Source organism: Phyllobates terribilis, unplaced genomic scaffold (assembly GCF_046119375.1).
Source record: "Phyllobates terribilis strain yellow unplaced genomic scaffold, ASM4611937v1 Scaffold_1__5_contigs__length_1240528914, whole genome shotgun sequence".
Taxonomy (NCBI): domain Eukaryota; kingdom Metazoa; phylum Chordata; class Amphibia; order Anura; family Dendrobatidae; genus Phyllobates; species Phyllobates terribilis.
This window is the reverse complement of record NW_027362761.1, coordinates 584,501,612-584,573,700: the sequence shown is the minus strand read 5'-3', so window position 1 is coordinate 584,573,700 and position 72,089 is coordinate 584,501,612.

Below are 72,089 nucleotides of genomic sequence, written 5' to 3'. Positions count from 1 at the left end.
GAGGTAGGTCTGTGTGTCATCAGCATAGAGGTGATACTGAAAGCTGTGAGACTCTATGAGCTGTCCCAAGCCAAAGGTGTAGATGGAGAAGAGCAGGGGTCCTAGAACTGAACATTGGGGGACACCAACAAATAGGGGGCGAGATGAGGAGGTGGTGCGTGAGTGGGAGACATTGAATGTCTTGTCTGTTAGATATGAGGAGATCCAGGATAGGGCCAAGTCTGTGATGCTGAGAGATGAGAGAATCTGTAATAAGAAGGAATGGTCCACTGTGTCGAAGGCAGATGACAGATCTAGGAGGACGAGGAGGACAGAGTAGTGTCGCTTGGATTTGGTGGTTAGAAGGTTGTTGGTGACTTTAGTCAGGTCAGTTTCAGTAGAATGGGGCAGTCGGAAGCCAGATTGGAGGCGGTCAAAGAGAGAGCAGGAGGAGAGGTGGGAGGACAGTTCAAAGTGGACATGTTGTTCCAGTAATTTTGAGGCATAGCTAAGAAGTGATATGGGGCGATAGCTAGACACAGAGGATGGGTCAAGGGAGGGCTTTTTGAGGATGGGTGTGATCGAGGCATGTTTGAAGCATGAGGGGACGACACCAGTTGCTAGTGACAGGTTGAAGAGGTAGGTTAGGGTTGGGATGAAGACTGTGGTAAGGTTGGGGATGAGGTGGGACAGGATTGGGTCAAGTTCGCAGGTGTTGAGGTGTGATTTGGAGAGTAAAGAGGAAAGTTGATCTTCCGTAATGGTGGAAAAGCTGGTTTTGGAGGAGGAGGATTGAGTAGGTGTGAGGAGGGGCTGGGGGGACTTTAGGCAAAACTTTGTCTTAAGGTGTCAATCTTTTGCTTGAAGAATGAGGCAAAGTGTTCGACTGACATGAGAGGAGAGGGAGGAGGCGCTGGGGAGCAGAGGAGAGAATTGAAGGTATTGAATAGTTGTTTAGGGTTGTGAGACAGGAAGGATATGAGAGATAAGAAGTATGTTTGTTTTGCTGTAGCAAGTGTGGACTTGAAGGTAGTGAGGGACTGTTTGAATGCGATGAAGTGCTCATTGGAGCAGGACGTTTTCCATCTACGCTCAGCAACCTTGGAGGCCTGTCGTAGTTCCTTGGTTAGTCTGGTGTGCCAGGGTTGCCTGTTAATTGTGCGAGCTATGGTATGTGTGAGGGGGCAATCGAATTGAGAGCTGCAGTTGTGGTGTTATATAATGCGGCAGCAACATCGTCGTCATGTAAGGAACTAATATCTGTAAGGGGGAGGAGGGATTCAGAGAGTGAGTGCAGGTGAAGGTGTTTGAGATTTCTGCGAGGGTGTGCAAGTTTGTGGATTGGGGATTGTTGCCCTGGAGAGGAGAGGGTAGAGAATGTGAGGAGGTTGTGGTCAGAGAGAGGGAGGGGTGAGTTAGAGAGATTAGATAGGGAACAGAGGCGGGTGAAGATGAGGTCCAGAGTGTGACCATCTTATATTCCAGAGCTACACTCACTAGTCTGCTGTTTTCAGTGCTGTAAGACATTTATATAATTAGTTTTCTCTGCTTTAACTAAATGGTGAAGTTGGTCTTTAATCTTTGATTCTGAAACGTTTATTCTTCAGCAGCCTGTACTGTACTGTAGGGTAATAGTGCATTAGGTTGTGGTATCTTGAGCTCGGTGAGGCCCCCAGGAGATGATGATTGATGGACACGGTACTTGGGTGGGGTTCCCATATTTCAGGAATTATATACGTGATACAATAAGTGTTACATTTTTAATTCTCTGTACAGGCTAAGGTCACTCGCCCGTGTGATAATCAATTGACCTTTCCATGCTAGAACATCAGAAGTTCTTCAGAGTCTTCCATCACTGTATCCACATCAATGACCTTGGGTCTAATGTGAGGAGAAGACGGCACCCTGTGGGTTTATATAGGAGGTCAGGGAGAAAGAAACTTCTGTATTTGTGTAAGAACCTCACACACCACTGAATTTAGGAGGACATTCAGTAAGATGATCCTCCAGACATCATTACAAGACATCTTGATAATTGTAAAGCACATGCACAATTAGACCAAGGAACCTGGTAATATTTGCTGTGCCTGTGGTTCAGGGCCATTTTGCCATATTTGGATTATTTATGAGTAAGCTCATGTCCCAGAAATACTTGAAGAAGAAGACAAGTGACTATTGAGCAGCAACAAAGACAGAAATAGAGCCACACATAACCTCCGACAGTAAAACCTCGACTATCATATTGCCCCAGTGCTACATGGCAGCTTTTTCCACAGGTGCATTCAGCACTGCGGTATCTGGTTACTGCCACTCACGATGAACCGCCTGCCCATTTCCATATGCCCCAAATCTGCACAATATCCCAACTATTACTGAGGTTCTGCATTTCAAAAATTCTTGTTAGTCTTTTTTAAAGGAACTTGCACTTTAAATATTTGCTTATCACTTTCCAGTAATAATTTTTCCCAACCTGAGCCCTTCCAGCAATAATGCCCCCTATCCTTGGCCCAATCTCCTGGGCCCCTTCCAGGAATAGTGCTCCCCATCCTTTGACCCCTTCTGGTATAATGTTCCCCATTCTAGTACAATGCTCCCCATTCTGGGCCCCTTTCTGGTATAATACCCCTCAACCTGGGCTCCTTCTTGGCATAATGCCCCCATTCAGGACTTTTTCCTGGTAGAATGCCCCTCATCCTGGGATTCTTTCTGATAGAATACCCTCAATCCTTGGCTCCTTACTGGTATAATGCCCCCCCATCCAGGCCCTTTCCAGGTATAATGTTCCCCATCCTGGACCCCTTCCAGTTATATTTCCCTCCATCCTTGGCCCCTTCTTGGTATAATTCCCCCAATCCTGGTCTCCTTCCTGGTATGATGACAGCCATCCTGGGCTCTTTCCTGATTTAATGCCCCCCATCCTGGTTTCCTTCCTGGTATAATGCCCCCCATCATGGGCTCTTTTGCCCCCCATCCTGGGCTGCTTCCTGGTATAATGTCCCCCATCCAGGGCGCTTTCCTGATTTAATGCCCCCCCTCCTGGTTTCCTTCCTGGTATAATGTCCCCCCATCATGGGCTCTTTTGCCCCCCATCCTGGGCTGCTTCCTGGTATAATGTCCCCCATCCATGTGCTCTTTCCTGATATAATGATTTACAAATCAGTGTCCTCTATCCTGAGCAACTTCCAGTAATAATGTCCCATCTTGGCCCCTTCCAGTAATAATTTTCCACAACCTGAGCCCTTCCAACAATAATGACCCCATCCTTGGCCCAATCTCCTGGGCCCCTTCCAGGCATAGTGCCCCCCCCATCCTTAGACCCTTCCTGGTACAATGCTCCCCATCCTGGGCCCCTTTCTGGTATAATGTCCCTCAACCTGGGCTCCTTCCTGGTATAATGCCCCCCATCCTGGGTTCTTTCCTGGTATAATGCCCCCCATTCTGGGCTCCTTCTTGGTATAATGCCCCCATTCAGGGCTTTTTCCTTGTATAATGCCCCTCATCCTGGGCTTCTTTTCGATATAATACCCTCAATCCTTGGCTCCTTACTGGTATAATGCCCCCCCATCCAGGCCCTTTCCAGGTATAATGTTCCCCATTGTTAGCACCACGTCGGATATCTGCTGTGACAGGCAGGGCCTCCAGCGTGTCACTTCACTCACCCGTGCTGCGGTCGGTGCTTCCCTTCCCCGTGTGCTGCCTACTTCCAGCAGGGCTTCCAGCCATGTCCCTAGGGCACGCCCGCGCGTGCTCCCTTCCTCTTAAATGGTCAGCGCATGCACTTGCTATTACGTCCCCAGCCAATGGCTGTGGGACATTACATATATATTGCTTCCTCCCCACTGGGGAGGTGCCTGAGCAACCTTCCTGTATTGCAGTCTAAGTTGTTAAGGTTGCGTACCAGTCCTTGCTGCACTCTGGTGCAAATCCTGCCTGCTGCACTCTGGTGCAGATCCTGCCTGCTGCACTCTGATGCAAATCCTGCCTGCTGCACTCTGGGGCAAATCCTGCCTGCTGCACTCTGATGCAAACTCTGCCTGCTGCACTCTGATGCAAACTCTGCCTGCTGCACTCTAATGCAAACTCTGCCGGCTGTACTCTGATGCAAACTCTGCCTGCTGCACTCTGATGCAAACTCTGCCTGCAACACTCTGATGCAAACCCTGCCAGCTGCACTTCGCTACAAACCCAGCCCGCTGCACTCCGGTGTAAGCCCAACCTGCTGCACTATCCAGTCTGTCCCACTGGGTCCAGCTGCTGCATGGCTGTTAGTCTGTCCTGGAGAGGCACCTGGCGTTCATCGGGAGCCAAGTCTAACTTCACCATCAGAGGCTCTAGTGAACAGTCCGGTGCTCGCTTAGTCATGCCCCTCCAGGCTCTCTGTGGTCCCTGTCACAGTGGTTCCACAAACCACGTCCATGACACCCATTCTGGACCCCTTACAGTTATATTTCTCTCCATCCTTGGCCCCTTCTTGGTATAATTCCCCCAATTCTGGTCTCCTTCCTGGTATAATGACAGACATCCTGGGCTCTTTCCTGATTTAATGCCCCCCTATCCTGGTTTCCTTCCTGGAATAATGTCCCCCATCCTGGGCTCTTTTGCCCCCCATCCGGGGCTACTTCCTGGTATAATGTCCCCCATCCAGGGCTCTTTCCTGGTATAATGTCCCCCATCCTGGGCTCCTTCCTGGTATAATGCCCCCAATCCTGGTCTCCTTCCTGGTACAATGACAGCCATCCTGGACACTTTCCTGATTTAATGCCCCCCTATCCTGGACTCCTTCCTGTATAATGCCCCCCATCCTGGCCTCTTTTGCCCCCCATCCTCGGCTACTTCCTGGCATAATGTCCCCCATCCAGGGCTTCTTCCTGGTATAATGCACCCCATCCTGGGCTCCTTCCTGGTATAATAACACCCATCCTGGGCTCTTTTCTGATATAATGTCCTCCATCCTGGGCTCCTTCCTGGTATAATGGCACACATCCTGGGCTCCTTCCTGGTATAATGTCACCCACCCTGGGCTCTTTCCTGATATAATGCCCCCATCCTCGGCTCCTTCCTGGTATAATGTCCCTCATCCTGGGCTGGCATGGTCACTGCCATGCACCGCCTGTCACGGGGAAGCCGACACAGGCATCAGCGGGCCCCCTTTCCACAAGGGCCCCGTTGCGGCTGCCCCCTCAGCTGTTACAGATTTTTTTGCAATACCATAAGAGAAGCCTCTGGGGGCTCCCAGGCCCCGAGATCGAACAGAAGTCAACTCAATTTGGAGGTGACCTTGGGTTAATCATAACATTGTGCTGTTTTCCAATAATACAGAAAATTTTGGGTGTGATTTGTGCCCAATTTATTAAAAAGGCGCAGATGTGATGCAATTTCTAAAAAGAGTAACATACACGTATAAATGTGGACGACATGTGTGTATCACTTCATCATCATGTTCAAATCACAAATCTCAGCTATTTTGATACAATGTATCAGTCTGGAGTCCTGGATGTTTATCTCATAGTCTACACTGGATACATTGTATCAGCTTATACAATTCTCATTTGTCAGTTCTCATTCACTGACTGCAAACACATATATAGTAATTGGAGAAGAAATTGAAGATAAAGTATATTATAAAGTTCTAGACATTTTCATTTATTCAGAGATTACACAAAACCAGAAAATTCCTTTAATGGTTTCCACCTATAAGTTTTGACTTGTAATGAAGAATCAGGTGAATTGGGGGGTTGGGCCCCTGAAGAAGATGTCAAAGGGGTTAAATAAGTAAAACAGTCTCCTTTGATAATTTGTATTATAGATGACAGGAGTCTTTTTAACCATAGAAGAAAGCTCGATCTTGGTTACACGAAGTTACAAGAAGTACAAAGCAGCGGAAAATAATTGTATTGAACCCCTAGAAAAAAATAAAAGACCCCGACTACCCCTTGTTTTATTGCTCAGTTGTGTTTCCATAGGATGGATATGATTCATAGGGAATGAAGAAAGGGCTGAATCCTTCTATCTGATAAGATCCCCAGAACATATTCAGCTCCGCAGTGGGGGATCAGCGCCCTATAATAACCTCTCCCACAGCCCTGAGATTCCCCGGCCATTCACTGCATACAACATGATAGAAGACCAGGAAAGATCCGGGCCATGAAATTCTCCCTGGAGACCAGGAATCGAGACGTCCATACAAGAGAGACACCCAGATTACAGGAACACAGGCTTGTGGCAGAGGATGTACAATGTGGATAGAGAGATAGACAGAGACAGATAGATAGATAGATAGATAGATAGATAGATAGATAGATAGAGATGATAGATAGATAATAGATACATAATAGAGAAATAATAGATACATAATAGAGAAATAATAGATAGATAATAGATAGATAATATATACAGATAGATATATAGATAATAGATAGATAATAGATATATAGATAATAGATAGATAATAGAGATTTAATAGATAATAGAGAGATAATAGATAATAGAGAGATAGAGAATAGATAGATAATAGATAGATGATAGATAATAGATAGATAATAGAGATATAATAGATAATAGAGAGATAATAGATAATAGATAGATAATAGATTGATAATAGATAATAGATAGATAATAGATAGATAGATAATAGATGATAGATAATAGATAGATATAATAGATAATAGATAGATAGATAGATAATAAATATAGATAATAGATAATAGATAGATAATAGAAAAATAATAGATAGATAATAGATAGATGATAGATATAATAGATAGATAATATATACAGATATATAGATAATAGATAGATGATAGATAGATAAGAGATATATAGATAATAGATAGATGATAGATAATAGATAATAGATAGATAATAGATTATAGATAGATAATAGATAGATAGAATAGATTGATAGATACATACAACATTGTAAGAATTTTTAATTGTATCTTTGAAGGGGACACGCAGCAACCCAAAAAGCAATTTTTGGCATTTTTTCTTTATGGAATTTATCATGTGGGTTAAATAAATTCAGATTGTGATAGATTGGACTTTTACTTAATATGCATTTTTATTGTTTTAATTTCTTTATTTTTAACTGGAAAAAAGAGGGGTGATTCAAACTTATATATTTTTAATAGTTTTAAAAACTTTTTATTTTTACTTTACACGTTTTAAGTTGCAAATCAGACCAAATATTTCTATTCATACCTTCCAAAATGTTAATTTTCTGTTCTTTCTGTCTCATAGAAGGAAGAACAAATTCTCACTGAACGACAAGTTGGCCACAATGCAGTTCTCTCTGAGGCTCACGGCCGCCCCCCACCTCGATCTGGAAGGTTTCCTTGCTAGTCATCTTTAACGCCCACTGAAGTTGACTTGTGTGGCAGAGTTGGTATGTAAATGCCACTGTTGTCCTGAATCTGGAGTTGTTTATTTTGTGTACCTGCTCCTCTCCGTTCCTGAGGTATGTCCCCTTCTTCCCTGTGTATTGTAAGGAGTCACCAGGATGAGGTGGATCCACTAAGCCTTTCGTCTGGGTGGGCACACAGACCCCAGGCATTGGTGCAGCTTCCAAAGAATACATGGAATCATGGGGACTGGGACTAACTGGAAACTCAGGAGCAGACTGACCGGTGGAGGGGAACCCAGCATGCATGGATGCGAGTTGAAACACAGTAATACAAATAATTAGTGATGAGCGAGCACTAAAATGCTCGGGTACTCGTTGCTCAGGTCGAGCACATTGGAATACTCGGGTGCTCGACCCGAGCAGCGAGCCCAATATAAGTCTAGGGGAAACTCGAGAATTTTTCAGGCGGCTCCCCCCCGGCGGTCTGCAGAGGGCCTAAAAATTGCCCAAATCGATGGGAACAGTGCTCAAATGACAAGGGGACAGCATGGGGAAGACCCCTGGAAGCATCTCTGACTCCCAGGTCACTGCTGTGAACAACGTTGTCAGAGTATTACGCCACTTTTACGGACTCACAATAAAACATACAAAAACGAAACCAAAATGGATTTTCCTGGGAAATATGTTAAGGAACATCCTTTCCAGGGTAATGACTTGTATAGAAGGCAAAATAAATAGCCAAAATCAAAAATACTCCTCCACACATTGGGCTATGTTCACACGTAGCGTTTTTGATGCGTTTTTGCACTTTTGCATTGCTTTCAACCAAGACAAATGCATTCACCAGGAAATGTAATTTTAACATTTTACAACCTTATCTGGCCATGTGGTGTGTGACACATCATTAGACACATTCATACAGTGCTGAAAAGACATGGGAACAGCATGGGGAAGACCTCTGGAAGCATCTCTGACTTCCAGGTCACTGCCTAAAAGTGTGCCCATCATAAGTGATCCTTGGCGCATGCGAAGATGCCTCCCGCCATGCACCTGTCGTTGGAGACTTGCAACAATCACCGTCCACGTCCTAGTCCCAGTGCAGCGTTCAGTTGTCCCTACCCCATTCCTTGGAATGCAAGCGCAAGTATGCAGCCAGCCACCTACCCACCCACAGGCTGCAATACTATTCTGCCAAATTTTTCACAGCTGCTTGCACTTGAAATGTGGCCTATTAAGCTCGTGGAGGCAGAAGCTGTCCACAATCTTATGGCGGCGGCGGCTGGGTGTCCATACTCGGTCCCCAGCCACCACTATATTTCCCGGTATCATCTCCGCCTTCCACAAGCACGGGTCCCACAACATTACCTGTGCCCTCCCCAGTGCACTTACTGGGAAGGACCGCCTAACCACAAACTAGTGGACAGGTGAATGTGGCCAGGGACGGTACGGAGCCAGTCCACAACTTTTTTTGCTGACAGTTGTATTTAGCTCGGTGAAAGGACTGGCATAGAGGGAAACCCTATCTACCCTGCATGTCATTTCTCACAGCAAGTCCTGTAATGCAGCTTGTTGCAGAAGCAATGGAAACCCATCCAACATCAACTCGCCCTTGTCAGTGGTGCTTTGACACACACATACATCTTTCTTTGCGCATTTAATTTCTTGAATACAGAGTTGGACAATGGCCTGATCTGTAATGCGGTTTGAGAAATAACATGCATAAGCATGGCCGATCCACATTAAAAAAGCAGCCAAAGAGTGTCCGGGAACCTTCCCCCACACTTTTCTTAGCCAGGGCTGCTTTTCGGCAGGGTTGGTCGGGCCCACCAGAGAACCAGAGACTCCTACGGCAGGCCCTGGCTTCTCCTTCAGGAGAGTTCATAGTGCCGAGGTGAGGCCATGATGATGATAGAGGCCACCATCTGCTTAGTTTTCTGTTACTTGGAATGCAAGTGCAAGTATGCAGCCAGCCACCCACCCACAGGCCGCAACACTAAACTGCCAGATTTCTGGGCAGCTTTTTGCACTTTAAATATGGCCTTTTAAGCTCTTGGAGGCGGAAGCTTTTCACAACCTCATGCCGGCGGCGGCTGGGTGTCCATACTCGGTCCCCAGCCGCCACTATATTTCCCGGTATCGCCTCCGCCTTCCACAAGCACGGGTCCCACAACATTACCTGTGCCCTCCCCAGTGCACTTACTGGGAAGGACCGCCTAACCACAAACACGTGGACAGGTGAATGTGGCCAGGGACGGTACGGAGCCAGTCCACAACTTTTTTTTGCTGACAGTTGTATTTAGCTCGGTGAAAGGACTGGCATAGAGGGAAACCCCATCTACCCTGCATGTCATTTCTCGCAGAAGCAATGGCAGCCCGTCCAACATCAACTCGCCCTTGTCGATGGTGCTTTGACACACACACATCTTTCTTTGCGGATTTAATTTCTTGAATACAGAGTTGGACAATGGCCTGATCTGTAATGCAGTTTGAGAAATAACATGCATAAGTGACGCGCCCCCTGGGCCGTGAGGTACCCGGAGCCGGGCCTGTAGACGCTGGGGGTTGTAGTCACCGTGGCGGTGACCCGGTCCGTGACCCAGGGCGGTCAATCCAAGGGTAGTATCTGTGTATAGGGGTTTTATAATGTCCGACTACGCCACCTGTGGTGTGCGGCCAATGAGGCCGCCGCTGCGGAGCAGTCCTCTGAAGCTGGTGGTTTTGCAGCAAGGGTATTATTACTCCCCACAGGAAGAGTGTAGCTTCAGGGCAGTGTGGGTGGATGATGGTGGTTGTAGTGCAGGGAGTCAGTAATGAACACAGAGTCCGTGTGATGCAGTCCCAAGATCTTTACTCACAGTTGTTGCAGTTCTGGTTACAGGGACCCCCAGGTAACTCCGGAGTATTTAGCAGGACCCCCTTCTGTGTGTCCTTTCTCTGGCCTTCTCCCTGCACCTCACACCCAGTGACACTTCTATCCGGTACCCTCGGGCCTTGGCGGGCGACGTGTGTTCCGTCCCCTGGGTCCTATGTGGCCACCTTCTTAGTGAGACTGGTGTGGACTTTGGCTTACAGTACATGAAATGCTGCAGCCTCCGGTTTCTAGTTGAGCCTTGCTGTTTCTCCGCTAGTTGAGGGACCGGTTCCCCTTATCTGGCCTGACCCCTCTACCTCCTGGTAGCAGCGGGCGTACGGTGGCCTTCTGCACGGCCTGTACCCCTAGGGTCCCTTCGGTTCCTGGAGCCTTCCTGCTCCCACTCCTCTCTTCTCCTTCCAGGCTCAGGCCTCCTGACTAGGCCCGCCTCTGGAGCAGAGCTCATGCAGAGCCTCTGCTCCTTCCACTTCTCCTCCTCTGACTGTCTGAACTCGACGACTCTCCCCCCATCTAAGATGGTGTCCTGTTTTATACAGCTTCCTTTCAAGTGCTCCCAGGATCTACTTCCTCCACCCCATCCACTACATGGTTCCCCCTCTCTAGGTGGTTCCCACCACTCCAGCCAGGGACCAGGGACTGTGCTCTCCCGTAGGAGCAATCTCACCCTGTCCCCCGGAAATGTGGTGTAGTGAATGCAGGTGTTAGGGTCCTGAGCCATACTCCTTCCTTACCTGAGAGTGAGGTACCACACCTCTGGATGAGATGCAATAACTCTGTGGCGACCGAACCCTCAGGGGCGCCACATAAGCATGGCTGATCCACATTAAAAAAGCAGCCATAGAGTGTCCGGGAACTTTTCCACACACTTTTCTTAGCCAGGACTGCTTCTCGGCACAGTGTGCCTTAGCTTCTACCTCAGGAGAGTTCATGATAGCGCTAACTTTGCAGCTGCTATGGGGCTCTTGAGCGGGGCAGAAAGGTTAGCCCTCATAATAAAATCCTCTGGTGGGCCCAATGTTTTTCAATCTGAAACAGCTTCTCAGTGGGAGTTGTATTTCACCACAGCCATATTCTTTAGCTCGGTGAAAGGACTGGCATAGAGGGAAACCGTATCTACCCCGGCTGTCATTTCTCCGTCACCAGGTTCCGCCCATTGTCACACACGACCATGCCTGGCTGTGTGTTCAGCGGTGAGAGCCACAGATCAGGCTGCTGTGTTATATCTTTCAACAACTCTGCAGCGCTGGGCGGTTTGTCAATTAAGCATTAAGCATGCCATCTTCAGCACAGCCTGTTGCCGTTTGGCCAAGGCAGTGCTGCAGTGCTGTCAGCTTGTGACTGATGTGGTCATTTCGGAGATGGAGGAGGAGGTGCATGAGCTGAACAATGTGATTACATTGTTGTTAAATTGGTGATGCTGTTTTTTATACTAAAGAAAGATCCTATTGTTTTGTTTTTTTTTTATTTTTTTTTAAGACAAATGCATTCACCGGGAAATGTAATTTTAACATTTTACAACCTTAGCTGGCAATGTGGTGTGTGACACATCATCAGACACTTCCTGATTTATTTATGATGGAGGGACGGCCCTTACTATTCTTAAAAGGCCAGCAGTCGGCCCTAGCTATTGTTAGAGAGCCATCAGCCGGCTATGCTTTGTTGTTCCCATTATTAACAAGTGGGTCTCCTATACAGTTATTGCGTATCCAGTGACTGCAAGGGCTGCCAAAAATTTGGACGCAACCCAATACCACTTTGAAGAGACATAGAGGAAGGTCTCAGTAAAAAAAATGTTCCCATTATAAAGGAGCGGGTCTCCTATAGTTGTAATGCCCATGCTGTGACTGCAAGTGCTGCCAAAATTTGGGAAAAAGCCCACTAAGAATTTAAAGACACATAGAGCAGGGCCACAGTAACAAGGTAACATGTTCCCATTAGAAAGGAGAGGGTCTGCTATACAGTTATTGGGTATGCAGTGAGTCCAACGGCTGACAATTTTAGGAAAAACCCCACTAAGAATTTAAAGACACACAGAGCAGGGCCACAGTAACAAGGTACGACATGTTCCCATTAGAAAGAAGAGGGTCTGCTATACAGTTATAGGGTATGCAGTGAGTCCAACGGCCGACAATTTTAGGAAAAACCCCACTAAGAATTTAAAGACACACAGAGCAGGGCCACAGTAACAAGGTACGACATGTTCCCATTAGAAAGGAGAGGGTCTGCTATACAGTTATAGGGTATGCAGTGAGCCCAACGGCTGACAATTTTAGGAAAAACCCCACTAAGAATTTAAAGACACATGGAGCAGGGCCACAGTAACAAGTACGACATGTTCCCATTAGAAAGGAGAGAGTCTCCCATAGTGTTGGCCTATGCAGTGAATGCAAGGGCTGCCAAAAATTTGGAGGCACTTCAATGTCCCTTGGAAGAGACGTGGAGGAGGGCCTCATAATAAATGTTCCCATTAGAAAGGACCGGGCCTTCTATACTTGTAATGCCCATGCACTAAGTGTATGGGCTGACAAACATTTACCCCTGGGGGGTATACATGAACATACTGTATCAAAAAATTTTTTTACGGGCATCATAAACACCCTTTAAAAAAATTAGGTGGGTGTTGCATCACGGACCACGGTCACCCTGGTGATATGGTGGTGGATGATGAGGAGGCGGAGGAGGACAAGAGCAAATAGCCAAAATCAGGAAGCGTATACCCATGTGTGGGTGTGAAAAGGTGCATGGGAATACACCTCCCAAAAAAAGACACTGGATGTGAGTTTATGTTACGCTGCTATTGACTCGCCCCCTGGGCCATGGGGCACTTGGGACCGGGCTTCAGGGCAATGCTGGGAGTAGTAGTGGCAACCCGGTCCCGTGGCTCAGGGTGGTCAGACCAGTGGCAGCCTTTTATATGTTTTAGGTAATGTCCGACTACACCACCCGTGGATTGCGGTCAGGGAGGACCGCCGCTGCAAGGCAGACCGCTGAGGCTGGTGTTGGGGATGCAGCAGGGAATAGTACAACTCCCCACGGGAGTAGTGTAGCCTCAGGGCAGTGTAATAGGATGTTGGAGGTGATGGTGCAGGCGCCGCAGTAATCACACTGAGTCCAATAATGCAGTCCAGGGTCTTTTACTGCAGAACTTATCACAGACCCACCAGGAGTACAGGGTAGGAATGGACCTGGGTGTCTAAGGGCATTCGGGTTAGCACCACTGGCCAGGGTGGGTGGGTAGGCCCACCGTTCTCTCTCTGCCCTTGCTGACTATCTCCCCCTTTAGTGGTATGATAGCCCACGTCCCTGAGCTTGCCGTGTACTACGCCTGTATGGCTTGCGACTCGGGCCTTAGGTACCTGTAGCTTCTCCGTGCTATACCGGTCCCTCTGTGTGGCGGAGCCTCCAGGCTTCTTAGGCCAAGGGACCTGAAATCCCTTGCGGGTTGGTTATCTGCTGCAGGACCTGCAACCTTGACAGCCTCGGACCCCAGTGTCCGGTTGTGTAGTCTCTCTCTGCCAGGACCGGCTCTCGTCGCCTCTGTCCCTGGCTTTCTGTTCCTCCTTTGCCTCCTGGACGCCTCAGCTGCGGCTGACCTGTCCTTCTCTTCTGGGAACCCTTCTGGATGCTTCAGAAGTGGGTCCTGGTCTCTCTAACTCTGCCCTCAGTACCAGTTTTTATAGGGGCAGCCTGCTCCCCCTACTGGCCTGGGACAGGAGGTGCGGCATGCAAATGGTCCATGACCAAAGAACCTCCCTCCTGCTCTCAGACACAGCCTTACAAGTTTGTGGCATCCAGGCCTGGGGTGACACACTATCATTCGGTGGTGTTGAGAAGTCTGGCCCAATCCAGCCCTTGTTCATTTTTATAAGAGTCAGTGTAGCACCCCGAGGGCTCGGCTGCTACAGGGGTATTGAACCTCAAACCAGAGGTGTGATATTCCACTCCCGGGTAAGGATGGAGTGTGGACCAGGACTCAGTAAGCTGCATGCACCACACACACCCCATTTCCGAGGGACAGCTCAACGGTGCTCCCACTATACAGAAGTGCAGGCACGACAGCATCTGTCCCTGGCTGGAGTGGGGAGGGGAAGGAAAACCCAGTGGTGTAGAAGCAGATATGGGTGGGTCTCTGGGCATAGGTAGGAGCCCATTGGTTGCTAGTCACCTGGGCTCACACAGAGAGGGAGGTATATAAGGTGGGCACCATCTTAGAAGTTCAGACAGTCAGAGGAGAGGAGTGAGATAAGGAGTTCAGCCAGAGAGGGCCGACGGAGCTGTGGCTCAGTCTGGGCCCAGCTCCACGAGACAGGCCTGGAGTGGAGGCCAGAAACAGCAGAGAGAACAGGAACAGAAGAGAAAGGAAACAAGGAACAGAACATTAAGAGAGGCCCAGAGACACGAGAGAAGAAGGAACCCCATAGGCCCAGGAGATTGCGGGTGACGGGTTGGCAGAACAGGGTACCGGATCCCAAATTGGTGGAGGCGACTAATCCTCAGCCAAAGACCGGCGGTCGTGACTATATCTCGGTGCGACCCCTCACTACACCTACCAGGAAGGCACACCACATAGGGTCAGGGACGCAGAAATCAGCATACCAAGAGAAGGCCCGAGGCAGCCGGACAAACGTAGAGTCACTGGTGGGGCACGGCCAGAGAAGGGAAGAGAAGGGAGCCCTGTGCCACGCTCTGGAATTGCCTGGGAGTTGGTCGAGTCCCTTGCCTGGTGGACGCAGCACGGCTTGGGCAGTCGCCACCGGTGCCGAGGTGACTAGGACCAGTAAAGAACTGTGAGTAAAGCATTGGAAACTGCAACCACACGTCTCTGTGCTTCTTCGCCGCACCAGCACCACCAGTGCTGGGACGCTCGTGCACCATCACTCCCATCATCCGCACTAACTGCCCTGAGGCAATACTTCTCCCGCGGGGAGTCATCCCATACTTGGCTGCGCATACAACATCAGCCTCAGTGGGCTGCATCGCTGCGGCGGTCCCCACTGACCGCAATCCACGGGTGGCGTAGTCGGACAATTATAATACTACTAAGTCTGCCACTGGTTTGACCACCCTGGGCACGGACCGGGTCATCGCCACGGAGACTACAACCCCCAGCGATCCGGCTCCGGGTATTCCCCGCATACATGTGCACGCACAACACAGGCCCAGGGGGCGAGTCATCAGCCTGTCAGCATTTTCAGTTGACAGGCGGATGCGCTTATCAGTTATAATTCCACCAGCGGCACTAAAAACCCGCTCTGATAAAACGCTGGCGGCAGGGCAGGCCAGGACCTCCAAGGCATAGAGAGCCAGTTCATTCCATGTATCCAGCTTGGATACCCAATAATTATAAGGCACAGCGGAATCAAGGAGGACGTTGGTACGGTCGGCAAGGTACTCCCTCAGCATCTTTCCAAACTTTGCACTCCTTGTAAGAGTACCCGGCGCCTCAGGGCCTGTCCGATCGGAGGGTCTGAGAAAACTCTCCCAGAACTTTGACAGTGTTCCCCTGCCTCTGCTGGATTGAAGTTGTGTCTCTCTCGCCTGTACTCCTTGGTTGTCCAACGAAGTGTGCCCTCTGCCGCCAGTGTTTTCAGATGGGAATTTTTTTAATACAGTAGTTCCGCAACAAGAGCCTTCTGGTACAGCCCCATTTTTGTAGACCTGTCCGTCTCAGGAATAAGAGGTATAAAGTTCTCCTTGTAGCGTGGGTCTAGAAGTGTCACCAACCAGTAATGGCTGTCACCCAAAATTTTGAGAACACGAGGGTCATGGGAAAGGCAGCGTAACATAAACTCAGCCATGTGTGCCAGACTGCTAACAGGCAAGACTTCCGTGTCCTCACCAAGAGGATGACTGACCATGCTCTCCTCCTCCTCCTCCTCTCTGTCCTCTGACCATCCACGCTGAACAGACGGTATGACAGCTGTGCAGGTAGTACCATCTATAGTGCATGAAACTAGCTCCTGTCCTTCCTCCTCCTCCTCTTCCTCATTGTCACCCAATCCACGTTGGGATGAGATGAGGCTTGGTTGTGTGTAATCACCCTGTATGGTTCCTTTCTCCATCTCATCGTGCTCCGCCTGCAATGCATCCTCTTTGATTGTGAGCAGAGAGCATTTCAGAAGACAGAGAAGCGGGATGGTGACGCTAATTATGGCGTCATCGCCGCTCACCATCTTGGTGGAGTCCTCAAAGTTTTGGAGGATGGTACATATGTCTGACATCCATGTCCACTCCTGAGGTCTTATGTGTGGAATCTGAACTGAATACCGATGGCCTTGTTGATGCTGGTACTCAACAACTGCCCTCTTCTGCTCACAAATCCTTCCCAACATCTACAATGTAGAGTTCCAACGTGTGGGGACATCACACACCAGTCTGTGAGCCGGAAGCTGCAAACGCTGCTGAAACACTGCAAGGGCGGCGGAAGCTGTAGCTGACTTTCTAAAATGGGCACACAGGCGGCGTACTTAACAAGCAGATCTGGCAGCTCCAGGTAGGATTTGAGAAACTGCTGAACCACGAGGTTAAGCACATGGGCCAGGCATGGTACGTGTGTGAGCTCGCCTCGCCTCAGAGCCACCACCAGGTTCCGGCCATTGTCACACACGACCATGCCTGGTTGTAGGTTCAGCGGTGTGAGCCACAGATCTGCCTGCTCTTTCAGAGCTGTCCTCAACTCTTCAGCATTGTGCGGTTTTTCACCTAAGCATATTAGCTTCAGCACAGCCTATAGCTGCTTGGCCGAGGCAGCGCTGCAGTGCTTCCAGCTTGTGACTGATGTGGTCATTTCGGAGATGGAGGCTGAAGATGAGGAGGAGGCTGAGGAGGATGAGGTGCAGGAGCTGTAGACCGTGGGGGTAACCTTGATTGACCTAGGGCCCTCAATCCTTGGCGTCGGCAGGACGTGTTCCGTCCCAAGGTCCGACTGGGTCCCGGCTTCCACTTTGTTAACCCAGTGTGCCGTTAGCGACATGTACCGTCCCTGCCCACAAGCACTTGTCCACGTGTCCGTGGTTAGGTGGACTTTACCGGTAACTGCGTTGTTAAGAACACGGCTAATGTTTTGGGACACGTGCTTGTGTAATGCGGGGACGGCACACCAGGAGAAATAGTGGCGGCTGGGGACCGAGTACCGAGGGACGGCCGCCGCCATCAGGTTGCGGAATGCTTCCGTCCCCACGAGCCTAAAATGCAACATTTAGAGCGCAAGCACTTGTGAAATGTGAGAATTTAGTAGTGTGGCCTGTGGGGCGTTGGTTGCATATTTGCGCTTGCGTTCCAAGGACTGGGGTATGGACAACTGAACGCTGCGCTGGGACAAGGACATGGATGTGCTTCCTGATGCTGCTACTTGAGAGTGTGCAACGACAGGTGCAGGGCAGGAGGCATCTTCGCATGCACCATGGACAGGGGATTGGCTTGCATCAACAACAGCGGAACAAGTAATGGTGCCACCCGCAGACACTGTTCCTGGACCCTGGGGTTCGGCCCACAAAGTCGAGTGCTTTGCAGCCATGTGCCTGATCATGCTGGTGGTGGTCAGGCTGGTCGTTTTGCCACCCCTGCTGATGATGGCCTGGCAGGTGTTGCAAATGGCCTTTTTGGGGTTATCGGCAGAGTCTTTAAAAAACAACCAGACTCGGGAAGACCTAACAGTTGTACTGGCAACTTCCTTCGTGTTGGTGTTACAGGGAACGGTTGCCTGCCTTCTGTCTGCGGCCACCACACCGCTTCTTCCTGCCTGTTGGGTGCTCTTCCTCCCTCCCCCTGTGTGCTGCTGTCCTCGCTCTGCATGTCCTCCTGCCAGGTTGGGTCAGTTACTATATCGTCCACCACCTCGTCTTCTACTTCCGCACCCTGGTCCTCCTCCTTACTTTCAGGCAATTGTGTCTCATCATCGTCCACCTCTTGTGACACTTTCCCACCGTTGCCTTTGTGTGACCGTGGCTGCTCAAATATTTGGGCATCGCTACACGCGATCTCCTCTTGCCCCGCTTCAAATGGACCGGGCGAGAGGCCCAAATCTATAAATGGAAAAGTGAACAGCTCTTCAGAGTGTCCAAGTGTGGGATCAGTTGTCTCCGGGCACTCGGCATGGTGGGAGGAAGGAGGATCAGGGTGAGGAATATGCGGTCCAGACTCACAGCTACTGAGACTTGACCGTGTGGAAGACAGGGTGGTGGTGGTGGTGGTGGCTAAGTGACTGGAAGCATTATCCGCTATCCAACCAACAACCTTTTGACAGTGCTCTGGGTTCAATAGTGGTGTGCTGCGGTCCCCTAGAAATTGGGACAGGAAGATCAGACGAGAAGATGTGGGTGTTTGTTGTGGCACAATTTCGGCTTGCCCACGGCCTTGTCCTCGGCCTCTGCATGCACCATTACCATCACATCCAGTTCCTCATCCCTTGCCACGTGCCTTGCCCATTTTAAATGGAGGACAGTATCTTCCACGCTCACTACAAATGACTGAGTTTGGAGCGAATGTAGCGCCCCAAGGGTTCGGTCGCTACAGAGGTATTGCATCTCACCCAGAGGTGTGATATCTCACTTCCAGGTAAGGATGGAGTGTGGCTCAGGACCCTAACACCCACATGCACTATACCACATTTCCGGGGGGCAGGGCGACAATGCTCCCAAGAGTGAGCACAACTGCCCCTGTCCCTGGCTGGAGTGGGGGGAGGGAAACCCGGTAGTGTGTGGGTGGGGAGAGTAGATCCAGGGTGCACTGGAAGGAGGAGTTTATAAGGTGGGCACCATCTTGGAGCCGGGGAGAAGAGAGAAAAGAGAGAGAAGAAGGCTGGGAGCAGGGGCTCTGTACGGGGTCTGCTCCGCAGGGAGGCCAAGTCTCAAGGCCTGAGCCTAGAGAAGAGAAGAGCTGCTGAGTTCAGTCAGAGAGGAGAGGAACGGAGGAGGCTCCAGGAGTGGAGTGAAGGGACCCCAGGGGTGCGGACCGGCCAGTCGCCACCGTACGCCCGCCACTACCAGAGTAGGGGGGTCAGGCCAAGAAAGGGAACCGGATCCCTCATCTAGTGGAGGAGAGCAACTACCCTCAGCTAGTAACTGGAGGCCGTGGCATTGCACGTGTTACGGCCCCTCACTACACCCGTTAGGAAGGCACCATATAGGGCTCAGGGAAAAGGAACATACGTTTGCCCGCCAAGGCCCGAGGCAGCTGGACAGAAACGTGGTCAATTGTGGGGTACGACGGGCCAGAGAAAGGACACACGAAGGGGGTCCTGAAAAGCATTCCAAAGGTACCTGGGAGTTGGCCGAGCCCCTCACCTGGTGAGCACAGTACGACGTGGGCAGCCATTACCTGCAGAAGTGGCTTGGAGTGTAAAACTGTGAGTAAAGACCCTGGACTGCATCACTGGACTCTGAGTCATTACTGTTGCTCCCACACACCATCACCCCCACCATCTGCACTCACTGCCCTGAGGCTATACTCCTCCCGTGGGGAGTTATACTACCCTCTGCTGCGCACCCAACATCAGCCTCAGTGGTCTGCCCCGCAGTGGCGGTTCTCAGTGACCGCAATCCACGGGTGGCGTAGTCGGACATTTAAACATTAAAAACCTAATAAACAGATCCGCCACTGGTTTGACCACCCTGAGCCATGGGACCGGGTCGCCGCCACGGAGTCTACAACCCCCAGCATTACACAGAGACCCGGCTCCGGGTATTCCCCCACACACGGCCCAGGGGGCGCGTCACGAACTTATATGTGAGCCGTTTGACGGAGAAAACACAGTTTTAAATACCTGGCCTGTAGGTAAGTAGTTTGAACAGCAAACTGCTGTGAATTACTTCACTGACATACTGACAAAATTTCTTAATGGAGGCCAGAAATGGCAGTATTTTCTGACAACGTATATGTGATCCGTGTGATGGAGAAAACACAGTTTTAAATAGCTGGATTTTTAGCGCTGTAATATGAAAAGGACCTGGCTGTATTCTACAGTGCCAACAAGCAAATGGAGAAGAAAAACGGTGCTCTCTGGATTGCTTTTTAAGCAAATTATGAGGATTAAGATGCAAAAAAATTATTCCTGGCCCCTGAGACCTGGGCCTTTGTATATAAATATCTAACAGCAGCAGAAGGCAGAACTGGAATGGAGCCTCTTGCCCTATGTGCACTGCAGTCTGTTATATACCCTGCCTGCCTGCCTATATACACTGCCTGCCTATATACACTGCCTGCCTATACACCCTGCCTGCCTGATATCTCTGCAGATGGATTAGTCCTCAGATGGACTGTTTGTTAAAATGGATATGTGTAATGTACGTTTTTTCTCCCTACACTACCTAATACACGATCAAATCTCTCCCTGACACAGCAGCACCTCTCCCTACACTGTCTGATCCGGAGTGACTGTGACGAGCATGGCGGCGCCAGGTCTTATATAGACCTGATGACGGTGTGCGGCCAGCCAATCACTGTAATGCCCACAACCAACATGGCTATGGCATTACAGTGCATGGCCGGCAATCCCTGCATGTTCATTGGCTCTCTAAAGAGCGCCAAACATGCAGGGAGGGGACCCGAGCATCCGCCCGAGCAACCCGGAAATACTCGCCGAGCTTGTCGAGCACCATGATGCTCAGGCGAGTACCGAGTAGTGGCGAGCGCGTTCGCTCATCACTACAAATAATAGATTACACCAAACAAGGAACACTAGAGTCTCAATCCAAAGACACAGGTGTGTGCATCAATGGCCTTAAATAGGTGTAGAGAGATAATGTCATTGATTCACATCTGGTCAACCTGCAAAGCCCGACGTGGAGCCCAACAGAGGGCAGCGGACCCAGGAGAAGGGATTGCAGTCTGGAAAAACTAGGACAGGTTTGCAATATATATAAAGCTAAACTTTTATACTAACCAGACGTGGTCATCAGAAAGATGCCCATAATGAACAATTGGGAACCAAGCCTACTTGGCTTAAAAATACTATGTATATACAGTGATGATAAAGTCAAATCTCAGGAACGGAGAGGCACAGGAACGAAAGAAAAACATTCTTGGAATCGGGAGAACAGCGGCATTTACTGTGGTAAAAAATGACATATTTATGGCAGGAAATGGGTTCACTTTAAACCTCAAATCCAACAGTGTCTTCCTCTCTGCAGCTCTATACTGGCCACATCAAGTATGCATGGTGCCCAATGTAATGCACACGCCCGGGCTGAGCGGCGTGTGCGTGTGATTCCACTGGACCGTGCCGGAGAGTGAATGCCTGGAGGGGCGTAACTAGGTATTCACCCGATCCGACCAGGGTCGCACGACGGCATACGACGCCAGTGCACCAAGGAGGAACCGAGCAGAGGGACCAGGTGCTACTCCAGGACAGACCCCGGACACGGCTGTTGACCCACACAGGGGAATACAGGAACAGACAGGTTAGGCTGGCACACAGACTGGTGGGTATAGGCAGGCACGACTGGTATGCAGGCAGGCGGGTATGCAGGCAGGGGGGTACAGGCAAGCACGGCTAGAGTGCAGACAGGGAGGCACTAGCAGGTAGGAACACAGGCGGGATAGGACCCAGTACACACTGGGACTCAGGAACAGAACCACAGATGTGGCGGACAAACACAGGAGAGTAAGGCCGCCCAGAGCGGTGAGCGAGAGCAGGGCAAGACGAGACCACCTAGAGCGGTGAGCGAGAGTGGAGCAGGACGAGGCCGCCTGGAGCGGTGAGCGAGAGTAGAGCAGGACGAGGCCGCCTGGAGCGGTGAGCGAGAGTAGAGCAGGACGAGGCCGCCTGGAGTGGTGAGCAAGAGTAGAGCAGGACGAGGCCGCCTGGAGCGGTGAGCAAAAGTAGAGCAGGACGAGGCCGTCTGGAGCGGTGAGCAAGAGTGATCAGAGCAGAGCGAGACTGCCGGAGCAGTGAGCAAAGGGTCAGAGCGGAGCGAGACTGCCGGAGCAGTGAGCAAAGGGTCAGAGCGGAGCGAGACTGCCGGAGCAGTGAGCAAAGGGTCAGAGCGGAGAGAGACTGCTGGAGCAGTGAGCAAAGGGTCAGAGCGGAGCGAGACTGCCGGAGCAGTGAGCAAAGGGTCAGAGCGGAGCAAGACTGCCGGAGCAGTGAGCAAAGGGTCAGAGCGGAGCGAGACTGTCGGAGCAGTGAGCAAAGGATCAGAGCGGAGCGAGACTGTCGGAGCAGTGAGCAAAGGATCAGAGTGGAGCGAGACTGCCGGAGCAGTGAGCAAAGGGTCAGAGCGGAGCGAGACTGCCGAAACAGTGAGCAAAGGGTCAGAGCGGAGCGAGACTGCCGCAGCAGTGAGCAAAGGGTCAGAGCGGAGCGAGACTGCCGGAGCAGTGAGCAAAGGGTCAGAGCGGAGCAAGACTGCCGGAGCAGTGAGCAAAGGGTCAGAGCGGAGTAAGACTGCCGGAGCAGTGAGCAAAGGGTCAGAGCAGGCCAGAACCGCCAGAGCGGTGAGCAAAGGCAGAGCAGGCTAGAACCGCCGGAGCGGTGAGCAAAGGCAGAGCAGGCTAGAACCGCCGGAGCGGAGAGCAAGGCAGAGCAGGCTAGAACCGCCGGAGCGGTGAGCAAGGCAGAGCAGGGGGGACAGGGCTCTGTACACACGGAACAGGCAGGAAGGGAAAGGCAGAACCAGATACCCACAGGGTACTTGCAGTGAAGTAGCGAGTGGACCACTAACTCACAAACAGAAGTACAGTGACAACGAGCAGGAGTTAGGTGCGAGTTCAGACTCTGCAGAAAAAGGAAAGGTACGGACATAGAGAAACACAGGAAACAGGCTAGAAGAGTATACAGACAAGAACAGACACAGTAGCAAGATACAGGAGCGGGTCTAGGTATGCAGCCCCTAGAAGGCGAGAGGAACAGGCTAGGAGCGTGTTCAGACAGGACAGACAAGATACAGGAGCGGGTCTAGGTATGCGGCCCCTAGAAGGCGGAACGAACAGGCAAGGAGCGTGTTCAGACAGGCCTGGAAATAAAGCCTCCAGGAAGGGCAGGCAAGCAAGCAAACACAGAAGGGGACCTGGCACATTCAGAGTGAAAGAGCACACTGAATGAAACACAATGCTCAGGCAGGGATTCATTGGAGCAGCAGGGTTAAATACCAGGTGACAGACAGCAATAGGCTGAGGACGCACAAGGGGTGTGCCTGCAGCAGGTACAAAAAGCAGGAAGTGATCGGGCGGCGCCCTTAAGCAGCAGAAAGAGAGGCAAGCAGACAGCATGGAGGGAAGCCAGGCTAGCAGACTGGACTGGAGATCAAGTGCGCGCTCTTGCACAGTGGGAGATGGACCACTATGCAAGGACGCCGCCAGGTATGTTACACCCAATATCTGATGATGATGGGCACCATGACAAGAAGAGCATGTTCATTCTTGCAAGTGAATCACTATGCACTCCTAGCCTGCATATAAGGGGTCATCCTTTTTTTTACATTGTGACTTTGATCCTGAGGAATCACTTACTCTAGTGAGAAGCATAGACCTTTTTACCTGTGGCTTGTTGGTGCTCCCCCATTCCCCTCAACGCCTGGGACACATACCTAGCCGGCACCCCTCTCTCTACGCCCCTGCTCACATGATTGTAAATACTTTGAGGAATTGAAATCCTAATGTTTCCCACCCATGGTCAGCCACCTGTTAATCAACTGTTAAAACAAAAAAGGAAACTTCTTGGCAAGAAGAAAAGAAGAAGACTGAGCTCCTGTGGAGAAGGAGAAAACATCCGACATCTTGAAATAATAACTCTGAGAAGTTAACTCTGAACCAGAAAGTCAAAAAACAAATGGCAAATGCGATGCCGTGCTCACATATACATATATATGGACCGACAAAAAGAAATGGCCGCAACTTCAACTGTAGGGGGCATCATGCAGATTTTTTAAACTTCTAAATCATGAACTTGCCCTGTTATTTTTTTTTTACAACAATGGTCCAGCAGAAATGTGGTGCATTAATGGGTTTGGCATAGTCCTCAGCCAGGAAAGTATTGTGAGCTCTTCACTCTTAACCCCCGCAATGGGACTGTGAACTTTGCCAGTAGAAATCCCCAACTTGCTACCCTCAAACTAAAATTACACGTAAAGACACCATGGTCCAGCAGTAAAGAAGGTCTAAGGTCTCGATTTTCTTAAGGAGCTGAACCGTAACGACATTTAGGACCACCTAAAGTGGTTTTCTGATATTGATAGCCTATTCTATTGTCAGATTAGTGGAGGGCTGACTCTCGGCCCTCCCACCGATCAACTGTTTATTGAAATTTTGAAAAAGTATGACAAGACATAAAGAAATTTAAAAAAAACCTTGTTTCGAGTTTGATTCTTCTGAATCGGTCAAAGAAATAGATTCTGGCCGAATCGTAAATTCCCCCAAAGCATAAAAAATGGAGGGGAGGGAAGGTGTTGAAAACCAATAAAAGATTTAACTCACCTGTCCTAGGTCCTTCGCTCGCCTGTCCTGCCTCCGCAGTTGCCCACGCAGGCTTTAAGTCTACGCTTTAGATCTTCCAGCCTCTGGTCTTATTCTCACGTGATCGTGCGGGGTGCAACGGATGTCAATAATTCTTATAACTTTTTAAACCCTTGGATTTGTTCAGATTGAATCATAAAAAAAAATCAAAATTCTGGAGAATATTTCATGAAGTTCATGACCAATTCGATAAGTTACGAGTCGATTTGCTCACCTCACCTCTCAATGAATACAGTGCTGTATCTGATTGCTACTTTTGCCAATGCAATTTATTTCTTCCCCCTAGGGATCATTGACATTCATGTTTAGAAAATGACTTGTATGTTCCCAGGCTATACGATAAACTTTGGCGATCATGAAGTGATGCTATCATTTTTCAGTACCTGTCATGTATAGAAAGTACTGTGATCTTCCTCCGCAGGGCACTTTAATATCAGACAAGACGTTCCGAACATCTGCCTATAAAATCTGTGAGAACAGGACAAGACTGAGGTGTGATGGCACGGTGCAACAAACTTTATGTACTATGCAAAGCTTCCAGTTACATTGTAATGTGAGTATATTAAGGTGGGGCTGGACCGGAAAAGATTGTGAGGTGTAATGTGCATATTATTCTTATAATGGTGAACTAAGATAACATACAAACTTCCCAAGTCTCGAGCATAGAACGAAGGTTAAAGTGTACCGCTTATTCTAAGCATCTGCATGGCAATGTGTGAAGTCACATTTCTAAATTAGAGTTGACAAAATATTCCTCTATTTCAATATGGGGCGAAGAAGGCACAGACTTAAATTATTGTAAGAGTTTTGGACTTTTCTGCTGCATTCCTACCCCTGAAGACAACAATCGCACTATGTGTACAGTGTCATGCAGTCTTACATGTAATGTGAATAGTGATGTCCGGCTTTTATATTGTATGATGGTAATGTACAGGGTATAAGAATGTAAAGTTTTAATGTTTTAAAGTTTTAATGTGAATTAATGTGTAATGTGAGTAGTGCGCAGTGTAGGGTAAGCACAGAGTTAGACTTGGGATAGTATAAGTATTGTTCATATAGTTAAGTGGCTTAGCAACTGCATAGGACATACTATAAGGACAATAGGTTTAGTCTATATGATAAGATTTAATTAATGGATGGGTGGGGACTAGTGTTAGTAAAATATGGGCACATCCTGATAGTAAAACAGATGAGGAAGTACCGTGACAAGGTCAAGTTCAAGAGCAGTGGGCTGCTAGGGCCAGCATTTGCCAATTGTTCAAGGCAGTGGGAGGCTGTACAGATATCCCTTGTGGTTGGTGAAAGTCGTCCGAGGTAAAAAGGAGAGGGAGAAGTGGGTGTGGGCCTAGTTGGAGCATCCTGGAGGCAGTGAGGTTGGTGAAAGGATGACGCAAGGGGTTGTGAGGTACTTTGACTCTGGAAAGGAATACGGATTACTACAAGAGGCGGTCACCGGCGAAAGGGTCTATGTGAATACCGTTTCCCTGCGTGAATGCCGTACATGCAACAGCAAGTGGACCAGCTCAGATTCATTAAAGAGGATGGACTGTGAGGGTGGTACGCAGTGGCAGTGACCTTGATCCAGCTGGAGGAGGAGGAGGAAGATCCAGAAGTGGCACTGGCGGAAAGGGTGAACCCCCAGGCGGCCACTCAATGGCAATACGAGGTACCCACAGCCAGGGCTCCAACACTGCCTTGCGCTCTGCGGCTCCAGAGAATAGACCCAGAAGAGCAGCGGGGAGATGGGATCAAACACCATATCCTCCACTGGCAGTGCCAAAGACGCAGCCCTGACCGAAACGGCCAGTGCTCTGGCCATGTTGATAGTGTACCAGGGCTCCCACTCACCCACCTATGTTGGACTGTCCGGTGCCAGGGAGACCTGGGTGTAAGAGTGGCCGGATCATCCAACATGGCTTGTTGTGGTTGTGCTAGTTGCACAGGAAGAAACTGTTCTGCGTTCCTGAGGGCAGGCATCCCTAAATGTCCCGGAAACCCCCAGTTGTTGACCAGGACCGCTGAAGTTGCATGTTTTTCCCGCCTCCCAGTTTGTTTTATGCTGGATTGAGGGACTGTGAACTGCTTAAGGTTCTCAAACCCTTTCTGTCTCTACAGACTGTGCACATTGCCCCATGGACTCTGTCCCATCTCCCCATTAGCTCTGTCTCCTGTTTTTCCATTAACTTTTCCCCAAGAGACTGCGAGCCTGACACAAGGGCAGCATTGTGCGATTTAAAGGGACTGTTGTTCACAAAAGGAACGGACTACCCGATGTTCGAGCCAGGTCAGAACTGTGTGAATTGTACCTTTGTCTTAAAGGACTGATGAGGGACTTCCAGAGACTGCTCTTGGACTGCTGGAGCCGTTGTTGTGTGGGCTGAAGTGCCATTGTTTTACAGGAAAGATGAACATTAGGTCTGCGGTTCTAACCCAGAGGATCAACTAGAGTATTGTGCTGGAGAAGGACTTGGTTTGCATCCAAGGACTGCTGGGCGGTTGTTATGTTGACCTACAGGCCCAAGAACTTGAGCTCTTTTATTTTGGCAATGGACACTCTATATTCGGGGAAGGAGAGATTGCTAGTTTTATGTGTTTTATGTGAATTTTGTATACTGTGTGTTGTTTTCCAGGTTCCAGAATGGTCGATGACGACCATGTCCAAAGAGGGGAGGAATGCAAGAGTGATGGACTGTTCTGCTGCATTCCTACCCCTGAAGATATGTACGGTTTTACATGTAATATGAATAGTGATGTGTGTCTTTTCTATTGTATGATGGTAATGTACAGTGTATAAGAATATAAAGTGTGAATCCCAAGGGTTAGGGATAGGATAGTATGAGTACTGTTCATATAGTTAAGTGGCTTAGCAATGGCATAGGACATAAGATAAGGACAATAGGTTTAGTCTATAGGATAGGAACTAGTTAATGGATAGAAGTAGCCTAGTGGGTGGGGACTAGTGTTAGTAAAAAGTGGACACTTCCTGATAGTAGATCAGATAGGGAAGTACAGTGACAAAGTCAAGTTCACGAACAGTGAGCTGCTAGCCAAGCAATTGCCAATCGTTCAAGGCAGTGGGAGACCATACAGATAACCCTTGGTGACATTACTGCAACGTCTGGAGCCTAGGGCTCGGTCCAGGTGCTAGATACAATGCTGGTCTTCTGACATCTCAAGGTCGGTGGACCTGGAATCGCGTGAAGGGCAGGTGGCTGGTCCCTTGTGCACTGCTGAAGAGGCCAGGAAATTCCTGAGGCTGTCAGAGTCAGTGGGAAAAGGATGGTCCAGAACGAACGAATGGTAGGGCTGAAGATACATTTTACTAAGGAAGCAGGAAACATGAAGTGCTGTGCCCTATCCCACATGTCACCACCTGATGAACTTAAACTGACTAGCAAACGTTTGCCTGTTGCAATGAACTTGGTGTCCCCTGAATTGTGTGCAATGGCTCCTGAGGTTGGAGGAATGGAGTCAGCCTGCGGCCTACAAGTGAGTGTGATGCACCCCACACCTGACAGTACACTGGGACTAGGACACTTTTTCCTGTAAAGTGCCAGAGCGTAACCGGACAGCAGCTCGGTCATGCTCTTGGCAACTTTACATTACTACAGACCTTTACTTCCTCCCTGCCTACATCAGCTGCAAAAGTACATAAATAGATACAAATTAAATAAATAAATATTGATAAATTAATTTAAATACCTGAAACAGTAACTATACTTTTAAAAGTTGCAGCCACCTAAATATGCTGTAGAGTATGGTGGCCCAAGACTGTGATAGGTAAAATTCAAAACTATCCAAGTCCCGAGCATAGGACCAAGTTTAAAGTGTACCTCTTACTAGCATCTACATCCTAATGTGTAAAGTCACATTTATAAACAGAATTGAAAAAATATTCCTCTATGCAGACTGCACACTCGGTTTATTTCAATATTGGGTAGAAAAGGAACATACTTAAATTAGTACAAATTAAATTACAAATTAAATTTTGATAAACTAACTTAAATACCTGAAACAGTAACTAAACTTTTACAAGTTGTAACCCCTCACATGTCAAAAATCTTTGCAAAAACATTCAGCAAGCAGAAATTGTGAGATTCTGCATGTGCTCGTGCATAAACTTTCTATTTAGCCTGTACCCCACTGTTTTCATGCTCATGTGGGAGTTCAGCACTTCTGTAATTTTTTTAAGCAATGATTGGTGGTCCAGGTCCTGAGACCCCCACTGTTCAATCAAAAGGCTGTACAGGGCATTTAATGGACTACAACATATTAGTAAAAACATTTAAAAAAGTTTAGTTATACTAAACAAATAGGAAGTTACAAGCTGTCTGTGTATCTGTAATGAGAAATAATAAAATCATGTGATTACAGCAGCCTCAGCACTAAATTCAATCACTTTTTAGGAGATAGGTGTAAAGTGAACTACATGAGTAAGTAAAGGATAATAAAGGGATTATCCAGCCATCTAGGGAGTCTGTCCCATACAGAGGAGTGCTTTCTCTGCAAAGTGTTCCTGTGTTCTCTGAGAAAGCAGCCAACAGACACCTCTGATCGGCTTATCTCCAGAAGAACAAAGTGGTTGACAGTCTGAAAATGGACATGCCTGATTGATATCTGCCCAGATTATCATTTGGCCTGTGCCCTCATACACAATAGAATGTCATCGAGATTGAAGCATTCGGACGACATTAGTCTGATGTGGGGACCTTGAAATTACTGCAGACCTTTACTTCCTCCCTGCCCATTTCAGCTGCAGAAAGACATAGATAGACAGATATAAATTAAATAGAGAATTACTGCTACAATAACTTGAATACCTTAAACAGTAACTAAACTTTTAAAAGTTGAAGCCCCTTAAATATTCTGTAGATCATGAGGGTCCAAGTCACCTGAGAACCCCACTGATTGCTAAAAAAAAATACAAAAATGCTCAGCAAGCAGAAATGGTGAGCTCCTGCATGAGCGTGACCATATTATTATTATTATTATTTATTTATATAGCGCCATTGATTCCACGGCGCTGCACATAATGAGGGGTTATATAACAGATACAGATATCACTTACAGTAACAAACAATGATAGACTGGTACAGGGGGAGGAGGACCTTGCCCTTGACGGCTTACATTCTACAGGAGTGGGGAGGAGACAGTAGGTTGGGGGGTTGCAGTAGCTTCGGTGTTGTTGAGGAGGCAGCGGGGTCATGGCAGGCTGTAAGTGTGGCTCCCCAGGGGTCTGGTTCCCACAGTAATAGCAATATTACGTCTGTGAGCAGGTGGGAGGTTTCCTGGTCAGACATCCTATGCATGCCACACCTCCTGCCCAGTCCTGGGAGGGGAAGAACTTCCCCTATATAAAGCTGGGGCTGAGGCAGGGTTAGTGAGTAGAGTGAGAGAACACAGACAGAGACACAGTCTGGTCTGTAGTGGAGCAGCTTTAGGAACAAGAAAGATCAGGAGCTCTGTGGGAGCTGTGCTAAAAAGAGATCAGGGGCTGGAAGCTGTAGAGCTCGCCCTGATTGAAGAGTTCTTACCGGACCCGGGGTCCGAGGCTGTGGGGACTAATCCTTACCCAGCAGCAGAAACCGCTCGGCAGGGGATTTCAGGTCCTCTGGCCAAGAAACCCGAAGGCACGGTCACACGCAAGGGACCAGCACCGCGACGTGGAGCGGAAGTTACCAAAAGGCCCCGAGTCACCGGCCATACGGGTGAGCACCACACGGTACACTCAGGGACGTGGGCTACTTTTACCCGCCTCTAGCAAGGTAGCCAGAAGAGTACGATTAGTTGGGGAGGCCTACAACTCCGCCTGGCCAGGGGAGATCCCATCAGCTCACGGACTGACCAGGCCCCGATCGCTAGCCAGTACTCCGGGAGGGTCTACCTTGTAAAGACCCAAAACTACACCGCACCGTCTCTGAGTGGTTCCTGCTACCCCCCTTCAAACACGTCGGCTGCCCTGAGGCCATACCCCTCCCGTTGGGGGTTCTACCAGCTACGCTGCACAACCTTACCACTGGCCTCAGCGGTCTGCCCTGCAGCGGCGGCTTCATAGCCGCATTCAACGGGTGGCGTAGTCGAACACCGTACCATCTTCTGCTAAATACTGCCACTCAGTTTGACTCCCTGGGCACGGACCGGGTCACCGCGAGACTACTACCCCTATCAGATCCGGCTCCGGGTAGGCCCCCGCGTGCGCGACGCTACTCAGCACAGGCCCAGGGGCGCGTCAACTTTGGCGTAGCCGGCAGGATCTCGTGCCCGCAACCACCGGGTACTGCGTGCCTGAAAAAGGGACTTTTAAACTTACCTGTGGTGAAGATTCCCGCCATCCGGCGCCATCTTCTGCCTTCTTCCCGCCATCCGTGAAGTTTTCCCGCCATCTTCTGCCTTCTTCCCGCCATCCGTGGAGTTTTCCCGCCGTTGGACGCCATCTTGAAGACGCCGCGCGGGAAGAAGAGGGGCGTGGACTCCGAAAAGCCGCGAGAACTGAAGCCCCGCCTCACGTCCGGACGTTGCGTAAGGTCCTGGAAGGAGCCCAGCAGACGCCGACGTCATAGGAGCGCGACAGAAGGTCCTCGACCCTGACGATCCACTGCGGAGCCGCGGCCTACGGAAGAGGATCATCGCAAGGTAGGCCACGGTCCACTAGGGGGGAGGAAGATGTCGGATACGGAGGAGAGCTTCATTGCCGCAGCCACCGCCAGCGCCACCGCTGCTGCGGTCATGCCTTTCACTATGCCCTATATCCCGGGGGCAGCCTGGCTACCCCAGTACTCAGGGGAGTCACATACCCTGAATGACTTTAGAGAAAAGCTGGATAGCCTCTTCCAGGTGTACCCCCTCACAGAAGAGCAAAAAGTGAGCATCCTGGTGGCCCAACTAACCGGGGCAGCCCAAAGGGAGGTAAAGTCCTGGTCACCTGGGAGGAGGACTGTCGCAGGGATATTAACCCGGCTGAAGGACACCTTTGATACCCGCACCTCAGCCGAGATTAAGCTTAGATTCTACGGGTGCAAACAGCAAGCACATGAGAATATAAGGGACTATGCACTAAACCTACAAGAGGCCCTGAGAGCCATTAAGCAGACCGACCCTGACGGCGTGGGAAACGAGGACAGGCTGTTGACCGAACAATTTATAGAGGGACTATATTGCAATGCCCACCGAACCCAGTTGCGGGCAATGGCCTTACAGGATCCTCATCTGGACTTTGCACAGTTCAAGGACAGAGCCATCCGGGTGCTCCGAGAACCGGCACCGGGTGGCGTGGTGACCCACAGGCGCCCTACTACCGCTTACCACCAGGAGGCGGCGCCCTTGTCGGCAGGGCCTGTGGGAGCTGACGCGCAGGCTTTGAACAATGACCCGGCTCCAGACCTGCACCATCAGGTCCAAGAGCTAGCTAAAAGCGTTGCTGCGCTAACCCGAACTGTGCAGTCTTTACAGGTTTCTGCTCCAGGGAAGATCCAGCTGGCATCCGGACCGGAGGACATCCCGTGGCGCCGACCAAGGAGGACCCCACCGGCCAGAGGAAGACCCAGCGACCGATACAACGAGGACGGACAACCCATCTGCCGCCGCTGCAATCAACCCGGACATATGGCAAGGTACTGTCCTTTAAACTGGCACAACCTGGGGTAGAGGACCAACCCCCAGGAATAAGATCACCAGGCCCATCGAACTGGCGTGACAAATACGTGGGAGGACGTCCAGTCTTGCCTGTGGTACTGGATGGCATTCCTATGAGTGCCCTACTTGACACCGGGTCACAGGTCACCACCATCCCATACGTGCTCTTCAAGCAGTACTGGAATGACTCGGATATAACCCGCTACCCTGACGACGACTTGAGTATCATTGCCAGCAATGGTCAGCCCGTGCCGCAGATCGGATTCAAAGAGATGACCATTAAAGTCGGTAGAGTCGAACTGGCAGCACAGGGACTGATCATTGTAGACATTGACAAGCGCGAGAGTCACCCAAAGATAACTCTAGGAACTAATGTGATTGAAAATTGTCTTGCAGAGGTGATTTTCATTTTACAGCAGGTTGCCAAGAACGCCAGCTCCGGCCAGCAGCGAGTGCTCCAAAAAGAGATCCGGGCACTGATGCGGCGGCAACAGGTGGAACTCTCCGGTGGTGAGATTGGAAGCGTGAGAATGTGTGACCCTTTCCCTATTGCCATGCCCCCAAAAAGTGAAATGATGATTTGGTGCCGGGCAGCTATTGGTCTAAGAGGTAGAGACTACCAAGCAATGGTAGAACCCGTCTACTCAGACAGTAGGCCCACCATTTTGACAGCACAGGGGGTGGTTGATGTACGCCATGGGAGGGTGCCCGTTCGCATAATAAATATCGGGAAGAGGGAAGTGTACCTGCCCCGGTATGCTACGCTAGCCAAATTGTATACCATCAATCAGAATTCTGTACAGGCCGTGGAACCCTTGCCTCCATCTCAACCAGAGGAAGGTAACGGCTCTAAGAAACCAATGGAGGACTGGTGTCAGCAACTACATCTGGGTACTGACTCCACTCCCTCACACCAGAAACAAGGAGTCTATCGGGTGGTTCAAGAGTACGAGAGAGTGTTTAGTAAACACCCGTTAGACTTCGGGCGAGTAAAAGGGGTAGAACACCACATCCCCACGGGAGACCATCCTCCCATAAAGGAGAGATACCGACCCGTACCCCCTGCACACTACCAACACGCCAAGGGGATGCTTAGAGACATGAAGGAGGCTGGGGTAATCAGGGATAGCTGTAGCCCCTGGGCAGCTCCACTAGTCTTGGTTAAAAAGAAGGACAACACCATGAGAATGTGTGTAGATTACCGGAAAATCAACCGTATCACACACAAAGATGCGTACCCCTTACCAAGGATAGAGGAGTCTTTGGCTGCTTTAAAATCTGCTAACTTCTTCTCCACTTTGGATCTCACTAGCGGGTACTGGCAGGTTCCTGTAGCAGAGGCGGACCAGGAGAAGACCGCATTCACCACCCCGATGGGACTTAGCGAGTTTACCTGCATGCCGTTCGGACTCTGCAACGCACCAGGAACCTTCCAACGATTGATGGAATGCTGTCTGGGACACCGAAACTTCGAGACGGTCCTGTTATACCTGGACGATATCATCGTCTACTCCAAGACCTACGAGGACCACCTGAAACACCTGTCAGAAGTGTTCGAAGCCCTGGCAAACTATGGCCTAAAGGTGAAACCCTCCAAGTGTCACCTCCTGAAACCAAAGGTGCAGTACCTGGGACACGTGGTGAGTGCTGACGGAGTGGCTCCCGACCCTGATAAGATCACCGCAATTAAGGAATGGCCAAGCCCCTCCAGCGTAAAGGAAGTGCGGCAGTTCCTCGGGTTGGTAGGCTACTACCGAAGGTTTATTCCCGGTTTCACCAAAAAGGCAGCTCCTATGCAGGACCTCCTGATAGGCCAGTCCAGGAAGGCCAAGAACCAGAAGCCACCCTTCAGATGGGAGAAGCTGGAAGAAGAGTCCTTCCGCCAGCTGAAGATGGCCCTCACGGGGGATGAAATCCTGGCGTACCCTGATTACAGCCAGCCCTTTATCCTCTACACCGACGCAAGTAACATCGGGCTAGGAGCCGTACTGTCCCAGATCCAGCAGGGGAAAGAACGGGTAATTGCTTACGCCAGCCGAAAACTACGACCCACCGAAAGAAACCCTGAGAATTACAGCTCATTCAAGCTAGAGTTCCTGGCAGTGGTGTGGGCAGTCACCGAACGCTTTAGGCACTACCTCGCCTCTTCCCGGTTCACCGTGTATACGGATAACAACCCGTTGACACATCTGGACACTGCAAGACTCAGTGCCCTGGAGCAGAGATGGATGGCCCGCCTGTCCAACTATGAGTTCACGATCAAATACCGGGCAGGACGCTCCAATACCAACGCGGATGCCTTGTCCAGAATGCCAAACCTACCGGATGTAGGGGAAGATCCAGAGGAACTGGAAGAAGTTGAACTCCCCGCGTTCCACCGTCATGGGACTATCCAGTATTCCCACCGTGTAAGGGGTAAGCAATCTGCTACGTTCAACCCCTTACCTCATTACAACTGGGCGGAAACGCAAGACAGTGACCCCGCCGTCCGACTGGTGAAGGAGATGCTGACTCAGCCAGATGCCCGCCTTGACCCAGACGCTCCGGAGGAGGCTAAGCAACTGTGGGTTGAGAAGAGTCGACTGTTCCTTTACAAGGGGAAGTTGTGCCGCAGAATGGTTAACTCCCGGACGCATGAACTGATCTGGCAAGTAGTGGTGCCAAGAAGAGACGCGGCTATGGTACTGGAGGCATACCACAACGGAGCTGGGCACTTCGGATGGAAGAAGCTGGAGTTCCTGCTGCGCGGGCGGTTCCACTGGGTAGGCATGAGAGGAACCATCGAGAGGTGGTGCAGAGACTGTGGCCCATGCAACCTAAGAAGGAAGGACCGTGCTAGCCAGAAGACTCCCCTGCAGTCCATCGTCACCAAGCAGCCGTTGGAACTGGTAGCCTTGGATCATGTAAAACTGACCCCCAGCAGAAGTGGCTACGTCTATGCGTTAACCATCGTGGATCACTACTCCCGGTTCTTGGTTGTCGTCCCCGTCAAGGACTTAACGGCTCAAACAGCAGCTAGAGCCTTCCAGCAGCACTTCTGCCGTCCACACGGATACCCAGAGCAGGTGCTGACGGACCAAGGACCTGCCTTTGAAGCGGAAGTCTTCCAGGAGTTCTGCACTCTGTATGGCTGCCGGAAGATAAGAACAACACCCTATCATCCGCAAACCAATGGACTCTGTGAGAAAATGAACCAGGTGGTGATAGACCTTTTAAAAACATTGCCCCTGGAAGAACGCAGTCTGTGGCCTGAGAAACTGCCTGATCTGGTGGACCTATACAACCACATCCCGGTAGGTTCTACCAACTGTACCCCGGCTTACCTAATGAGAGCAAGACCTGGTAAGCTCCCTGTTGATCTGGAGATGGGAGTCCTGACACCCGAGGACACTTCACCAGAAGCAGACTGGGACACAGAGAGGCAGCAGCAGTACCGGAAAGTACAGGAGAGCGTTGAGCGAAGTCTCTGTCAAGCTAGAGAAAGACAGGAGAAGACTTACAACCAGTATGCTCCCGCTGTTCCCCTGGTACCTGGAGAGCAGGTCTTGAAGAGGAAGAGACGGCTCCACAAGTTGGACGACCAGTGGGAGAAGGACCCGTACACCGTACTGCCCTCAAGCCATGAGAACCCGAAAGTCTGCACAATCAGTAAGGATGGAGGAGAAACCACAGCCATTGTATCCCGAGATCACCTGAAGAAGTGTCCCGAACAGCTGCGGAACCCTGAAGAAGAACAAGAAGACCCTCGACCCGCAGAGGAAAGGGAAGATATGGTCAGTACTGTGCTCGGAGACTTCCCTCGGTCTTGGACTCAAGTCAATGGCGCTGTTGTGGTACCCGTCCTCACCTTCCTCCAACCAGCATCTCAAGTACCTACGGAGAAACAGGTAGAGCTGGAAGAGCAGCCGGTCCAGGAGGCAGAAGACCCCACACAAGCAGACCAGGAGGATCAACTGCTTATAGTGAGCCTGCCGTACCCCTAGTGAGCCAAAGAGCCCGTAAACAGCTGCCCAGTTTACCTTTGACAGCTCCTACACCTGGTAGCTCAGGACCAGTCAGTCAGCTCCGTAGGTCCACTAGAGCCACTAGAGGCCAGTTGCCCGTACGTTGGAGGATCTAAGTGTTTAGACTGTTTATTTGTATTTATCTGTTTTCTGTTACCTGTAAATAATTGTGTATTTTTAGTTATTTTATAGGTGTCGTTTAGGGATTATCCAGAATCCTTTGTACATATGTTTGGAGCGTAACCCAGGAAAGGACTAAGACTGTTAAAGACTCGGGGCAGGACAGACCCCTACCTGGTTACGGCTCCCTGTTCCTTGGTGAAATGGACACCTTTGTTTTCTTCAAAGACTGCACCCGGTTAGTGACATGCCGTGACCATCCTAATGTGTTTTTCTTCGTTATGCTGTTTTCTTTGTTCTTTGTTATGCTGTTTCTGTTTTTACTTGTTATGTTTTACAAAAATATGTTTAGTCCCGGAGTACTAAATTTCACTAAATTTCACTAGGGGGGAATGTGGCACCCCAGGGGTCTGGTTCCCACAGTAATAGCAATATTACGTCTGTGAGCAGGTGGGAGGTTTCCTGGTCAGACATCCTATGCATGCCACACCTCCTGCCCAGTCCTGGGAGGGGAAGAACTTCCCCTATATAAAGCTGGGGCTGAGGCAGGGTTAGTGAGTAGAGTGAGAGAACACAGACAGAGACACAGTCTGGTCTGTAGTGGAGCAGCTTTAGGAACAAGAAAGATCAGGAGCTCTGTGGGAGCTGTGCTAAAAAGAGATCAGGGGCTGGAAGCTGTAGAGCTCGCCCTGATTGAAGAGTTCTTACCGGACCCGGGGTCCGAGGCTGTGGGGACTAATCCTTACCCAGCAGCAGAAACCGCCCGGCAGGGGATTTCAGGTCCTCTGGCCAAGAAACCCGAAGGCACGGTCACACGCAAGGGACCAGCACCGCGACGTGGAGCGGAAGTTACCAAAAGGCCCCGAGTCACCGGCCATACGGGTGAGCACCACACGGTACACTCAGGGACGTGGGCTACTTTTACCCGCCTCTAGCAAGGTAGCCAGAAGAGTACGATTAGTTGGGGAGGCCTACAACTCCGCCTGGCCAGGGGAGATCCCATCAGCTCACGGACTGACCAGGCCCCGATCGCTAGCCAGTACTCCGGGAAGGTCTACCTTGTCACCAGTAAAGACCCAAAACTACACCGCACCGTCTCTGAGTGGTTCCTGCTACCCCCCTTCAAACACGTCGGCTGCCCTGAGGCCATACCCCTCCCATTGGGGGTTCTACCAGCTACGCTGCACAACTTTACCACTGGCCTCAGCGGTCTGCCCTGCAGCGGCGGCTTCATAGCCGCATTCAACGGGTGGCGTAGTCGAACACCGTACCATCTTCTGCTAAATACTGCCACTCAGTTTGACTCCCTGGGCACGGACCGGGTCACCGCCACGAGACTACTACCCCTATCAGATCCGGCTCCGGGTAGGCCCCCGCGTGCGCGACGCTACTCAGCACAGGCCCAGGGGCGCGTCATAAGCTTGTTTGAAGAGATGGGTTTTCAGGTTCCGTCTGAAGGATCCAGGTGTGACGGATAATCGGACGTGTTGGGGCACAGAATTCCAGAGGATGGGGGATATTCGGGAGAAATCTTGGAGGCTATTGGGTGAGGAACGAATAAGTGTGCAGGAGAGAAGGAGGTTTTGGGAGGACTGGAGATTACGTGAGGGAATATATTGGGAGATTAGTTCAGAGATGTACGGAGGAGAGAGGTTGTGGATGGCTTTGTAGGTCAGTGTTAGTAGTTTGAACTGGATACGCTGGGCAATTGGGAGCCAGCGAAGGGATTTGCAAAGGGGGGTAGCTGAGGAGTAACGAGGCGAGAGATGGACCAGTCACGCAGCAGAGTTAATGATGGATTGGAGGGGTGCGAGAGTGTTAGCAGGGAGGCCACAGAGGAAGATGTTGCAGTAGTCGAGGCGGGAGATGATCAGGGCATGCACAAGCAGTTTAGTAGATTGAGGGTTGAGGAAAGGACGGATTCTGGAAATATTTTTGAGCTGGAGGCGACAGAGGTGGTGAGAGCTTGGATGTGGGGTTTGAAGGACAGAGCAGAGTCAAGGGTTACGCCGAGATAGCGGATTGCCGGTTCAGGGGAAAGTGTGATATCGTTTATTGTGATAGAAAGATCAGGTGGGGAAGATACGCAAGATGGGGAAAAGGTGATGAGTTAAGTTTTGTCCACATTGAGCTTGAGGAAGCGGGAGGAGAAGGAGGAGGATATGGCTGCTAGACACGCTGGGATTCTGGACAGCAGAGAGGTGAGATCTGGGCCAGAAAGGTAGATCTGGGTGTCATCAGCGTACAGATGGTACTGGAAGCCATGGGATTTTATGAGCTGTCCCACGCCAAGGGTATAGATTGAGAAGAGTAGGGGTCCTAGGACGGAGCCTTGAGGGACTCCAACAGAGAGGGGCGGGGTGAGGAGGTAGTGTGGGAGTGGGAGATGCTAAATGTGCGGTTAGAAAGGTATGAGAAGATACAAGATAGGGAAAGGTCTTTGACGCCAAAGGAAGAGAGGATCTGTAGTAGGAGGCAGTGGTCAACTGTATCGAAAGCAGAGGACAGGTCAAGAGGAGTACAGAGAATTGTTAGCTTTGGCTGTAAGTAAGTCATTGGTGATTTTGGTAAGGGCTGATTCAGTGGAATGGTGGAGGCGGAAGCCGGATTGTCTGTTGTCGAAGAGAGAGTTAGATGAGAAGTGGGAGGAAAGTTCAGCGTGAACGTGTTACTCAAGGAGTTCGGAGGCATAGATTTTTTATTCAGCTTGTGCACCAGTGTGTGCATGGTCATGTAGAAATTCAGCACTTCAGCACAGTTTTTTGAGCAATGAGTGGTGGTCCAGGTCCTGAGACCTCCATTGTTCACTCAAAAGACTGTGCAGGACATTTAATGAGTTACAACATATTTTTTTAAAAAAAACTTTATGCTAAACAAACAGGAATTACAAGCTGTATCTGTGTCTATAGGAGAAACTAATAAAGTCCTGTGATTACAGCAGCCTCAGCACTAAGTTCAATCAATTTTTAAGAGACTTCGAAGGGCCTAGGACAGAAAAGGAAAATACCTGAGTGTAAAGTGGCCTACAAGAGTAAGTAAGCACTAAAGGTTGACATAAAAAGGTTTGTGTTTTTCCAGAGACCGCCCTAGTCTTGTCCAGGGTTGTGTCAGGTTTGCACCTTTGATTTTGTTTTCACAAAGTTTTCCTATACCCAAAATATCTAAAGGAATTTCATTGAGAATTAGTGACCACCAAAAATAAAATTAACCTTAAAATCCACAGGAACTGTTTTTCTGGACAGTCTGTAGACGAATGCAAAGCTGTGGCTGTTAGTGAGATAAAATTAGTGTATAATGGCCGGGATCAGAGTTTTTAGGTTTAGAACTCATAGACTTGTATCTTCTTGTGCAATCTCAAAAACATCCAAAATCTCCCCTTCACCAGCCTGTTCCATTTTTCTCAAGTGTTTCTGTGGGAAGCCCCTTATTCATCACCCCCAGTCCCCAGCCTTGTGCCCTTTATGTGCCACTCATGCATTTGTTTTTTTTCTAACTTTTCAAAGTTATCAAAGCTAAGACGCAAACGATGGAGTCGCCTTGTTTCCACCATTGATCTCAACCCTGCAGAATGGGTTTGTGGGTGTTTATTGCCGGCTTTTGCAATCTTACATCATTGCCTCTTTTCATGCTACAAGGTGATAGCGTTTGATTAATGCCGCCTATTTAATGCTGTTACCATCGCGACCGTACACAAATAATACTTGAAAGGAATGACGGTGAAGGATTAGGAAAAGTGCATTGAATCAGCAGGAAGGAGAAAGGAATGTATTTGTGTGTATATATATATGTGTGTGTGTGTGTGTGCATGGATGGATGTGTGTGTGTATTTTTATGTGTATGTGTAGTTTTGTGTGTACATGTATTTATGTGTGTGTGCATAGGCAATTTTTCATTTTCTGCCCTTTCGTCTTTTCCTTCCCCTTTTTTCCAAATACTAATCCAAGTTGGGGGAAATGAAAAATATGCAATTCCGCCAATGTTTTTTTTGGGGTTTTGCTTTTTTCTTTCTATAGTAAAAAATGACCTGGAATTTGGATTCTCCAGGTTAGTACGATTATGGTGATACCAAATTTGCAATTTATATTACTGTATATTTAAGTGATGGAAAAAAAATTCACGAGTTTCTAAAACAAAAATTGTACTTTTTGTCGCCATTTTTCCGAGACCCATAACATTTTTATTTTTCTGTCATTGAACTGTGTGAGGGCTCGTTTTTGTGTGACGAGCTGATGTTTTCATTGATACCTTATTGTTGTGTCTATAACGTTTTGAACACCTTTTATTGTATTTTTTTAGTAAGGTGTGATGACCGAAAAATCCACTTCTGGTGTTTTGATTTCTTTTTATTGTCTTTTACCAATCGGGTTAATTAATTTTATAGATTGGACTTTTATGGATGTTTATTTTTTAAATCTATTGATAATTGGGCAAAAGGAAAGTTATTTGAATTTTTATATATATACTTATATACATATGTATATGTATATATATTTTATTTTTTTTAGATTTTTAAAAATATTTTTTTACTTTTTGCTTCACTGTAAAACCAATACCAATTGGGGACTTAAACCTGCAATTGTCTGATCGCTTAATGTATATTTAATATAGCCGGCATCAGCTGCGTGTGGAGGGACCTTGAACCAAGCTTGGAACATAATTTACCAAAAACAAAGAAGCCTTCCCGTAAATGTTTTTTCCATAAACATGTGTATATACAGTATGTATGTAGTGTTGTGTCAGTGTGTTAATATACTCACCTACTGCCATCTTCTTCAACTGTCAGAGGTTTATCAAGTGCGACAGACAGTCGCTCTGGATCTGGCTGTAGAGGGTCACTGCGCTTGGTATTGCAGATGCCTTCTTGATTTTCTTATCTTTGTGGTGTAGTGATATCCTTCTTCCTTTAGGACCCAGCAGCGACCTCCACCTTCTGCTGCTAATTGACACACCCTTGCTTGGTAGTTAAAAACTCTCAGTGTCTTCAGAGAGTCGCCGGTGATAGTTCTATGTTCCTCTGTCCATGCCTGGAGTACTAGTAGTCAGCTAGTTTTTGCTTGGACTTTCCTTGGAGGACAGTTGGCGTTATCTCTCTGGTGTCTTCTCAAGCTAAGTGTATTCCCTTTGTTTGTTTACCTTGTTGTCTTTAGTTACTGTGAGGCCTGACTAGTGTTCACCCCGTCCCCTCCCTACCTAGGGCCTGGCTCTAGGGACATACAGGAATTAGGTTTCCTGCTCGGCGATAGGTGTGGAACCTATATAGGGACGATAGGGTAGTCAGGGTGATATTAGATCTGCCTAGGGGTCTCCACTCCCTCTTTACCTAATTGTTTTGCTTCCTTCCCTCTCTTCCCATCGTTGTACACTTGTTCCTTCCCTCACCATGCGTGACATCGACTGACCGCTCTTCAGATTCTGGCTCTTACTATGTTATATAATATGAGTTTTTGCACTTCGCACTTTAATATTCACCACATATAATTATTAGGATTTTTTCAAATTTGTTATTTATTTATTATTATGCATAATGCACTTTTAGTGTATAGTTTACACTATATATAACTCACTTAACGAATACACATTATAGTCTTCATTCTTATTTTTGTGCTTGATCTTTATTGGGTATAACAACTGTATACAGGCCTCACATTTTAAATTTATTCTTATAATCACATTCTCCTTATTTGCATTATATCTCACATTACACAACTTCGCATACGGTATTATATACATCTTCAGTATACTGCACGTCCCATCTAGCAGTGCGCATGCGCCCTTCGTCTGCATTCCTGACTTCGGGGAATCCGGCCATAGAGGGAGCGCACGGGCAGCATGCCTCATGTTGACGTGGGGACGCTGACAGCGTGCGTTCCACGGGCCGGAAACCGGAAGTCACGTTACTAGGAGGTGCAGGCGGGGTTAGCATGCGCCGATAATAGCAGATGGTAATTAGGTCCCATGATATTTTCCACTGCACTCATTGGTCTACGCTACACATAAAACCAGCACACTTCCCATTTAACACCATGCCCCCTGAGGGAGTCAAGTGATGAAACGTGCGTAGGGGACGGGGGACTTTGCATCACGCCGGTGCCTGCATTGGATTTTTTCTGCGGTATGTTACCATGGTATATTAATTGATTACTGGTATTTGCACATGGTTATGGTTTAACATACAGGTTCATAGCTGTATTTCAGCACACTTTACAAATAGCAGTATATCCCATGCAGGTACACATTTTGGATTCAATGCAACTCATAGTCCCTCACAGTTTGGAGGTGCTTTTTATTATTTATTATTTGTATGTCTCTATGTATATTTAAACATGAATAAATTTCGTGTTTGCTGAATTAGTTTGGTCTTCGGTTGTATTTTTATCGGATATAGACCAAATTACATGATATCAACTCTTACTATGTAAGCCTAATGAACGAGGCTCCATAGGCTCACACATAGAGTATAGAGTGATCTGGAGAGTCTAAAGAGCGGTGAGGTCACTGAGAAGAGGAGCTGAACGGCATTGGCCTAAACCTGCCCCCATGCCTGCAGCGTCTCCAGACCTGTCTCCATAGAGCACAACTGGACATCATTGGTCGGTGATTACACAGGAGCTGCCAGCAGCGGATCTTGATGATTCAGCAGCAGAACCTTCTTCAGACGACCATTAGTAACCTCACTGATGGCAGCTGAGGCTGGAAGTGCCGGGATTTCTGCATGTGGCTCAGACTCCAGACTGAAGACATCCAGAGGTTTTCAAGGATCCCCTCTTAATGTTACTGATAATGTTAAATACTGATAGTTGTCGGTTCTAAACTGAGTGTATCAACAAGTTGCTGCCCCAGATTTCTTCTTTTGCATTGCAACATAAATTTCCATTGCAAATTTTTCTAAAACGTCACCCACAAGTGACGGTACTGCAGTCCTCAAATTTTGATGGAAAACCTGCTGCATAGCTTCCCCATGTACACATGCCCTTATTTTATAGTCTGAGAGGGAGGCGGGAAATCTTTAGAATTAGAAAGGAACATTTAAGGTAAAGATATTATATCACTGAACTGCTAATTAACGGGGCAGAATTAGAAAAAAAAAAGTCTATAAGTTTTCCAAAAAACAGTGCCACACCTGTCCATGTTTGGTATTGCAGCAGCATAAAAATAATTGAGGCTAAGCAGTAATACCAGTCACAGCCATTATACTAGAGTGGCTAGAGTTATAAATAAAAAGCAAAAAAAAAAAATTAGCCAAATGATTTTAGCTGGGTTTCCCTGGAGGACAATGCAGCCCATATTCCCAAGCGATTCAGCATCTGTACAAACAATTTACAGAACAATCGTGGATGAATGAGACAGTTCCCAGGTTTTTAGTTGGTGCAAGCTGAAGAAGAATAGCAGTACAGTGTTAGTATGCAGATCAGAGCTGCTCCCTCTGAAGAAAGCCCCATTGATATTCCGGGCACATGGGACCCCTGGCTCTAGATAAAGTCCTGGAGTTCACTCACACAATTCTGGTCGTTAATCCTTTTTGTGCTGCTCAATTTACATGTTAGAAGATCTAAAAGACAGGAAATGCCAAGTTTGGCTTTGAATTTTATTCTTTAATCCAACTCCTCCATTGCCCCACTTGTTAAAGACGAAGCGAGAAAAAGAGACTCCAAATTTACTGTTGGCTGCTATGAGAACTTCCACGGGGGCATTCAGACGCCTCAGAAGAACGGCAGATCTGGAGACAAGAGGAAATATGTGAGACCCCAGATGAATATTCATACACTTCATACTTACAAAAACATCCTTTCAACGCCAACAAACAACTGTTTTCATACAGGGATGGCGGCGAAAGAAGGAGAAAACATCTTCAGGTTTCAAAAAGACTCCAGAAAACGTCATCATCTTTGATCACGTACTTCCAAAATCTGTTTGACTCATATCATCCAAAAGTCCCATTTTTCTAGAAATGAAACTCAAAATGATTTATACAAATAAAGCCCAAAGTTGGAGTTCTTGAGGGTTTTATGGGAGGGAGATATTTGGGTAATTAAATTTTGGGAGGTTTTTGATTTTAATACTTATATCTAGGGACAAATAAAATGGTCACCAATCCTATAGTCCAAAATTAGTCTGCCCAATTGACGGAGCACATTTTTGGTCAATCCCTACTTTTTAGAAGTGTGTTTTGACAATAAGATGTTCACAAAGTGTCCCCCTACTGGGATCCCCAGTGATCAAATGTTACATTTCCCTGTAGTGCCACCACAGGGGAAATTAAGTATTACATAGAGCCAATTCATATCAATACAGGACAGGACAGGTCCTCCAGAGCGAGAGACTCTTTGTAACCACCCTTCACATTGGGTCTGGAATCTAATTAAAATCTTAGATTTACTGATAAATCCCAATATATATGTGGTTGCGTATAGTCAAGGCCAGATTTACTGTTAGGCACCAGATAAAACCCAAATCTGCTGGTACTTCTCCAATGTTATCTACAAACTGAAAACCAAAAGTTGTTTGACCTTTATACATTCGGACGTGATAAGTGACGTACAGACACCCGGGGGGCTTTGAGCTTCATATTTCAGAATATCTTAGAACTTGAATGGTAAGTGCCAGAGCCTGGAGGATGGAAGAAAACTGTCACTCACAGAATTATACAGGCAAAATGTCTAGTACTTGGAGTTGAGAACCTGCATGAGTTCCAAGACCAAACACAACACGACACACAACAATGCAAATCAACTTTATTCTGGATGGAGGCAAAAATCTTAATGGATAAAGGTCATCTATGGCACACAGTTTGGCAGTTACAGTCTGGAACACAACTTTTTAGTTACTGTCTATGGCACCCAGCTTGGTGGTTGCAGTCTATAGCACAAATCTTGGTGCTTACAGTCTGTGGCACACAGCTTGGTGGTTAGGGTTACAAAGCTTGGCAGTTCCAATTTATAGTATAAAGTGAGGCAGATATAGTCTATGGCATACAGCTTGGTGGTTACAGTTCATTCAATTTATCACTCCTCTCAACCCCTCTGCATATTGTACCACCTTATAGAGCTTCACTCCTCTCAGCCCCTCTGTATCCAGTACCATCCTACAGTACATCACTCCTATTGGCACCCCTAAGTACAATCCCTAGTGCATCACTCCTCTCTGCTCAACTATACATAGTTTCATCCTACAGTACATCACTCATCATGGAGTACATCGCTCCTTAATTCCACTATATACAATCCCATACTGCAGTTCATTGTTCCTCAACTCCTTTACATGCAGCTCCATCCTGTAGTAAATCACTCCTTCCAGCTCCTCTACATACAGCCCGATCCTGCAGCACATCACTCCCCTTAGCCCCTCTTTAGTTAACCCCATCCTGCAGTACATCTCTCCTCTCAGCTATTCTTTATACAGCACCCTCCTGCAGTAAATCACTCCTCTCTGCTCGATTATACACAGTTCCATCCTGCAGTATATCACTCCTCTAAGTTCCATCATGCAGTACATTGCTCCTCAGCTCCACTATATACAATCCCATTCTGCAGTTCATTGCTCTTCAACCCCTATACATAGCGCCCTATCCTGTCGTACATCACTCCTCGCAGCTCCTCTACATACAGCCTCATCCTGCAGCACATCACTTTCCTTAGCACCTATATATACAGCATCATACTACAATACATCACTCCTCTTAATCCCTCTGTATACAATCTCATCTTGCAATATTTCGCTCCTCAGCCCCATCCTGCAGTATATAATTCTCAGCCCCCTCTATATACAATGGATATAAAATATCTACGCACCCCTTTTTTGTCATGTAAAAAAATCATACCAAGAAGAATCATTTCAGAACCTTTTCCGTCTTTAATGTTACCCATAATCTGTACAAATCCATTGAGAAACAAACGTAAATCTTTTTGAGGGGGAAATTAAAAATTACAAAAATAATGTATTTTTATAAGTCTGAACACCCTCTTATAATTGGGGATGTGGTTGTGTTCAGAATTAGCCAATCATGTTTACCCTCATGTTACACAGGAGTCAGTGCCATCATTTACAGGGATTCTGATTAACCCCTGTTAGATGGCCACCGGACATGTCCTTGAGGGGAGATATGTATCGCTGAGGTTGGTAGCTTCAGTGATGTAAAACCAGGAAAGCATGCTCCGGCACACATAGTGCTGAGAGGGTTAATAGGGCGTATCAGGGACGTTTTTTACGAGCAGTCCTAAGAGTTGGGAGGGATTGGCTGCTCACATATTCCCACCCCAGGGCGTGTGTATAAAATGGAGATCGAGTGTTTCATTGAGTGTCTGTGGCAGGAGGTGTGGAGACCTCCAGGGCGTCTGTGCTACAAGACACTGACTGTGAGCGGGCGAACCCACAGTACTTTATGGACTGTTTATTTTCCTGTTCTGTTACTTTGTCCCGGACAAGGCTTTGTTTTGTTTACTTTGAAAGTGCCGTTTATGAAGTCTGAATAAACCTGCCTTGGACATTTTAAAGAGACAGTATCCTGTGCCTACCTCTAACACGGCTGAGTGAGTACAAAACCCTACACCCCATAAAAAGTTTTGCTGTTCTAGGAGGAATTTCCTGACATTTTCTTAGTTGCATTTTACAACAAAAGCCATATTCCGTAAACAGCTGAAAACACAGCAAAGGGGACTCATTGAGCTCAGTCAGGAGAAGGATACAAAAAAGTTTCCAAGGCATTAGATCTACCATAACGACAGTCATGTGGCAGCAGATTAATGCTTTGGGCCTGTTTTTCGGCAGTAGTAACTGGGACTTTAGTCAAGGTGGAGGGAATTATGAACAGTTCCAAATATCAGGCAATTTTGCTACAAAACCTTCAGGCCTCTGCTAAAAATCTAAAGATGAAGAGGAATCTCATCTTGCAGCATGACAAAAACCCTAGGCATACTGCTAAATCAGCAAGAGAATGGAAGAAGATCAAGTTTTGGAAGTTTTGAAATTGCCCAGCCAAAGCCCAGACCACAATTGAAAATCTGTGGATCGAAGTGAAGATCACTGTTCACAGCAGATGTATGTCCAATATGACAGATCTGGTCGCTTCTACAATTGTACAGATTATGGGTGACATTAAAGGTGGAAAAAGTTCTGAAATAATTCTTTTTGATATGATTTTTTTTCACATGTCAAAAGCCTGACATTTTAACAGGGGTGTGTAGACTTTTTATATCCACTGAATAGCCCTATCCTCCAGTACATCACGCCTCTCAGCGCCATCCTGTCGTACATAGATCCTCAGCCCTTATACAGTTATATGAAAAAGTTTGGGCACCTCTATTAATCTTAAGCTTAATGTTTTATAAAAATTGGTGTTTTTGTAACAGCTATTTCAGTTTGATATATGTAATAACTGTTGGACACAGTAATGTTTCTGCCTTGCAATGAGGTTTATTGTACTAACAGAAAATGTGCAATCTGCATTCAAAAAAATTTGACAGGTGCATAAGTATGGGCACCTCACCAGAAAAGTGACATTAATATTTAGTAGATCCTCCTTTTGCAAAAATAACAGCCTCTAGTCGCTTCCTGTAGCTTTTAATGATTTCCTGGATCCTGGATGAAGGTATTTTTGACCATTCCTCTTTACAAAACAATTCCAGTTCAGTTAAGTTTGATGGTCGCCGAGCATGGACAGCCCTCTTCAAATGATCCCACAGATGTTCAATGATATTCAGGTCTGGGGACTGGGATGGCCATTCCAGAACATTGTAATTGTTCCTCTGCATGAATGCCTGAGTAGATTTGGAGCGGTGTTTTGGATCATTGTCTTGCTGAAAGATCCATCCCCTGCGTAACTTCAACTTTGTCACTGATTCTTGAACATTATTGTCAAGAATCTGCTGATACTGAGTGGAATCCATGCGTCCCTCAACTTTAACAAGATTCCCGGTGCCGGCATTGGCCACACAGCCGCAAAGCATGATGGAACCTCCACCAAATTTTACTGTGGGTAGCAAGTGTTTTTCTTGGAATGCTGTGTTTTTTTGCCGCCATGCATAACGCCTTTTTGTATGACCAAACAACTCAATCTTGGTTTCATCAGTCCACAGGACCTTCTTCCAAAAAGAAATTGGCTTCTCCAAATGTGCTTTTGCATACCTCAGCCGACTCTGTTTGTGGTGTGCTTGCAGAAACGGCTTCTTTCGCAATCACTCTCCCATACAGCTTCTCCTTGTGCAAAGTGCGTTGTATAGTTGACCGATGCACAGTGACACCATCTGCAGCAAGTTGATGCTGCAGCTCTCTGGAGGTGGTCTGAGGATTGTCCTTGACTGATCTCACCATTCTTCTTCTCTGCCTTTCTGATGTTTTTCTTGGCCTGCCACTTCTGGCCTTAACAAGAACTGTCCCTGTGTTCTTCCATTTCCTTACTATGTTCCTCACAGTGGAAACTGACAGGTTAAATCTCTGAGACAGCTTTTTGTATCCTTCCCCTGAACAACTATGTTGAATAATCTTTGTTTTCAGATCATTTGACAGTTGTTTTGAGGAGCCCATGATGCCACTCTTCAGAGGAGATTCAAACAGGAGAACAACTTGCAAGTGGCCACTTTAAGTAGCTTTTCTGATGATTGCATACACCTGGCTATGAAGTTAAGATAAGATATACTTTATTTATACTTTATTTATCCCGGAGGAAATTGCGGTATTCAAAGTTCAAAGCTCAATGAGGTTACAAAACCAAAAAAAGTGCTTTAGTAAGTCAGTAAAAAGTAGGTAGGAGTATTTAAAATAAGAAAATGATAAGGGTGCCCATACATTGTTTGAATGCAGATTGCACATTTTCTGTTAGTACAATAAACCTCATTTCAAGGCAGAAACATTACTGTGTCCAACAGTTATTACATATATCAAACTGAAATAGCTGTTGCAAAAACACCAATTTTTATAAAACATTAAGCTTAAGATTAATAAGGGTGCCCAAACTTTTTCATATAACTGTATATACAGTCTCATGCAGTGCATCGCTCCTCTCATGCCCATCTTGTAGTACATCACTCCTCTATGCCCCTCTATATGCAGCCCCATTCTGAGTACTCTTCTCAGCCCCTATATATAGAGCCCTATCTTGCATTACATCACTCTTCAGCCTCCTCTATATACAGCTCCTTACTGCATGGTATGGTTATATGGCATCCAAACTAGCAAATTGACTTTTTCTCATGATTTGGACTCACATCGTATTTAATTTTTGACAGGTGATCATTATAACCATAGGGTTAATTGCCAAATTTATGAAAAAACAATTGCAGTCAACTCCTTATTGTTTGTTTCTAGTCTATATAGTTCTGGATATTATAAAATTATTGATATAATACTAAACAAATTCTTGACCAGTCAAAATCATTCCATCAATTCCTTCCTTAATTGTTAAAGTTCATTTGTAATTTATGTTATTAATTGTGAGATATGTAAGCTCCAATTTAGAAAAAGTATTCGCACCCAAACGTGGCTGGTATCATCATCACTTATTAAATATGTGTCAGCCTTTTAGATACTCAAATTGGATTGGAGGTCACCTGCTGAATATCAGAAAAGATTTATCATATACTGTATCATAGAATCATAGAATGGTTGAGTTGGAGGGGACCTCCTGGGTCATCTGGTCCAACCCCCTGCTCAAAGCAGGATTCACTAAATCATCTCAGACAGATGTCTGTCCAGCCTCTGTTTGAAGACGTCCATTGAAGGAGAACTCACCACCTCTCGTGGCCGTCTGTTCCACTCATTGATCACCCTAACTGTCAAAATGTTTTTTCTAATATCTAATCTGTGTCTCCTCCCATTCAGTTTCATCCCATTGCTTCTAGTCTTTCCTTGTGCAAATGAGAATAAAGATGATTCTTCTACAATGTGACAGCCCTTGAGATATTTGTAGACAGTTATTAAGTTTCCTCTCAGTCTTCTTTTTTGCAAGCTAAACATTCCAAAATCCTGTAACCGTTCCTCACAGGACATGGTTTGCAGACCGGTCACCATTCTGGTCGCTCTTCTCTGAACTTGCTCCAGTTTGTCTATGTCTTTTTTAAAATGTGTTGCCCAAAACTGGACACAGTATTCCAGATGAGGTCTGACCAAAGAGGAGTAAAGACCGATAATGACTTCACGTGATCTAGACTGTATGCTTCTGTTAATACATCCCAGAATTGTATTTGCCTTTTATGCTGCTGCATCACACTGTTGACTCATGTTCAGTCTATGATCTATTAGTATACCTAAGTCTTTTTCACATGTACTGTTGCTTAGCTCTATTCCTCCCATTCTGTTTATGCTTTTTTCATTTTTATTGCCCAGATGTAGTACTTTGCATTTTTCCCTGTTAAAAACCATTCTGTTAGTTACTGCCCACTGCTCCAGTTTATTTAGGTCTTTTTGAATCCTCTCTCTCTTCTCTAGTGTTAGCTATCCCTCCTACCTTTGTGTCATCAGCAAATTTAATCAGTTTACCCTTAATTCCTTCATCTAAATCATTGATAAAGATGTTGAACAATACAGGTCCCAGGACAGAGCCCTGTGGTACCCCACTTGAGACATTCATCCAACTGGATGTGAAGCCATTTACGACCACTCTTTGAGTCCGATCACTAAGCCAGTTATGAATCCACCTAACAGTTGCCTTGTCTATTCCATACTTGGTAATTTTTTCAATAAGGATGGTGTGAGATACTTTGTCAAATGCTTTGCTGAAGTCAAGATATACTATATCTACAGCATTTCCCTGATCCACACAGTCAATGATTCTGTCATAGAAGGAAATGAAGTTAGTCTGACATGACTTGTTAGTTACAAACCCATGCTGACCCTCGTTAATCACTTTATTCTTATCCAGGTACTTCCATACATGTTGTTTAATAATTTGTTCAAAGATCTTTCCAGGCATAGAAGTCAGACTCACCGGCCTATAGTACCCTGGGTCCACCTTCTTCCCCTTTTTGAAGATAGGAACAACATTTGCTCTTCTCCAGTCTTCTGGGACTTTTCCTGTTCTCCAAGAATTTTCAAAGATTATGGAGAGTGGTTCTAAAATTTCTTCTACGATCTCCTTCAGTACTCTGGAGTGTAATTCATCTGGACCTGGAAACTTGAACTCATTTATGTTAGCTAAATATTCCCTCACAATCTCTCTGTTTACAGATAACTTGGATTCTTCTATTCCTTTAATAGGACAGTGAAGATCAGTTGATGTTACATTTTCTTTCTGAGAGAAAACAGATGCAAAATAGGAATTAAAAAATTCGGCCTTCTCAACATCCTTTCTTACTATTTCACCATTTTCATCCAGTAAAAATCCTATAGCATCTTTGACTTTTCTTTTACTTTTGCCATACCCCCAAAATCCTTTTTTATTGCTTTTGACATCTCTTGCAAGCCTTAATTCATTGTCAGCTTTAGCTAACCTGATACGTGCCCTACGGGTTCTGCAGACTGCATTATAATCTTCTTTAGATATGCCTCCCTCTTTCTATTTGATAAATATTTCTTTCTTTCTTTTTAGCATGTGTTTAAGTTCTGTGTTCATCCATCCTGGTTTCCTTAAATGCTTCCCATTCTTCGTACTTTTCGGGATTGTTAACGATTGTGCTTTGAGAATCTCATTTTTAAAAATTTCCCATCCTTCCTGGACATTTTTGTCCTTAAGGACATCCAGCCATTGGATCCCTCCTATTCTCTTTCTGAGTCGCTTAAAATCTGCCTTTCTGAAATCTAACCTTGAAGTTTGAGTCTTCACATGTCTTCCTCCTCTAGTTATCCAAAATTCTATAATAGCATGATCGCTGCCTCCTAGGGTCCCAGCCACCTTTACCTCCTCAACCATTTCCTCCCTGTTTATAAGGATTAGATCCAAAGTAGCAGATCCCCTTGTTTTCTCCCCTACCTTTTGGAAGATAAAGTTGTCAACAAGAGAGGATAAGAATTTGCTTGACCTGTTAGTTTTACTTGAGAGAGATTCCCAACAAATGTCTGGATAGTTGAAATCTCCTGACGCGCCCCCTGGGCCAGTGTTGTTAGGGATACCCGGAGCCGGATCAGATGGGGGTTGTAGTCTCCGAGTGGCTGTGACCCGGTCCGTGCCCAGGGTGTCAAGCTCAGAGTGTGGCAGTCCTACAGATGTTATTAGTTCTTTGTGTCGACTACGCCACCCGTTGATTTGCGGTCAAAAGGCCGCCGCTGCAGCAGGGTCCACTGAGGCTGATGATGTGAGTGCAGCTTAGGTAGTATAACCCCCAACGGGAGGGGTATAGCCTCAGGGGGTCAGCCGTGGAGGATGGTGGTTGTGAAGGTGCAGCAAGGAGACTCAGAGGCATAAAATGCAGTTCCAGGGTTTTACTTACTGGTGTTGCTCGGGTCACTGTGTACAGCAGTGACCACCCAAGCCGTGCTGCGTCCACCAGGTCCTGGACTCGGTCAACTCCCAGGCAACTCCGGAGTGTGTTCCTGAGCTCCTTTCTGTCTCTCCCTTCTTCTGGCCGTTCCCACCAGGGATCCACCTAAGTCCGGCTCCCTCGGGCCTCTTGTTGGTCAAGCCTCCTCTGGGCTCCCTGATCCTATTCTTGGTCTGCCTTCCGGGTGGATTTAGTGGGTGATCGTGGCAGATCCTGCCCATGACCTCCGGTTCCTGGCTAAGGTGTGCTGTAGCCTCTGCCAGCTTGGGATCCGGTACCCTGTTGCCGACCCTTCACCCTATTAGCTCTCTTATGGGCTCTTGGGGTCCCCTCTGCGCCTCTGGGTCTCTCTCTCTTCTCCTCTGCTCTGCTTCTCAGGTTACACTCTGACAGACTAACGTCTCACAGACTGACAACTGACTGACTGACCCTGATCTAAGATGGTGCCCACCTTATATACTCTCTCTATGTGTGAGCTCAGGTGACCAGCACCCAATGAGCTCCTAGCTTTACCCAGACTGCTCCCCCTATCTGCCCCTACACTACTGGGATGTTCCACCCCCCTCCCACTCCAGCCAGGAACAGACACTGTCGTACCTGCACATTTCTCTAGTGGGAGTACCATCGGTCTGTTCCCCGGAAATGGGATGTGTGTAGTGCATGCAGCCTACTAGCTCAGTTCCACACTCCATCCTTACCCGGGAGTGGAATATCACACCTCTGGGTTGAGGTGCAATACCCCTGTAGCAGCCGAATCCTCAGGGTGCTACATTCCCCCCTGGTAAATCACAGCACGTCCTCGGGCTGTAAAATATAAACATCCAAAACATACAAATTATTTTTCATAACATAAACATATAAAACATATAAACATTATCAGCAGCATAAACTTTTCATATAAATAACATTCTTGTTTCTGGTTCCTCCGGTCACTGTGCAACTTGTGACCGGGTAAAGTACGACAGTCTTTCTTGGAATAAAACAGTTCCCTATAAAACCGGTAGGGGGCGCTTTAGGAAGCGCAACTATATACAAAGGGATATGGCCGCTCTCAGTCCTCGGCCAGGTATTAGGGAGGATTGACCGCTCTCAGTCCTCGGTCAGTGGGAATAGGGACACACGGGTTTCAGTTCAATTGGCTGGTCCCAACGGGGACTATATTTTAACTAGAACAGTTCTTATACCCTGACGGGTAACTATGTACAGTCTCTCTCTACCGTACTTCAACGACGGCGTCCTCCTGCTCTTTCTTGTTGGTTGGTTTCAGTTTCAGACCCGTCCGGGCCCTCTTGCTCCTCCTCACACCGCAGCTCCTCCTCCGTCAGGCGATGCACATGGAGGGCGTAGGGTCCTTTGGCACACTTGTGCCGGGTGAAGGTGACCTCGTCCCCTACATACAGGTCACGACCTCTGTGTCCCTCCGGCAGATGGCTTTCTACGTCTCTGCGGGTTACAAAGACGTCGCCGGGGGTCTGATGGTCTCTAATGAAGCCCCACCCATGCTGCATGTTGAATTTTATCACAGTCCCGGTGGAAGGGCGACCATGTGCTGCACGGGGATTCCTCCTGCTCCGGCTCTTCTGCTCCGCGCTCCTTATCTGCATTTGCTGTTCCCGGACCCGCCTCTCTCTCCACTCCCTCTCGAAGACCTCGAGCTGCTGCCGGCAGCACTCTGCACGCTCCGCTGCGGCCGCCCGAGTCTCCTGAGTGAACCCCATGAGGTCTTCTCCAGTGGGGTCCCACTCGAACTGTGCCTCCTCCAGCGGGGGCGAGGTCCTCTTTACAGGCTTCGGAGCCGGAATCAGGGGCTCGTCTAGGGGTCTCTCTTTCCGGAGTCGGGGATGGTGAAACTCCGGTGGCCATATAAAGGGCTGCCCATCCGGGCACGTATGCTGGGCAAATAGATTTTCACCCAGGTGCGGCACTCTAGATGTTGAGGGCGCGTTGATGGTAGTGGCGCCCGGGTCGACCAGGCCTTGCGACCAGGCTTGGGGCACCCTAAAGGCAAAGGGCACCGTAAGAACGGCGGCGCCCGTGGTTACTCGGCCCTGCGGCCAGGCCGGTGGCTCCGCGGAGGTAGGGGGCGCTGTTGGTATTGCGGCGCCCGGAGGTACTAGGCCTTGCGACCAGGCCGGTGGTATTTCCTGCTTGGCCACGCTCGAGGTCGAGGCGTGTGACGTCACAGGGGTCGCGGCCGCGGTTTCCGGTTGAGGCCTAGTCGGCGGCGGTGACGATGCAGCGACGGGCACGGCAGGGGGAACTTCGGGCTCTGCGACGGGGAGCTGGGGCAGGCACGCGGTTTCCCGGCTCGGGGTAGAGACGTCCCCTTTACCTGCCTCCGTCTGTTCAGCTCCCTTCTCGGCGCCGTCTCCTGCCTTCATTCCTCCTGCGCCATCCTCAGAGGCGGTCTGTCTCCTCGTCTCGGGTGGCGTGCTCCGCTGACGGGTTTCGGTCTGCTGGGCCATCTCTCGGCTCCACTCCGCCAACGTCTCCCGCTGCACCCGGGCCATCCTCCGTGCGAGGCCCTCCAGCGCGGTCTGTGCACACTCCCGGTCTCGGGGGAGCTGTGTTAGGATCTCCAGCAGGCCTTCTGGAGTGGCGACCTGCAACAGGCTCCTGACCACTGGGTCGGTGCTGCCTGACTCTCCCTCCATCTCCGGGTAGGCTCTCTCTGGACTCTCTTCCAGACGTCTTGTCTCCGGGTGCGCTCTCTCCAGACTGCTCCAGGCGACACCCATCTTTGCTCTCTTGTTCTGTCTCCGCCCACATCGAGGGTGGTCCCGGGGCAACTTTGTGATTGTCAGTTCCAGGGGCAGTTCTCTTACGCTGATGGACACTTCCAGCATCACAGTCTCTGTTGGTGGGCGCGGTTTCCACTTCTGGCGCCATTCTTCGACCTGGCCCACGATGGGAGGTGGCCTCTTGCCACCCTCTGGCACGCCCATAATGGCGTCCGCTCTTCCAAGGCGGGAAATCTTCGGAAATGGCGGGAATCGTCTCCCAGTGGCGGGAAACTCCATGGATGGCGGGAAAAAGCTGCAAATGGCGGACAACCGGCGGGAAACGACCTGTGATGGGGTCCGTTGGCGGGGACCCTCCGGAACCGGCGGGAGACTTCTTTTTGAGGTAACGGTGAACTTTTCTTCAGGCACGCAGTACCCGGTTGTTGCGGGCACGTTATCCTGCCGACTACGCCAAAGTTGACGCGCCCCCTGGGCCAGTGTTGTTAGGGATACCCGGAGCCGGATCAGATGGGGGTTGTAGTCTCCGAGTGGCTGTGACCCGGTCCGTGCCCAGGGTGTCAAGCTCAGAGTGTGGCAGTCCTACAGATGTTATTAGTTCTTTGTGTCGACTACGCCACCCGTTGATTTGCGGTCAAAAGGCCGCCGCTGCAGCAGGGTCCACTGAGGCTGATGATGTGAGTGCAGCTTAGGTAGTATAACCCCCAACGGGAGGGGTATAGCCTCAGGGGGTCAGCCGTGGAGGATGGTGGTTGTGAAGGTGCAGCAAGGAGACTCAGAGGCATAAAATGCAGTTCCAGGGTTTTACTTACTGGTGTTGCTCGGGTCACTGTGTACAGCAGTGACCACCCAAGCCGTGCTGCGTCCACCAGGTCCTGGACTCGGTCAACTCCCAGGCAACTCCGGAGTGTGTTCCTGAGCTCCTTTCTGTCTCTCCCTTCTTCTGGCCGTTCCCACCAGGGATCCACCTAAGTCCGGCTCCCTCGGGCCTCTTGTTGGTCAAGCCTCCTCTGGGCTCCCTGACCCTATTCTTGGTCTGCCTTCCGGGTGGATTTAGTGGGTGATCGTGGCAGATCCTGCCCACGACCTCCGGTTCCTGGCTAAGGTGTGCTGTAGCCTCTGCCAGCTTGGGATCCGGTACCCTGTTGCCGACCCTTCACCCTATTAGCTCTCTTATGGGCTCTTGGGGTCCCCTCTGCGCCTCTGGGTCTCTCTCTCTTCTCCTCTGCTCTGCTTCTCAGGTTACACTCTGACAGACTGACGTCTCACAGACTGACAACTGACTGACTGACCCTGATCTAAGATGGTGCCCACCTTATATACTCCCTCTATGTGTGAGCTCAGGTGACCAGCACCCAATGAGCTCCTAGCTTTACCCAGACTGCTCCCCCTATCTGCCCCTACACTACTGGGATGTTCCACCCCCCTCCCACTCCAGCCAGGAACAGACACTGTCGTACCTGCACATTTCTCTAGTGGGAGTACCATCGGTCTGTTCCCCGGAAATGGGATGTGTGTAGTGCATGCAGCCTACTAGCTCAGTTCCACACTCCATCCTTACCCGGGAGTGGAATATCACACCTCTGGGTTGAGGTGCAATACCCCTGTAGCAGCCGAATCCTCAGGGTGCTACACTCCCATGACCACTACGTCATATTTTTTGGAGAACTTGGTCATTTGATACATAAAGAGTTCATCCATATCTTCAGCTTGCCCAGGTGGCCTGTAGTAAATGCCTACAATGGTGTCCTTTCCGTTGTTCTCTCCTTGTATTCTTACCCAAACAGTTTCCACAGAACTCCCAGTCTCTGAAGCTTCAATCTCTGTGCAGATATACGCTTTTCTAACATACAATGCGACACCTCCTCCTCGTTTATCAAGTCTGTTTCTTGCAAATAAGTTGTATCCTTTTAGCCTTGTATTCCAATCATGTGTATCGTCCCACCAAGTTTCAGTGATTCCAATGACATCATATTCCTTTTCCTGCATTAGTAGTTCCAATTCTCCTTGTTTGTTGCCCATGCTCTGTGCATTTGTATAAAAACATTTTAGTTTGTGATTGGTTTCTCTTCCTCCCATATTTTTATTACTTAGATATTTTTGCCTTTGTTCTTCCTTTCCACTTCCAGTAGCAGAGATCTCAATAGTATTTGTCAGCTGTATGGCTTTTTCTGGCCTTTTGCTTCCCTTCCCACATTGTTCTGGTATAAAGCTCTCCTGATGAGTGTAGCAAGGCGACTTCCAAATACATGTTTTCCAGTCTTCGTAAGGTGCACCCCATCTCTAGCAAGTAGTCCATCGTATAGGTAATTCATTCCGTGATCCAGAAATCCAAATCCTTGTTGACGGTACCATCGACGTAGCCAGTTGTTCACCTGTAGAATCTTATTCCACCTCATTGTTCCATGGCCATCCACTGGGAGGATGGAGGAGAAGACCACCTGCACTCCCAATTCTTTCACTTCCTTGCCTAAGTCCTTTGCCTTGCCAAAGTCACTGCAGATGGTTTCCAGGTCCTTTCTTGCGGTGTCATTTGTCCCCACATGTATTAGCAGGAATGGGTAGTGATCTGTAGGTCTGAAGAGTCTTGATATCCTGTCAGATACATCTTTAATTTTTGCTCCTGGAAGACAGCACATTTCTCTTGAGGTTATGTCTGGTCTGCAGATAGCGGCCTCTGTTCCTCTTAACAGGGAATCCCCCATGACCACCACTCTCCGTTTTTTCTTCACAACATTTTTCTTTCTCCATCCAGGAGGATACTGAGGGCTTACAAGGTTATTCATTGTGGGCAAAGTCTTATTTTGCTGTATTTCTTCATGGCTCTCCTGCGTGAGAGCCTGGTACTGGTTCCTGAGCAGTATAGGTGCTGACTGCTGTATATTAAGTCCAACTCTATGAGTTTATTTTTCAATTTATTTTTTCATTAAAATGTATCAATGCTCATTGGAAAGTTGCTAATTATTTAATTGATGCATTTTATATACCTGAGCGTTAATGATGTAACTTCTCTTTTAAGCTATTTAATGACATTTCTATGATTAAAAACATTACATTTTGAAACGCATAGGCGTAGGATAGTCTCCGGCGATCCACTGCTTTTTTTAAGACTTTTTTACCCACATGAAAAAAAAACCTTTTTATTTCTATCTTTTCTACTGACATGTTGCCAGAATACTATTTCTAATTTTGGTAGCCTCATACTGTAGTAAATCATTCATCTCAGTCCCATCATGTATAGCCTTATCCTGCAGAATATCAGTTCTATACAGCCCCATCCTGCAGTATTTCACTCCTCTCAGCCTCCTGTATATAAAACCCTATCCTCAGTATATGACTCCTCTCAGCCTCTTGTATATGCAGCCCCACCCTGCACTTTGTCACTCCTCTCAGCTCCCTCTATATACAGCCCCATCCTACAATATATCACTCCTCTCAGCCTCTTCTATATACAGCCCTATCCTGCTGTATATCATTCCTCTCACCCTCCTCTATATGCAGTCCAATCTTGCAGTGTATAACTCCTCTCAACATTCTCTATATAAAGCCCCATCCTATGGTTTATCGCTTCTCTCACCCTACTCTATACACAGCCCCTCCTACAGTATATTACTCAGTCACCTCTATATAGAGACCCATTCTGCAGTATGTCATACCTGCAGGTGGCGCACGAGGTTCATGGACCCACTGTGCCATGGGGCCGGGCTTGCCTAGGAGTGGCTTAGTTAAGCAGCTACCTGTTGGTCCCTGGGGCTCCTGAAGGTGGAGTCAGATTTGAGCTGCAGGTAGCCGCCAGGTACCACTCCTAGGTAGTCCCCGATACCGCAGATGCCGACCCCTAGAGTCAGGTTCGCTGGACGGGGATACAGGACCGGAGTCACTGACAGGCAGGATTCGGAGACAGACAGACCAGACAACGTGGACTTAGGGGATAGGTTCTCATTCAGAAACACAGTTCTAAGGAAACGGTTCCAGTACCTTCGAAGCGGTTACAGGGTTCAGGTACCGCCGAAGCAGCTTCAGAGTAATGTATAAACTATACCAGACTACAGAGATGACACTGGATAAGGAAATAACTATAATAGACTAAGGACGGGGGACCTGGCAACATACAGATGTACTCACAAATAGTGTTGAGCCACCCCCGTAGTGTTCGGGTTCGGTTCGTCGAACACCGGGATGTTCGAGGAACTGTTCGTCGAACTGTTCGTCGAACACCTTAGAACACCGTCGAACACCGTTAAAACCAATGGCAGGCAAACAAAAACACATAGAAACACATAGAAAACACCTTCAAAGGTGTCCAAAAGCTGACAAACTGCTCAGAAGACACTCTCTTTAAAAAAGCCGGCCGGCAAATTCAGCAGCGGCATACACCGGTACCCGACAATTTAGACAAGAAGGAATAGAGCATCACACATAGATTAGATAGATAGAAACATGTCAGTCACACATATAAGAAGCACAGTGACAGTGTTGGTTACTGCACTTGTCATTTAGTGTAAAGGATTTATTAAAAAAAATATTAGTGTTTTCATGCACCGTCTCTTTAAAAAAGCCGGCCGGCAATTCAGCATCGGTACCCGACAATTTATAACAGAAAGAATAGAGCTTCACACATAGATTAGATAGATAGAAACATGTCAGTCACATATATAATAAGTACAGTGACAGTGTTGCTTACTGTACTTGTCATTTAGTGTAAAGGATTTATTTAAAAAAATAATAGTGTTTTCATGCACCGTCTCTTTAAAAAAGCCGGCCGGCAATTCAGCAGCGGTACCCGACAATTTAGAATGGAAGGAATAGAGCATCACACATAGATTAGATAGATAGAAACATGTCAGTCACATATATAAGAAGTACAGTGACAGTGTTAATTACTGTACTTGTCATTTAGTGTTAAAATAAAGGATTTATTAAAAAAAAAATTAGCGTGGGGTTCCCCGTAATTTTAGTCTCTAGCGGAGGTTAAGCAGACGGCTGGGGCAGAGGTTTGAAGCCTGGGAAGGGGGTAATACCCACGGACCTTCCCAGGCTACTAATATCAGCCCCCAGCTGAATACCTAGCCTTTACTAGCTATTAAAATGGGGGACCCCCCCAAAAAAATGACATGGGGTCCCCCCTATTTTAATAGCTAGCAAAGGCTAGGCAGACAGCTGGGGGCTGATATTAATAGCTCAGGAAGGGTGCCATGAATATTGGCCCCCTCCCAGGCTAGAAACACCAGCCGTCAGCTGCCCCAGAAATGGCACATCCATAGGATGCGCCAACTCTGGCACTTAGCCTCGCTCTTCCCACTGCCCTGTAGCGGTGGCAGTGGGGTAATAGGGCTGGGGTTGATGTCAGCTTATAATGCCAGCTGACATCAAGCCCAGGTTAGTAATGGAGAGGCGTCTATAAGACACACCCATTACTAACCCCATAGTGAAAGTTAAAAAAAACACAAACACCCAGAATAAAGTCCTTTAATTGAAATAAACACACAATTCTTTATTGTTCTAAATTAAACCATACTTACCGTCACGCCCATTCCAGCTGAAGCCAACGATCTCCTGCAATAAAAATAAAATAATAAACCAACATCATCCTTACCTTTCGATGGTTCCCAGGACAGCTCCAGCTCTGCTACATCGAGATGACAGGCTGGACCGCAGCAGAACACTGCCATCCAGCCTGTCATCCCGCAGACACTGAGAAGAGCAGGCTTGCTTGCGCTCCTCAGTGTCTGGCTGTGACGGCATCCAGATGAGCCGAGGTCATGTCCAATGAACTCGGCTCACCTCATGCACGTCACTGACAGCGTGGGAAAATTCTCCTGCACTCAGCGCTTCAGCTTGGGAGAATTCTCACGCTGAAACGCTGAGTGCAGGAGAATTTTCCCACGCTGTCAGTGATGTGCATGAGGTGAGCTGAGATCATTGGACATGAACTCACCTCATTCACGTCACTGACAGCGTGGGAAAATTCTCACGCTGAAGCGCTGAGTGCAGGAGAATTCTCCCACGCTGTCAGTGACGTGCATGAGGTGAGCTGAGTTCATTAGACATGAGCTCACCTCATGCACGTCACTGACAGCGTGGGAAAATTCTCCTGCACTCAGCGCTTCAGCTTGGGAGAATTCTCACGCTGAAGCGCTGAGTGCAGGAGAATTTTCCCACGCTGTCAGTGACGTGCATGAGGTGAGCTGAGATCATTGGACATGAACTCACCTCATTCACGTCACTGACAGCGTGGGAAAATTCTCACGCTGAAGCGCTGAGTGCAGGAGAATTCTCCCACGCTGTCAGTGACGTGCATGAGGTGAGCTGAGTTCATTAGACATGAGCTCACCTCATGCACGTCACTGACAGCGTGGGAGAATTCTCCTGCACTCAGCGCTTCAGCGTGAGAATTTTCCCACGCTGTCAGTGACGTGCATGAGGTGAGCCGAGTTCATTGGACATGACCTCGGCTCATCTGGATGCCGTCACAGCGAGACACTGAGGAGCGCAAGCAAGCCTGCGCTTCTCAGTGTCTGCGGGATGACAGGCTGGATGGCAGCGTTCTGCTGCGGTCCAGCCTGTCATCTCGATGTAGCAGAGCTGAAGCTGTCATGGGAACCATGGAAAGGTAAGGATGATGTTGGTATATCATTTTTCTTTTTTTGCAGGAGATCGTTGGCTTCAGCTGGAATGGGTGTGATGGTAAGTATGGTTTAATTTAGAACAATAAAGAATTGTGTGTTTATTTCAATTAAAGGACTTTATTCTGGGTGTTGTGTTTTTTTTAAATACTTTACTAGAAATTCATGGCGGTCATGTCTAATACTGGCCTGACCCCATGAATTTTGGGCTTAGGGCCAGCTGATAATACCAAGCTGGCCCTAACCCCTTTATTACCCAGTGAGCCACCGCACCAGGGCCCTGGATGAGTTGGATACAGCGCCAGAAGATGGCGCTTCAATGAACGCGCCATTTTCCAGGGTGGCTGCGGACTGCAATTTGCAGCGGAGGGGGGGGGGGCCCAGAAAGCTATGAGTTTATTTTTCAATTTATTTTTTCATTAAAATGTATCAATGCTCATTGGAAAGTTGCTAATTATTTAATTGATGCATTTTATATACCTGAGCGTTAATGATGTAACTTCTCTTTTAAGCTATTTAATGACATTTCTATGATTAAAAACATTACATTTTGAAACGCATAGGCGTAGGATAGTCTCCGGCGATCCACTGCTTTTTTTAAGACTTTTTTACCCACATGAAAAAAAAACCTTTTTATTTCTATCTTTTCTACTGACATGTTGCCAGAATACTATTTCTAATTTTGGTAGCCTCATACTGTAGTAAATCATTCATTGATGTTGGAAATCGGGAGTTGCTGGCTATTAAACTCGCGTTTGAACACTGGCGTCATTTTTTGGAAGGCACTAGATTTCCTATTCAGGTTTTCACAGATCATAAGAATTTGATCTATCTGGATGCTGCCAAGCGCTTAAATGCCCGTCAAGCTAGGTGGGCACTTTTTTTTTCTCGGTTTCATTTTTCCGTTACTTATATCCCTGGTACTAAGAATGTTAAAGCCGATGCTTTATCTCGCAGCTTCTCTCCTACGGTCGGTGCCGAGGAGGAGGAGAGCATTTTGCAGAAAGGAGTTGTGGTGGCGGCTTTGGACTCCGTTTTGGAGAATGGGATTCTGAAAGCTCAAGATGATGCTCGATCTAACACTCCCCATGGGAGGTTGTTCGTGCCTAGAGCCTTTAGGAGAGATTTGTTTATGGAGTGTCATGAGTCTCGGTTGGCAGGTCATCCAGGAATTTCTGAGACTAAGAGACTTATCAGTCGCAGTTTTTGGTGGCCTGGATGGCAGAAAGAAGTCATCAAGTGGGTGCGTCAGTGTACTGTGTGTGCTAGGTCAAAGGCTTCACATACTCCTGCTGCGGGGTTGCTTTGCCCTCTGGAGGTTCCTAGTGCGCCTTGGACACATCTCACAATGGATTTTATTACTGATCTTCCTGTGTCCGAGGGTTTTACTGTCATCTGGGTGGTCGTGGACCGTTTTAGTAAGATGTGTCATTTGGTTCCATTCATTAAGTTGCCCTGCGCCAAGACACTCGCTAAGGCGTTTGTTAAGGAGATTGTCAAACTTCATGGCGTTCCCACGGATATTGTTTCTGATAGAGGACCTCAGTTTGTGGCTCGCTTTTGGCGTGTTTTTTGTGACAGGTTGGGAGTCCATTTATCATTTTCGTCTGGTTATCATCCTGAGTCTAATGGACAGACAGAAAGAAAGAACCAGGATGTTGAACAGTTTTTGCGTTGTTTTGTGGCGGACAATCAAGAGGTATGGTCTGAGTTTCTGCCTCTCGCAGAATTTGCTCTTAACAATCATACATCCTCCTCTGCTGGGTGTTCTCCTTTTTTTTGTTGTACTGGGAGACATCCGTCTTTTGGTTCGTTTTCCAAATTGGTGTCGGCTGTGCCGGAGGAGGAGAATTTTTCCAGTGATTTGGAGAGAGTTTGGACTAATGTACGTTGCAACCTTCAAGAGGCTAACAAGAAGTCCAAGAAGTATTTTGACAGGAAACGTAAAGAGGTTTTGTTTACTGTGGGTGACATGGTTTGGTTGTCCTTGAAGAACCTGCGGTTGAGGATTCCCTCTAAAAAACTGGGTCCTAAGTTTGTGGGTCCATTTAAAGTGCTTCACATTGTTAACCCGTCTGCTGTTAGGTTGGATGTCCCTACTTCCTGGAAGATTAATCCTGTGTTTCATGTTTCCTTGTTGAAAAAGGCTGATGTATCTGAAAGGGAGGCCACTGTCACAGTTCCTCCTGTGGTGGAAGACGGTGAATATGAAATTTCTCGTATCTTGAATTCTAGATGGCATAGAGGGAGATTACAGTATCTTGTCTCCTGGAAGGGTTTCGGTCCCAAAGACAACTCCTGGGTAAGGACAGATGATGTCTCTGCTCCTAGGCTGGTTAAAGCTTTCCACAAGAGGTTTCCGGATAGGCCTGGGCCTGGAGGATCCGGAGGATCCTCATAAAAGAGGGGGTACTGTTAGAACCCTCCTGTTTGTTTTTTTTCATCTTTTGTTTTGCGGTCACGTGACCATCTGCCTTTATATTCCAGCTCCGCTCTTCTGGCTGTGCTGGACTTCAGTGTTTGACTGTTTCTCTAGCCAGGTGCTTTGGTGACTTTCTCTGTCAGTTCACTTGGTCCTTCTGGGACCTCTAGTACCTTTTTGTCAGTTTGTCTTTTTGTGTTCTGCAACAACTTCTCTGTTTAGGAGGTGTCCCATTTTTGTCCCAGTCCTTAGTTCTTTTAGGGACCCCTCCCTTAATTCTATAGGTCTTCATTCAGACTAGCCGAGGACAAAAGCGGGTCTGTTCGCTAGGAACAGGCAGCCCGCTACATCGTAGGGATTCAGCTTAGTCTTACTGTAGGGACAGCTTTCCCCTATCTTTCCTTAGTACTTGTTGCAGATCATAACAGAAACAGGTTTAGTAAATGTCTTGAAAAATTGATAAATTATTGCTCAGCTTTTAACCCTTCTAATATCCTAACAAAATAAAATTCCATATGAAAAATGGTGCAGATGTAAAGTAGACATATGGGAAATTTTATTTATTAATTATTTTGGACAGCATGACTAACTGGTTTAAGGATATAAAGATTGAAAGTTTGAAAATTGCAAATTTTTCTAAATTTTCACCAAAATTCCGATATTTTCACAAATAAACACAAAACATATACGCCTAAATTTAACACTAACATACAGTACAGTGTGTCACAAAAAAAACATTCTCAGAATCACTGGGATACATTGAAGCGTTCCACAGTTGTTATCTCATGAAGTGACACTGGTCAGATTTAAAAAATTTGGCCTCGTCATGAAAGGGGTTGTCCACCACTAGTACAACCTCTTCTTGATCTAAGTGTTTAGCCCTGATATGGGGTATAACAAGAAGTTGTCCAAGTAGTCAAAATTGGCTCCGTCACTAAAGGGGTTAATTTTCTGGACAAGCCCTTTAATTCCTGTGGTTATATATTTGCACGCACACTGGCACTGTCAATATCAGCTCTTTCGCTACTTTGACCATTGTGGCACTTGCTTCAAGACAATTATGATGCCAGGACTGGAATCAGTCCGACAGCAGCTGTAGAGTTAAAAAGTTCTACACACTTTGGCTGAACATTACAATGTAGTTGTAGAGATGTACAAATGCACCAATGGATTAAAGAGGAAGAACCACAGAATGAGGAGAAGGGGACTTTACAGTATTATGGAGCCTGGGTGACTCTGTGACTGAATGTAACCTTCATAACTACTAATATGGCTGCCACAAGTTAGCTTCCTCCAAGCTGAAGTAGCCAGGAGCAGAACCGGCTGACATGGGAAGAAAACAGAGCGCACAGCGGTTGAATAAGAAGAGTTCTTCTCACCACAACTGAGCTTTGATTTTATTGAGGAAGATGTCAGTCTGCTGCACACAAAGCCGCAGGGGGGTTTAAATGTATGAATCAGCCAGTCATCTCCTGAAGAGCGTTCCCATAAATCCAGACATGTCACCATGGAGGAAGAAGGTATGGATGGGCTTCCTATAATGAACCTTTCATACATACATAACTAATGGCCATTTTATGCCAGTTCCGGATGAAATAAAAACTGGATGAATAGTGAATGGCATGAGTGGCGCGACGCTGAATGGACACAGTTGAACTAATTACGCTTCTTCAGTAGATATGAAATAGTCAGAGACAGATAAAACAACAGGAGAGCCCGCGAGGCCCACAAAAAAGAACATGATGCTCTTGTAAAGGCCAGATAATGTCACAGGAGGCTGATGAATGGGGAGGTCTGCACAAGCTTCTAATGAGGAGGTACAATTCAGCGCCCCCAATCTGATCTGATGGGATATTCCACAGGTGTCATGTTATGTAAATAAAGAAGCTGGAAGATCTGTGCAGGTGCCACTGAAGTGTCTAGTCTAAACAATGCTCTGTGAGCTAAACGTCCTGGACTCCAGACTGATACATTGTCACAAACCAGCAGAGAGATCTGTGCAGCTGCTGCTGATGTGTTTGGCTCACAGAGCATTGTCTACACTGGATACATTGTAACAATCCAGCAGAGCTCTGTGCAGCTGCTGCTGATGTGTTTAGCTCACAGAGCATTGTCTGCACTGGATACATTGTAACAATCCAGCAGAGATCTGTGCAGCTGCTGCTGATGTGTTTAGCTCACAGAGCATTGTCTGCACTGGATACATTGTAACAATCCAGCATAGATCTGTGCAGCTCCTGCTGATGTGTTTAGCTCACAGAGCATTGTCTGCACTGGATACATTGTAACAATCCAGCAGAGATCTGTGCTGCTGCTGATGTGTTTAGCTCACAGAGCACTGTCTACACTGGATACATTGTAACAATCCAGCAGAGATCTGTACAGCTGCTGCTGATGTGTTTAGCTCACAGAGCATTGTCTACACTGGATACATTGTAACAATCCAGCAGAGATCTGTGCAGCTGCTGCTGATGTGTTTTCCTCACAGAGCATTGTCTACACTGGATACATTGTAACAATCCAGCAGAGATCTGTGCAGCTGCTGCTGATGTGTTTAGCTCACAGAGCATTGTCTGCACTGGATACATTGTAACAATCCAGCAGAGATCTGTGCAGCTGCTGCTGATGTGTTTCGCTCACAGAGCATTGTCTACACTGGATACATTGTAACAATCCAGCAGAGATCTGTGCAGCAGCTGCTGATGTGTTTAGCTCACAGAGCATTGTCTACACTGGATACATTGTAACAATCCAGCAGAGATCTGTGCAGCTGCTGCTGATGTGTTTAGCTCACAGAGCATTGTCTACACTGGATACATTGTAGCAATCCAGCAGAGATCTATGCAGCGGCTGCTGATGTGTTTAGCTCACAGAGCATTGTCTACACTGGATACATTGTAACAATCCAGCAGAGATCTGTGCAGCAGATGCTGATGTGTTTAGCACACAGAGCATTGTCTACACTGGATACATTGTAAAAATGCAGCAGAGATCTGTGCAGCGGATGCTGATGTGTTTAGCACACAGAGCATTGTCTACACTGGATACATTGTAACAATCCAGCAGAGATCTGTGCAGCGGCTGCTGATGTGTTTAGCTCACAGAGCATTGTCTACACTGGATACATTGTAACAATCCAGCAGAGATCTATGCAGCTGCTGCTGATGTGTTTAGCTCACAGAGCATTGTCTACACTGGATACATTGTAGCAATCCAGCAGAGATCTATGCAGCGGCTGCTGATGTGTTTAGCTCACAGAGCATTGTCTACACTGGATACATTGTAACAATCCAGCAGAGATCTGTGCAGCAGATGCTGATGTGTTTAGCACACAGAGCATTGTCTACACTGGATACATTGTAAAAATGCAGCAGAGATCTGTGCAGCGGATGCTGATGTGTTTAGCACACAGAGCATTGTCTACACTGGATACATTGTAACAATCCAGCAGAGATCTGTGCAGCGGCTGCTGATGTGTTTAGCTCACAAAGCATTGTCTGCACTGGATACATTGTAACAATCCAGCAGAGATCTATGCAGCGGCTGCTGATGTGTTTAGCTCACAGAGCATTGTCTGCACTGGATACATTGTAACAATCCAGCAGAGATCTGTGCAGCGGCTGCTGATGTGTTTAGCTCACCTTTAATGTGCCACATAAGGACGCAGCAATACTATATGCTATCTCTTCTTACTTCATGCCATGAGAATGGTCGAGCGCGCTTCTTTCTTTGTGCTCATCTTCTTTCTTCAGGAGCACACTGCTCCTCTGCCTCCAGGCTTCCTACTTGTCAGGGGAGCAATGTGCTTCTGAAGACTGACAGTACAGATCTGCAGCATCGGAGGAGCACAGGATCACTGAAACTAACCGGATCTAGCAGGGATCCAACCAGTGCTTGCAGGATATAAATCAAAGAGCTTACGATCGCGCTCCTTGCCTAGGAAACCAGTCACTACAGATACAGTGCAGAGGACCCTCAGGCAGCGAACTATACAGCTAAAACTCCCTTCAATCTGGAGAACGGAGAGGATTTTTAATAAGAGGTAAATTGCAAAGTTTCTTGTTTGTACAAGCACTTTGCCAATTTAGCCATAACACAGAGAGGATAATATCAACATTTTAAAGGGGTATGTAAATGGCTCGGATGATGCATTCACTTTATATTCATTGGGGGTCTGAACTTTGGGACCAACACTGATTTTGAGAATACAGGGGATGCACTTGTAATACTGTTGTATCGCTGCATCTCTTTCTAACTTTTTTCTGCACATGAGAAATTCTATGGCTCATGGAGGTGGGTCCTGTGGGTAGTGGAGGTGTTGATTCTGAGACCCCCTACAATTGCTCGAACCACAGACTAGAAGGGCTCAGCCTATGCATAAGAGTGCAGAGTGCATAGACTTTCCAAAGAGCACATACACCATTCATGCACAAACTTCTGGCCTGAGCTATCAGCAATCTGTAGGGGCTCTCAGGACCCAAATTCCCCCAACTGATTAAGTTTAGCTGCACTTTGAGCACTTGCTACAAACTTTAGCCACACTTTAAGACACTGCAATTTCACTATGAATGATGCTTGCACTTTATTGTCATTGCCTTGGTTGACCAAACATCCTATTATTATCGCTGCGTACACTACAATGTACAATGTGGCAGCCAGTAGGCAGAAATGTCCAGTAAGGCAAATCAGAAGCGATCTGCAATCCAACCACAGGTCTCCATAGGAGTCAATGGAAACAGTGACACCTGCAGGCCAATAGCAAGAATGCAAGAAATATTACATAAGGATCGAAGAAATGAAATCAGGAGACATAAGATTGCAGGGAAGTTACTATAGGTGGAGTACAGGACCTTCTGGCATCTAGGAAGAGACAAGTATGGTAAATGGCACATGGTAAGTGATTTTTATACAGCCAGGAATTCTTTCTTTCATGGCAAATATTCATTTTAGTGCACCCTCCGCAACATACGAATCACTATAAAATGAAAGGATGCAGGATTTGTATCACTGTGCCCGGTCCTAGCAAAACCCTGGTATTGCTCTATTATTAACCCCTTAGCATGTGTGTGTACGTCATGTATGTCACATTTCGCACATGTGTATAGAGAGCAGGCTCAGGATCTGAGCCCGCACTACATATGGCAGGTAGCAGCTATGTTAAACAGATAACAGAAGCGACCGGCATTGGCTTAAACGCTGCTATCAGAAATTTAAGTGGAGCGATCACATCAAACACTGTTACAGTGCCCATCGCCCCCCTGCCATGGCTACGGAACGACCTGTTGCCGCCATCTTGGTGCTCCCATAAAGCTTGGGTTTCATAGAAGATCCTCATTTCTTATATATGCTACAATACTGTTGGTTCAAGTCCCCTGGGAGACAAAGGAATTGAGTAAAATTTGAAGAAAATATGTCTTTAAAACAATGTTAAAAAATAATTTAAATAAAATATAAAAGTTTGCATTACCCCCTCTTTTCCCAGTTCTATAAAAGTCCAATCAATGAAAATATAAAATTAATTAACCCATATGGTAAATACTGTAACTAAAAATCGAAATAACAAAATTGCCATTTTTCATTTGTCACGCCTTCCTCTAAAAATTGGACTAAAAAGTGATCAAAACATTGTATGCTTCCCCAATTTGTACCAATAAAAATGTCATCTCACATGCAAAAAACAAGAAACCAAGCCCTTACACTGCTCCATTAATGTAGTGTAGAGGTTTTAATCACTTGGGTGTGACGGGAGAAAAACAGGGAGCATGTTCCTTTAAAAGTCCATGTCGGTTTATTGCTTCATAAACCAACAAGCAAAAAAAGAAACAAACAGCCTTTAGCTCTGGCAAACAAAAGTAAAGTGTCCTTTAAGCAGGTTTCTGCTCAGCCAGTCCTGTGAGCCCACAGGCTGGGTAGCGTCCAGTATCCTGGCTCAGTCTGGAGACAACAACACACAGGAGGCCTTCTCCTTCCAAACACACAGACCATGTGCCAAACAACAGCCTCCATTTTATAGGCTGTTAACCGCACCCAGAGGTGAGGTATGTGTGTAGCTGGACCCACCCATCTCTCCAAGCTACCCATAACCTGGTCCCAGGTGCATCAAACAGTCCTCTTAGTGCTTACGTGCACTAGAGAAACACTCCGGGTTACATCATAGAGGACAGCCATCTCTGTGACAATTACCTCCCATCGACTATGCGACCTTTAGCCACCTTACAGTAGAAATAAAAAAGTTACAAGTCTCAGACAAGCCAACAATTTTTCAATAAATTTCTTCATTTTGTTTAGTCGTTAAAAAAAGCTCTTAGAAGTATGGTATCGCCGCAATCATAATGACCTGAAGAATCATGTACCAGGTCAATTATATTACACAGTGAACACTGTAAATATAAAGCCTAAAAAACGATGACCGAATTGCATTTTTTTGTAGACAATGCTCTGTGAGTGAAACACATCAGCAGCAGCTGCACAGATCTCTGCTGGATTGTTACAATGTATCCAGTGTAGACAATGCTCTGTGAGCTAAACACATCAGCAGCAGCTGCACAGATCTCTGCTGGATTGTTACAATGTATCCAGTGTAGACAATGCTCTCTGAGCCAAACACATCAGCAGCAGCTGCACTGATCTTTGCTGGATTGTTACAATGTATCCAGTGTAGACAATGCTCTGTGAGCTAAACACATCAGCAGCAGCTGCACAGATCTCTGCTGGATTGTTACAGTGTATCCAGTGTAGACAATGCTCTGTGAGCTAAACACATCAGCAGCAGCTGTACAGATCTCTGCTGGATTGTTACAATGTATCCAGTGTAGACAATGCTCTGTGAGCAAAACACATCAGCAGCAGCTGCACAGATCTCTGCTGGATTGTTACAATGTATCCAGTGCAGACAATGCTCTGTGAGCAAAACACATCAGCTGCAGCTGCACAGATCTCTGCTGGATTGTTACAATGTATCCAGTGTAGACAATGCTCTGTGAGCTAAACACATCAGCAGCAGCTGCACAGATCTCTGCTGGATTGTTACAATGTATCCAGTGTAGACAATGCTCTGTGAGCGAAACACATCAGCAGCAGCTGCACAGATCTCTGCTGGATTGTTACAATGTATCCAGTGCAGACAATGCTCTGTGAGCAAAACACACCAGCAGCAGCTGCACAGATCTCTGCTGGATTGTTACAATGTATCCAGTGCAGACAATGCTCTATGAGCCAAACACATCAGCAGCAGCTGCACAGATCTCTGCTGGATTGTTACAATGTATCCAGTGTAGACAATGCTCTGTGAGCAAAACACATCAGCAGCAGCTGCACAGATCTCTGCTGGATTGTTACAATGTATCCAGTGCAGACAATGCTCTGTGAGCCAAACACATCAGCAGCAGCTGCACAGATCTCTGTTGGATTGTTACAATGTATCCAGTGTAGACAATGCTCTGTGAGCTAAACACATCAGCAGCAGCTGCACAGATCTCTATGCTGGATTGTTAC